This window comes from Rattus norvegicus, chromosome 4, assembly GCF_021556685.1.
Source record: "Rattus norvegicus strain SHRSP/BbbUtx chromosome 4, alternate assembly SHRSP_T2T, whole genome shotgun sequence".
NCBI lineage: Eukaryota > Metazoa > Chordata > Mammalia > Rodentia > Muridae > Rattus > Rattus norvegicus.
The window spans coordinates 79,634,322-79,706,410 of NC_141537.1; the positions used below are offsets into that span (position 1 = coordinate 79,634,322).

At 44.0% G+C, this 72,089-nt stretch overlaps 1 protein-coding gene across 2 annotated transcripts; it reads right to left on the minus strand.

The window, feature by feature from the left end:
* Positions 1 to 13,319: 13,319 nt before the first annotated feature.
* Positions 13,320 to 40,590, minus strand: RGD1564712. Of its 2 annotated transcripts, none has more exon segments than NM_001106931.2 (4): positions 13,320 to 13,679; positions 15,439 to 15,541; positions 38,834 to 38,979; positions 40,542 to 40,590. In NM_001106931.2, coding segments are annotated over 3 exon segments (273 nt in total). In that variant the 5' UTR covers positions 38,902 to 38,979; positions 40,542 to 40,590; the 3' UTR covers positions 13,320 to 13,577.
* Between the last annotated feature and the right edge of the window lie 31,499 nt (positions 40,591 to 72,089).

Here is a 72,089-nt window from a genome sequence, read left to right on the forward strand (position 1 = left end):
CTCTGCTGTGGTAAAAGAAGGTCTGGTTAAACCCCAATGAGACCAGTGAAATAAATGGCCAGTGCCAACTCCTGTCAGCAGATCAGGAAGCTGATCAAAGATGGATGGATCATCTGGATGCTTGCGACTGTCCATTCCAGGACTTGATGCTGGAAAAATACCTTGGCTCGATGGAATGGCATGCATATGGGCATGGGGAAGTGAAAGGGTACTGCTGGTGCTTGGGTGCCCAAGAAGGCGACCTAGGTGAGAGAGCAGAGAGTCCTGCACTGGCTTCCCAGAAGATACCATGAATCTAAGAAGACTGATTACCATTTGGGTCACAGCCTATGCCTGAAGGTCAAAGAGAATGTATAAAAAGACAAGCGGATTTCCAAGGAGCACATCCACAAACTGAAGGCAGTTAAGGCCAGCAGAGCTACTGTCTGACCAGACTGAGGCTCACAGACGTAAGACCAAGGAAGCTATCAAGACTCTGTCCAGAGAGAGCCCGTGGGCAGCACCCCACGAGCGAACCTGAGCCTCGGGACCACAGGTAAGACCAAATTTTCTGCTGCAAGAAAGCTGCCTGGTGAACTTGGGACACACGGAAGCAGAATTTCTCTAGGACCGGGCACGTTCTGTGTTTACCGGAAGTCCCACACCCGCGGATCCCAGCCCGCAGCAGCTCTCTGCTGCCAGACCCGGTGAGAGAGAGACCCAACCGCCTGGTCAGGTGGGCACTCCTGAGGCTGCAGAGCGGAAGAGACCACCAACTCTGCTCACCCCTGCCCACATCCCTGGCCCAAGAGGAAACTGTATAAGGCCTCTGGGCTCCCGTGGGGGAGGGCCCAGGAGCGGCAGGACCCCTGCCTGAGACACCGCCGGAACCTGAAAGAAACAGACCTGATAAACAGTACTCTGCACCCAAATCCCGTGGGAGGGAGAGCTAAACCTTCAGAGAGGCAGACAAGCCTGGGAAACCAGAAGAGACTGCTCCCTGCACACACATCTCGGACGCCAGAGGAAAAAGCCAAAGACCATCTGGAACCCTGGTGCACTGAAGCTCCGGGAAGGGGCGGCACAGGTCTTCCTGGTTGCTGCCGCTGCAGAGAGCCCCTGGGCAGCACCCCACGAGCGAACCTGAGCCTCGGGACTACAGGTAAGACCAAATTTTCTGCTGCAAGAAAGCTGCCTGGTGAACTCAAGACACAGGCCCACAGGAACAGCTGAAGACCTGTAGAGAGGAAAAACTACATGCCCGGAAGCAGAACACTCTGTCCCCATAACTGACTGAAAGAGAGGAAAACAGGTCTACAGCACTCCTGACACACAGGCTTATAGGACAGTCTAGCCACTGTCAGAAATAGCAGAACAAAGTAACACTAGAGATAATCTGATGGCGAGAGGCAAGCGCAGGAACCCAAGCAACAGAAACCAAGACTACATGGCACCATCGGAGCCCAATTCTCCCATCAAAACAAACATGGAATATCCAAACACACCAGAAAAGCAAGATCTATTTTCAAAATCATATTTGATCATGATGCTGGAGGACTTCAAGAAAGACATGAAGAACTCCCTTAGAGAACAAGTAGAAGCCTACAGAGAGGAATCGCAAAAATGCCTGAAAGAATCGCAAAAATCCCTGAAAGAATTCCAGGAAAACATAAATAAACAAGTAGAAGCCCATAGAGAGGAGACACAAAAATCCCTGAAAGAACTCCAGGAAAACATAAATAAACAAGTAGAAGCACATAGAGAGGAGACACAAAAATCCCTGAAAGAATTCCAGGAAAACACAATCAAACAGTTGAAGGAATTAAAAATGAAAATAGAAGCAATCAAGAAAGAACACATGGAAACAACCCTGGATATAGAAAACCAAAAGAAGAGACAAGGAGCTGTAGATACAAGCTTCACCAACAGAATACAAGAGATGGAAGAGAGAATCTCAGGAGCAGAAGATTCCATAGAAATCATTGACTCAACTGTCAAAGATAATGTAAAGCAGAAAAAGCTACTGGTCCAAAACATACAGGAAATCCAGGACTCAATGAGAAGATCAAACCTAAGGATAATAGGTATAGAAGAGAGTGAAGACTCCCAGCTCAAAGGACCAGTAAATATCTTCAACGAAATCATAGAAGAAAACTTCCCTAACCTAAAAAAAGAGATACCCATAGACATACAAGAAGCCTACAGAACTCCAAATAGATTGGACCAGAAAAGAAACACCTCCCGTCACATAATAGTCAAAACACCAAACGCACAAAATAAAGAAAGAATATTAAAAGCAGTAAGGGAAAAAGGTCAAGTAACATATAAAGGCAGACCTATCAGAATCACACCAGACTTTTCGCCAGAAACTATGAAGGCCAGAAGATCCTGGACAGATGTCATACAGACCCTAAGAGAACACAAATGCCAGCCCAGGTTACTGTATCCTGCAAAACTCTCAATTAACATTGATGGAGAAACCAAGATATTCCATGACAAAACCAAATTTACACAATATCTTTCTACACATCCAGCACTACAAAGGATAATAAATGGTAAAGCCCAACATAAGGAGGCAAGCTATACCCTAGAAGAAGCAAGAAACTAATCGTCTTGGCAACAAGACAAAGAGAATGAAAGCACACAAACATAACCTCACATCCAAATATGAATATAAAGGGAAGCAATAATCACTATTCCTTAATATCTCTCAATATCAATGGCCTCAACTCCCCAATAAAAAGACATAGATTAACAAACTGGATACGCAACGAGGACCCTGCATTCTGCTGCCTACAGGAAACACACCTCAGAGACAAAGACAGACACTACCTCAGAGTGAAAGGCTGGAAAACAACTTTCCAAGCAAATGGTCAGAAGAAGCAAGCTGGAGTAGCCATTCTAATATCAAATAAAATCAATTTCCAACTAAAAGTCATCAAAAAAGATAAGGAAGGACACTTCATATTCATCAAAGGAAAAATCCAGCAAGATGAACTCTCAATCCTAAATATCTATGCCCCAAATACAAGGGCACCTACATACGTAAAAGAAACCTTACTAAAGCTCAAAACACACATTGCATCTCACACAATAATAGTGGGAGATTTCAACACACCACTCTCATCAATGGACAGATCATGGAAACAGAAATTAAACAGTGATGTCGACAGACTAAGAGAAGTCATGAGCCAAATGGACTTAACGGATATTTATAGAACATTCTATCCTAAAGCAAAAGGATATACCTTCTTCTCAGCTCCTCATGGTACTTTCTCCAAAATTGACCATATAATTGGTCAAAAAATGGGCCTCAACAGGTACAGAAAGATAGAAACAATCCCATGCGTGCTATCGGACCACCACGGCCTAAAACTGGTCTTCAATAACAATAAGGGAAGAATGCCCACATATACGTGGAAATTGAACAATGCTCTACTCAATGATAACCTGGTCAAGGAAGAAATAAAGAAAGAAATTAAAAACTTTTTAGAATTTAATGAAAATGAAGATACAACATACCCAAACTTATGGGACACAATGAAAGCTGTGCTAAGAGGAAAACTCATAGCGCTGAGTGCCTGCAGAAAGAAACAGGAAAGAGCATATGTCAGCAGCTTGACAGCACACCTAAAAGCTCTAGAACAAAAAGAAGCAAATACACCCAGGAGGAGTAGAAGGCAGGAAATAATCAAACTCAGAGCTGAAATCAACCAAGTAGAAACAAAAAGGACCATAGAAAGAATCAACAGAACCAAAAGTTGGTTCTTTGAGAAAATCAACAAGATAGATAAACCCTTAGCCAGACTAACGAGAGGACACAGAGAGTGCGTCCAAATTAACAAAATCAGAAATGAAAAGGGAGACATAACTACAGATTCAGAGGAAATTCAAAAAATCATCAGATCTTACTATAAAAACCTATATTCAACAAAATTTGAAAATCTTCAGGAAATGGACAATTTCCTAGACAGATACCAGGTATCGCAGTTAAATCAGGAACAGATAAACCAGTTAAACAACCCCATAACTCCTAAGGAAATAGAAGCAGTCATTAAAGGTCTCCCAACCAAAAAGAGCCCAGGTCCAGACGGGTTTAGTGCAGAATCCTATCAAACCTTCATAGAAGACCTCATACCAATATTATCCAAACTATTCCACAAAATTGAAACAGATGGAGCACTACCGAATTACTTCTACGAAGCCACAATTACTCTTATACCTAAACCACACAAAGACACAACAAAGAAAGAGAACTTCAGACCAATTTCCCTTATGAATATCGACGCAAAAATACTCAATAAAATTCTGGCAAACCGAATTCAAGAGCACATCAAAACAATCATCCACCATGATCAAGTAGGCTTCATCCCAGGCATGCAGGGATGGTTTAATATACGGAAAACCATCAACGTGATCCATTATATAAACAAACTGAAAGAACAGAACCACATGATCATTTCATTAGATGCTGAGAAAGCATTTGACAAAATTCAACCCCCCTTCATGATAAAAGTCCTGGAAAGAATAGGAATTCAAGGCCCATACCTAAACATAGTAAAAGCCATATACAGCAAACCAGTTGCTAACATTAAACTAAATGGAGAGAAACTTGAAGCAATCCCACTAAAATCAGGGACTAGACAAGGCTGCCCACTCTCTCCCTACTTATTCAATATAGTTCTTGAAGTTCTAGCCAGAGCAATCAGACAACAAAAGGAGATCAAGGGGATACAGATCGGAAAAGAAGAGGTCAAAATATCACTATTTGCAGATGACATGATAGTATATTTAAGTGATCCCAAAAGTTCCACCAGAGAACTACTAAAGCTGATAAACAACTTCAGCAAAGTGGCTGGGTATAAAATTAACTCAAATAAATCAGTTGCCTTCCTCTATACAAAAGAGAAACAAGCCGAGAAAGAAATTAGGGAAACGACACCCTTCATAATAGACCCAAATAATATAAAGTACCTCGGTGTGACTTTAACCAAGCAAGTAAAAGATCTGTACAATAAGAACTTCAAGACACTGAGGAAAGAAATTGAAGAAGACCTCAGAAGATGGAAAGATCTCCCATGCTCATGGATTGGCAGGATTAATATAGTAAAAATGGCCATTTTACCAAAAGCAATCTACAGATTCAATGCAATCCCCATCAAAATACCAATCCAATTCTTCAAAGAGTTAGACAGAACAATTTGCAAATTCATCTGGAATAACAAAAAACCCAGGATAGCTAAAGCTATCCTCAACAATAAAAGGACTTCAGGGGGAATCACTATCCCTGAACTCAAGCAGTATTACAGAGCAATAGTGATAAAAACTGCATGGTATTGGTACAGAGACAGACAGATAGACCAATGGAATAGAATTGAAGACCCAGAAATGAACCCACACACCTATGGTCACTTGATTTTTGACAAAGGAGCCTAAACCATCCAATGGAAAAAAGATAGCATTTTCAGCAAATGGTGCTGGTTCAACTGGAGGGCAACATGTAGAAGAATGCAGATCGATCCATGCTTATCACCCTGTACAAAGCTTAAGTCCAAGTGGATCAAGGACCTCCACATCAAACCAGACACACTCAAACTAATAGAAGAAAAACTAGGGAAGCATCTGGAACACATAGGCACTGGAAAAAATTTCCTGAACAAAACACCAATGGCTTATGCTCTAAGATCAAGAATCGACAAATGGGATCTCATAAAACTGCAAAGCTTCTGTAAGGCAAAGGACACTGTGGTTAGGACAAAACGGCAACCAACAGATTGGGAAAAGATCTTTACCAATCCTACAACAGATAGAGGCCTTATATGCAAAATATACAAAGAACTCAAGAAGTTAGACCGCCGGGAAACAAATAACCCTATTAAAAAATGGGGTTCAGAGCTAAACAAAGAATTCACAGCTGAGGAATGCCGAATGGCTAAGAAACACCTAAAGAAATGTTCAACATCTTTAGTCATAAGGGAAATGCAAGTCAAAGCAACCCTGAGATTTCACCTCACACCAGTGAGAATGGCTAAGATCAAAAACTCAGGTGACAGCAGATGCTGGCGAGGATGTGGAGAAAGAGGAACACTCCTCCATTGTTGGTGGGATTGCAGACTGGTAAAACCATTCTGGAAATCAGTCTGGAGGTTCCTCAGAAAATTGGACATTGAACTGCCTGAGGATCCAGCTATACCTCTCTTGGGCATATACCCAAAAGATGCCTCAACATATAAAAGAGACACGTGCTCCACTATGTTCATCGCAGCCTTATTTATAATAGCCAGAAGCTGGAAAGAACCCAGATGCCCTTCAACAGAGGAATGGATACAGAAAATGTGGTACATCTACACAATGGAATATTACTCAGCTATCAAAAACGAGTTTATGAAATTCGTAGGCAAATGGTTGGAACTGGAAAATATCATCCTGAGTGAGCTAACCCAATCACAGAAAGACACACATGGTATGCACTCATTGATAAGTGGCTATTAGCCCAAATGCTTGAATTACCCTAGATCCCTAGAACAAACGAAACTCAAGACGGATTATCAAAATGTGAATGCTTCACTCCTTCTTTAAATGAGGAAAAAGAATACCCTTGGCAGGGAAGGGAGAGGCAAAGATTAAAACAGAGACTTAAGGAACACCCATTCAGAGCCTGCCCCACATGTGGCCCATACATATACAGCCACCCAATTAGACAAGATGGATGAAGCAAAGAAGTGCAGACCGACAGGAGCCGGATGTAGATCGCTCCTGAGAGACACAGCCAGAATACAGCAAATACAGAGGCGAATGCCAGCAACAAACCACTGAACTGAGAACGGGACCCCCGTTGAAGGAATCAGAGAAAGGACTGAAAGAGCTTGAAGGGGCTTGAGTCCCATATGAACAACAATGCCAAGCAACCAGAGCTTCCAGGGACTAAGCCACTACCTAAAGACTATACATGGACTGACCCTGGACTCTGACCCCATAGGTAGCAATGAATATCCTAGTAAGAGCACCAGTGGAAGGGGAAGCCCTGGGTCCTGCTAAGACTGAACCCCCAGTGAACTAGTCTATGGGGGAGGGCGGCAATGGAGGGAGGGTTGGGAGGGGAACACCCATAAGGAAGGGGAGGGGGGAGGGGGATGTTTGCCCGGAAACCGGGAAAGGGAATAACACTCGAAATGTATATAAGAAATACTCAAGTTAATAAAAAAAAAAAAAGACTCTGTCCAAGGAGGAAGAGACCAAGAAATAATCTCTCATGTCTGTACACAGTGGCCTGGTTATGGCCTCACGTGGCTCAGTCATTAAAATAAAACAAGTCTTAAAAATTATAAACCTGTCAAAAGATTTTCAAAGAACTTAGGCATGCTCCCCCCATGTTAGTTGTTTTTTTTTAATTTATTGCTATAATAAAATATCTGAGACATTCAATTTGAAAGGAAAGATTACCAGGCATGGTGATCCATGCCTTAATCCTGGTGCTGGGGCGGGGGTGGGGGGAGCAGGTGCATCCTGTGAGATTAAGGACAACCTGATTTACACAGCCAGTTCCAAAATGGAGAGATCCTATCTCAGGCACCTATGACAGCAGCAGCAGCAGCAGCAGCAGCAGCAGCAGCAGCAGCAGCAGCAGCAGCAGCAGCAGCAGCAGCAGAGAAAGGATCTATTTTTGCTCATGGATTGAGAGGTTTAAGTCCATGGCCCATTGACTCTGTTGTACTTGTCTGTGGGGAAGTGGTTTATCATGGCGGGGTGTTTATACAGGAGCAAAGCTGCTTACGTATAGCAGTTCCAAACCAGGAAGAGGATGTAGCTTGAAGTTTCAATATCACATTCTAGGGCAACTCTTAATGACACAACTTCCTCCTTCCTGCTGGGCCCTACCCTTTAAAGGCTCTGCCAGCAACTATAGTACCATATGCTAGTGACAAGCTCTTGGCACAATTGTCTTGAGACATTCAGGCCTGAACCATTAGACTTGCCCTCCTCCAAATGGAATGTTCCTGGGAGAGTGGATTTCTGAGAAGGGGGATAAGGGAACTCTGTTCCTATGGCAATGAACCCAGTGAGCTACCTTTCTCATTGGTCCTATATACTCTGCAAAGGAATTTAGGGAACAAGGGGTCTCTTTTGGATCACAGTTCTAGGGTACAGTCCATCGTGACAGGAAAGGCACAGGGGTAAAAGTAGTTCTAGCTGTGGGAACTGGATGGGTGGCTGGTCACATTTCATCCTTAGTCAGGAAGCAGGACCCCATGACCAGCTAGCTCCCTCCTTTTCTATTCAGTCTGGGACCTCAGATCATAGGATGGTGCGGTTCATATAGAGGGTAAACCCCTCTTCAGTACCCAGAGGTGTGTCTGTTGTGTGATTCCAAACCATTCAAGCTGGCAATGAAGAACCCCTGCCTCTTAGATACAGAGGGCCCAGCTTTTCAGTCTGCAGCGTGCAGCACAGACAATTCAGGGTGTGTCCATGTGGCACTGGTGATTCAGGATGTGTGCAAACAGGCACAGTACTGAGTGACTTGAAACACTTTCTCAAACCTTTTTTAAATTTTTTGAGTGTGTGATGTGTGTTTGTATGAATTCATGTGTGTGTCACAGTGCACATTTGATCACTCTGTCCTCACCTTCCACTTGGTTTGAGACAGTCTCATGCTGTTTCATTGGGTTTTATGTGTACTCCGGGGACTTGAACTTGGGTCCTCAACTTTCATGCAAGTACTTACCCCACTGAGACTTCCCTAAGCCAAAATGCTTTTTAATTTAAGTTACAAGAACCCTTCAAATAGGACCTCTTTGATTTATTCAAAGGTTTGTTTTCTTATTAGTTAATGGTTAGTAGTATTACAAAATTTACAATCTGAAGACTCAAATTTAGGAATGAAAAAAGGACCTAGGCCAAAACTAAGAATAGTAGTATTTTTAATTATATTTGTGTGTGTGTGTGTGTGTGTGTGTGTGCACATGCACGTGTCTGACATGGCATGTGTGGAGGTCAGAAGGTAACTTGAAGGAGCTGATTATCTTTCCATCAGGTAGGTCTTGGGGATCGAACTCATGTTGTCAGGCTTGTTGGCGAGTGCCTTTACACAATGAGCTATCTCACTGGCCCAAGAGTAATAGTATTTTAAAGTTATATTTAGAATCTAAAGGTAAAGGAAAGAACAGTTATTGAAAAAGGTTAGTCCATCTTATATTTAATGCAACTTACACGGGGAACTAATTGATAGAAGCTATTTGACCCTAGTCGTTTAATTCGAGAAGACAGGCCAATATGAGAGGCCTGAGGGAGTCCATGGAAGGCATGCTGATGGGTCAGGAAGCATTCTTACTAGACACTGAACCCACCAAAGCCTTTGTTTCGCAATTCTTAGTCTCCAGAACTATGATGAAATAATTAACGTATTTACAAGTTTTACCTCCTCTGCTCCCTCCCTTAGTTTTCTGACACATGTGCCCATGGTGCAGCCCAGGCACATCTTGTACTTGGGCTCCTCCTGCCTCAATCTTCCGGGCACTAAGATCACTGCGCCTGGCCTAGGTCTTGTGGGATCCACTTAAACCAACATAAATTCAACATAAGTCAAACACCAAGTCAAAGAAGATGACAACGATTTATTGTAATCAGGCTACTACTGATCCATCAGGGCTCCAGAACAGACTCAGGAGCTGAACTACAACCCTGACAGGACATTGAACAGCATATTTAAGGATAAGACCATAAAGGGGGAGGGCAGCTGGGTGGGCTGTAGCATTGTCCAATCATATTTTGACATAAGGGGTTGAGTAAGAGTTTCCATCAATCAGGGTAGAAAGTCCCCGGGCTTGGGAACATAAACTTAGATTGACCTTGCCAGCACGATGGAGCTGTTCTTGAAATGTCTAGATGCAGACTCCTTACAAGTCGTCCCTGATATGTCTGGTCTTGGACAACTGTTTCCTTACAACAGAAGCTGTTCAACTATTGGGAAGATCCCCAGGTCCCCTAGGGCCTGGGATCTTGAATCTAATTTCTCTCTCTGATTAAATGGAGTCTGGTCATGAAGTGGTAGTACTTAGAATAAGTACTTTTGCTTGTTCCCAATAGTCTTTCCTGACAGCACTCTGAAGAGACAAAGGCTGGCAGAATTCTGGTCCAGCGGGATCCTGCTCAGCTCTTGGTCTTGCTTCCTGTAGCACCAATGCAAGTTATTATGAGAGTTCCTATGGAAATCTTACAATGCAATTTTACATAGTACAAAAAGATTGCACATGGCAATGACCGTCAACTAGTGTTAGAATTTCTACCTTGCCCACCTCATCCCCCTCTGATACTGAGGCAGAGTTTGGTCCTTCAGGATCTGGTAGACTCCCAGGATCACATTCCAAGGCTGGTGGCTGGTGAGACTCCTTACACATGCTAAGTCTCTTACACAAATGGAGTCATTGCACATAAACTACACAAATACATTTTATGTACTTTAAACCATCTCTAGATGACATGGGCCCACTAGACAACGTGTAATTAATGATTGTGATTGCTCAGAGAGCACTGGCAAGAGAACTCCTCTGTGTGTGTGTTTGTTAGAGACACAGGTCTTCCGCAGTGCTTTCAACGCAGGGTTGGTAAAACCCGCTCATGCAGAACTCTGCACAGCAGGTCCATTGTTCTATTGGAGGGCAGTTTTTCCATATGAACGCAACATTCATTCACACTGATACAGAGTCCATTCTGTTGTTTGATAGGGATGTCATAACAATCACAGACTTGGTGGCTTGTCACAGTTCAGGAGGCTACAAGTTCAAGGACCCGTGGGGCCTGAGCTTTGGTTTCTCCTGCAGCTTTATCCTTGGCTTGCTGGAGGCTGCTTTCCGAGTGTTCCTCCTCCTGCCTGCTGTCTGTATTCCATTTATCCTTTAGATCCCTTTTGTAATCCATATCACCTCCTCTGGTAAGGACACCCATCAGATTGGTTTAGACGCACCTGGATGGCCTCCTGGAAATCATGTCTTTAAAGGCCTTGTCTCAAAACAGTCATGTTCTGTGGTACTGGATTTCGGTGCACCACAGATGCCTTTTTTCCGTTGGCTCACAGTGTGAGGTGTTTGGAACAGAAAAGAAACTACCCATTCTACCTCAGAACGGGGCGGACAAAGCTCCCTGCAGAGGACCTCATTCTTCAGAGGGGTCCATGGGAGTGACAGGGATCAGATGAAGTCTCCCCATCTTGACAGAGCCTTTTCATCCCCATCTTTTAAAGGCAAAGCCACAGTCTAAATCAAATGGCCAGTTCTTGTGTGTCTGGAAGCTGTTTAATTTAACACCCTGCTTTGTAGTCCGCAATGGTCCCAGGAGGAGCTGCAGAGCGGGCAGAGCCCAGCATTGCCCGGGGCACCATCTAACATTGAGCATCCGCCTTTGGCAACTTGCACTTTATTGGCAGCGGAGCTGTCTGTCAGCCGTCCCCAAAGCCCAGAGACGCACATATATCTTAATTACATGAGAGAACACAGGAGGGGCCCAGGGACCAGGGGAGTAAATCCGAAATGATACATCTTTGGGGAAAACCTCTGTGTAATCTGTTTTGCTGACCTTGGATACCTCCTCTTTGAAGAAAAAAACAAAAACTAAAACGGAATAATAGTGCATATTTCTTTAATAAAAAAATTATTCTCTGGGCCTCATCAGCCCCTGCCTTTCATAGTATTTTTGTTTGACAACCAAAAGCCAGGGGGTTGTATTAAAATTCTTGTGCTTTCTTTTTAATTGCTGGCTGGGGCGTGATTTCAGTAAGAGGGGCATGGTGCTTGTCCTGGGTGTTCATGCAGTGTCATTAACATTACTTCCAGGGTCTAAGTCTATCTAGCAGCAGGGGAAAGTGATACTTAATTGGATTTTTGCAATCTTTGAGCCGACAATTGCTCTTTTCTTTAGAAGCTGTATATTGAGTTCAGAGTTGAACCCGCACTGCATCTCCCTATTAACTTCACAGACAGTTAAACAGAGGCACATAAAACTACATGACTAACAGTGCTCACAGCAGCTGAGAACCAGATAAGGAAATCAAAATCCTGGATTTCAGCACACTGCATGTATGCTAAATAACCTTTCAATGATCAATAGGTATGCAAAATCTCCTTTTGTCCGCAATCCTCTCAATACTGTGTCCCAATGCTCAGGTTCATTGAGGTGAGTTTGGAAGGCTTTCATGGAACTGTCAGAAGGGACTTGAGAGGGGAACCCCAGGAGAGGCAAAGGAGACAGAATAAACAGCATCCCTGACCATTAATGATACATGTGGGCCACGGAGGAGGCCTCTACCCTAGTAACACGAGATGCCTGGTACCAGCCCAGACGAAATTGGAATCTCGCTTGAATTGGACACTTGTATTTGTTAAAACTCTATTGGTAGCTCTCCTATGAGAGCCTGGGTTTGTGAGTTTTTGCTATGGTGAGAAGACGATGGCTTGGCCAGTGATTTGGGGCACCTGCTAACAGCCTGGGTCTTTTGAAACCACAAGTACTAGGGAGTTCTCTAAGGTGAGTTCTAAAGAACCCTTGCAACTCAGTTAAGTGGCTTTTTATGGTATCATCAGTTTAGAGCCCATCACTTTGAGGCATGGCTCACATATGAGTCGAGAGACACCTGTTTGAATTTTTGTCACTGAATCAGTATTAATGAAGCAGAATTAAAGCTTTTACAATCTGTGTGAACAGTGAATTCGTGTCACTGAAAGGGATTTGTGAACATGGGGTTCTGTGGGTTAATAAACTCCTTGAAAGAGATTATATGTGACCTCTCCCATGAGTTCCCTCCCTAGATGACCCATGATTTACTTGGTGTTTGTCATTATAAGGGATTTTGAAAGGCTCTAACTACAACTTGGACATAGAAAGACGCTGTTCTGTTGCCCCTGGGATCCTGTATTCATGGTGCACAACTTGCAAGTGGCAGATACAGATCATCCCTGGGAGGTTGGGCAATGCAGCTCTTCATACATGATTCTGTTATCCAGTAAAGCAGAGGATGGGAACACAGGATGACTTGATAAAGACATATAAAGGGAAATGAGAAAGTGCTTTGTATATGCATGTTTTATGGAATGGTACTGGATGATACTGGGCATGGGGAGATCTATTTGGGTTCTGACTTCTTCCTATCTCTCTCTCTCTTTTTTTAAAGATTTTATTATGTATAAATATACTGTAGCTGTCTTCAGACACACCAGAAGAGGGCATCAGATCTCATTACAGATGGTTGTGAGCCACCATATGGTTGCTGGGATTTGAACTCTGGACCTCTGGAAGAGCAGTCAGTGCTCTTAACCACTGAGTCATCTCTCCAGCCCCCACCTTCCAAGTTCTTAAGTGGCTACCTGCCATGAGTTTATATTTAAACAATATCACTTAAACAAAGTACAGTAGGATATTCTCAAAACACTATGAATGATCAGGAAAACAACAAACAAACAAACCAACAACCAACCAACAATGTTGATAAGTTGTGTCCCACTGTGGTCTTTCTGCTTTAGAAACAGGATGGGGGCTGGAACAGTTCAATTCAAAGCATTTAGACTCCAACACTCACTTAGAGCAGGTCACATAAAAGCAGATCGGACTCAAGATAACTCAGTGCTGTAGAGAAGTAAGGGCTTTTGTAAGTTTTTTTTCTTCCAATTTTCTTCTGCTCCCCCACTTCCTGTCTGTACCTCCTTAGGTACCTAAGGGGTTAAAAAATAGGAAACTAAAATCAAATTAAATTTAACTTAAAAAGCATGGCTTCCCTGTGTGTACCTAGTGCCTATAGCTGAGAGCTACATACACTCCTTCCTTAGATGAGCTCCTGAGACAGACACAGGAGAGGTGTAGCCTCAAGGAGTTTCTATGAGCAACTGACTCCTTGCTTGTCAACCAGATTTCTTTATTTATTTTAAATGAGTTAGTTCTTGGACGTGGAGTCAGAGGGCTAGCAATTTTCTCTTTGGAGACTGGGAGCAAAGGAAGGCAGGAGGGCATTAATCATAAATGAGTCAATTAATTACGGCTCTCCTTCCTCTCTAGGGCCAGAGCTGGCAACGGTGGGTCCAAGTTATTTAGGGAACTAGACACTCAAAATGCCCTTTATGGAGTCAGTTCTGTGGAAATAAATTACTCTCACCGATCACAATACGCAGTTGTCCCAGGACATGTGGGGAGGGTTGTCTTTTTGTCAGGTTAGTCTACATGATGCTTGCCATGATAATTAAAACCCTGAAGCCATTTGTGGAAAAGCTAAGGCCCCTGTCACTCTGCATCTTTGACTGTATTAATACTGATTGCTCAGAATCCATGCGGTTTGTTCTGCTGAGTGATGCTGTGTCCATATTTGATTATGGTTCAAAGAGGTGTGCCAGAACTCCCAACAGCTCCTAGAGAGGCCTAGACAGCAGGCAAATTATGCCTGGAGAGAGGGCAACCTGGGAGAATATCAGAGTGGGAAACCCAACAAGTGGCTTCAGAGCCCATAGTGTTCTGTTGAAAATGTTTGTGGCAGGAGGTGGCCTCTGCCATACAAGGTAACAGGCAGTAATGTGACGTAGTGGCAATTCCTGCTTAAGAAGGGCCAAGGAGGTGGCAGTAAGAACAGAGGACTCCTTGCTTCCCTCAAAGCACAGGGCCTCTTTTCTGGTTCTCAGTGCCCAGCATCCTTTACCCCACCTAACACATTTCCCACTGTGGATGTTCACTGCAGGTCAGTCACACTGGGAAGGACCAGAATTCTCCAACATCATCCCCTGGAGGTAGGTAAATGGACCCACGGAGACTTCTCAGCAAGGGTATTGCAGTTAGAAAAGCCACACAGAACTCTGGCCCCTCAGATGGAGAATCTTCTAACGAGTCATGGACTTGTATAACACATTAGTGTAAAACAGCCACAGGCAAAATGCTATGTTTCCATGTGTCCACAAATATATTCACATGTGTTACCAGAAACTGTCCTTTTAAACTTCAAAAAACGGTTGGTCGTTGACGATGTTCTACAGTTGAACCTTGGGACTTCTGGCATTTGTGCTAGATAATTCTTTGTTAGGGCATGGGTGTGTGGTGTCCTGTGCCCTTCGGATGTGTAGCAGCATCTCTGGACTCTGTACACTAGGTGCTAGTATCATCTAGAGTTGACACACCCTATTTGTCTCACGTCATCTCCAAGTGTACCCTACAGGACAAACTCCTATCTTACAGTGTAAAAAGCACTTACTTATCTCGATGTACAAGAAGACACTGTAAAGTGAAGGTGAAATGTATTCGCTATTCATTCCTTCTGAGAGGGGGGACTGGAAATGGATGTTGTGGTTTTACTTGAACTATTTTAAATTATTTCTTTTACAATGAGGTCACCTGCTTTGGCTACCTGTGTAATAAAAGGAAAATAAACACAGGATTGTGTTTAACTGGGAGGGGCCCTCCCATCTCATAGAAAATGGTAGCCAGCTCCCTTACCTTGCTTGTAACCTTGAGTGTTGGATTGGAGTTCCGGTAGGGCTGTGGATGGGCCTTTACATAAAAGTCCTTCTTCTCCTGGAGTATAAAAATGGTGGTTGACCTAATGGATTAAAGTGAGGAGAAAATGGAGGCATGAAGGGAAGTAGTATCAAGGCACAGGCAAACTCGTGTGTGTGTGTGTGTGTGTGTGTAACTGGTGTATGAATGATCATGGCTGAGTGGGGCCATGGTTCCCTGAGCTGGCTGTCACTAGAATCACCAGAGGAAATGAGGAAAAATGCATCACTGAGTGAAGGGCTGAAACACCCCTGATTGACACTGAGACTCTGCTTTGGAAGACTATTCCGAGATCAGGGTGTGGTCAGAACAAGTCCACTAGGAAAGGCAGGAAGTAATGCGAGCATGATGGTCTTTCCAGTGGCTCCATGTCTGTTCTCTCCACTGCCGAGCTGACCATGTAAACCAGCATGGCGACCATAATACTCTGAGGGGAACACTGGGCTGATGGTGAATGATGATGCTCTTCATAAATTTAATTTCCAAATGTTTTTAAAATGGGCTAAATTGTATTACCAAGTCATAATGCACCATTGTTCTTGTTCCAAATTGGTGTTTCGAGATATTTAAAGAAAGAGACACAGCACTAACTCATCTCGCAGTAAATTATTAAGTGTTTCTGACCACTAACAAAGCTATGAGACAATCAAAGATGAAGAAGAATGTCTTTTAAAAGGGCATAGAAGGAGAGGGCTAAAAGGCATAGAAACAACTCCTGGTACATGGGGCCAGATCTCATCAGAGCTGGGAAGAAGGCTGAGATGCCATGCTGTGGACTCAGTTGAACTCACAGTGATCAGCCTTGTGTAGTTTCCCAAAGTGTGGGGCACGGGGCCACCAGACAGTCACTGTTCAGCACTCGGCTGGGCTCTGCTTCAATGTACTGCACAGGTGATCTGAACATTCAGACAACAAACTGGACCCTCAAGCACTTTCTGAGCATTTTATTATGAAAAACACCCAATATACAGGAATGTAAAAAGCCTTCATTGTGAATGTCCACATCCCGTGAGAGAGGAGGAGCCAACAGCTGCTGACTAACAACAGGTCGCCATATTGGCTTTGTCTTCAGGTGCTTGCTTGGTGTAACTGTTGAGTGTCATTTGCAACCTTTGGAACACCTTCCCCTAAATGCACCCATATGCTTCTCCCAAGCATGAGGCTTTTAGTTTTACAGTTGTCTTTAGGAAGTAAACTGAAATGTTGTTATATCATTAAACTATAGTTTAGACTCAAACTTTCCTGTGTTGTTTCCAAATAAATCTATAAAAAAGCTAGAGCTACTGCCCTCCCTATTTTCTCTCTCTCCAGCTCCCCCATTTTTCTTCCTCACTGCCTCTGTAATTTTTTTTAAAATTAGGTTTCAGGCTAACTTTACACACTATATTTGGTTATTATTTCTTATTAATTTTTCAGAAGCTCCTTTCCACTCTTTGAAGAGTCCAGCTTGATTACCCTATAGATTTCAGATCTGACTATTTCCTCCTGGAACATTTTACTGCCTCCCTCAGCCCCTTTTATTTCCTGAAAAATGGGAAGTTAAGCCTGGAGGCTTGGCTGATAGATTCGGATTAAGGCTTTTGATAAGAATATTAAATAGAACTGTATTAATTGTATCACTTTAGTGTTCTAAGGTCTTTTTAAAATGTTCTTAAGGGGAATAGGAATATATTCAGTGCCCAAAGCCAAAGAGATTTTTTTTTATGGTATTAGTTTAATTTTTTCGTGCAGACAGTGGCAAGCCGGAAGCCAGTCTCTGTACTTGTGTTATCAAGGCAGTGGTGATGGAATGTCTCTCGGCACCACCTCAGTGTTTAGATGTCTGTTTATCTCTACCACAGTTTCAGAAAGCACAGCTGGATTTAAACTGGGTCATGGAGGACAGGAGAGATGTTTAAACAGATGAAGAGTACACGAAGCAGCCTTCTTCCTGTGACTTCTTAAGACAGAAAGAAGAACCACAAAAAATTGAAAAAGTGTATGTCAAAAAGTTTATAGAAGCTTGAGAGGCATTGATAATTTTAGGAGCCATCCTTCACTTTGGGTTTAATCAGCCTGAGAGACATAGTTGTCTAAGTTAGATGAAAAGGGTGTCACCAGTAGCCTTTTTGAAAGACTTTTGTTTGTGTGTATGTGTGTATTTGTATTTGTGTGTTTGTGTGTAGATGTACCTGCTAGAAGAGGGCATTGATCCCTTGGAGTTGAATGTAGGGCATTTCTGAGAGCATGGCTTGTTAAGTGGGCACTAGGCTCTGAACTCTGGTCTCTGTCATTGCTCAACAAGTCCCCTTCTCAGTTATCTGGCTTCACTGCCATTGCTGGTTTGGAGAAGGCAACTCTGCTTCATCTTTCCCCTGAATTGAGTTGACAAGTTCTATGCTGCCTAATTTTATGTATCAGCTTGATAGGGCTAAGAGTTGGCTACATATTGGTCAAATAAGATATACTAGTAAATATCAAAAAGTATTTTCTGCTATTTGTCCTGTGTGGATGAATGAAGAACATTTATCCAACTTTGTACTACAAAATTCATAAGCTCAAAATAAATAACATACAGAATGGTTTTTGATGTGTATGAATTTGATCCCACAGACAAAGTAAAGCTTGTCTTTTTGAGAGACTATGAGTCTGCTAAGAAAGTTCAGATGAGTAGCAGTGACTTTATTCGGGATTCCCTAACATATCTGGACTTTTAGGTTGGAAATTATGGTGGTTAGCTTTAATTGTTAAGTTGATATAACCTAGGCTTACTTGGGAAAAGAGTCTCAAGGAAGGATTATGTACATTGGATTGGCCTGTAGATATGTCTATAGAGAAATTATCTTAAATGATTTGTGAAGATCCAGCCAACTGTGGGTGGTATCATTCCCTAGGAATAGAGGGACAGAATTTTCTAAGCATGGAGGAATTGAGCTGAACTTAAGCAAGCAAGCAAGCAAGCAAGCAAGCAAGCAAGCAAGCAAGCAAGCAAGCAAGCAAGCATTCATTTATCTCTGTTCTTGACTGTGGGTCTGTTATGACCAGCTAGTTCCTGCCTTGATTCCCCTGCTACAGTGGATTATAATTTGGAATTATATAATGGAATAAACTCCTTTCTTTTTGAGGTCTCTTTTATTAAGATATTTTATCACAGCAAAAGAAATGAAACTAAGTCAGAAGCATTATTTCCTCATTATGCTCCCTTCCCTACATTTTGGAACAGTAATGTACATCCTGTGCCATAATATGTTGAAAGTATGTGATCTGCTTTTTGATTTTGATTTTTAAAGATATTGCAGTTAAGAGATTGGTAACTTTGAACTTTGGACATTTAAACATTGTTGAGACTGTGATAGACTCACCAAACTTTTGAAGTTGAACTAAATGCAGTTTGCATTATGTTATGGCTACAAACCTATGGAGGCCAGGGGGTGGAATGTGGTGGTTTGAATAGGTCTTGTAAGACTCGAAGTGAGTCTTAACTACTGGGAGACACCCCCAAGCCCCAAGTGAGACACGGGAATGGAGTTCGATGCAAACACCAAGAGGTTTATTTTTCAGGTACGTCGGGGTGGACCCTCATGGCCAGTGACTAGAAGGTGACCCCAATAACTATAACAAGCAGTTTTTAGGGATACAGGTTACATCAGCAAGGTTACAGTTTAAACTTATTGGCTAAGCATATTGACCTTTGAATCTATTGGCTAGCAAGCCTATGACGCGCATTTGAACTCTATCTGGGACTAGAGGGTCAGGTGACTACCAGTCAGTACATTCTGTGGTTTTTCAACAATGTTCCTGCTCCTCCTAAGAACTGTGGATGGAGAATGGAACTAGACCTAGCCTTGACCTGAGGCAGGAAGCTGGTAGGTACATGACCTAATCTTGAACTGAGGCATGGGTGTAAGGCTGGCAAAGGTACCTAGGGTCCTTCAGTATGGCCCCCCATAGATTCATGTGTTTGAATGCTTAGGGATAGGGAGTGGTACTACTAGGAGGTGTGGCCTCTTTGGAGCAAGTGTGTCATTTGATGTGGGCTTTGAGGTTTCAAAGGCTTAAGTCAGGCCCTGTGTCATATTCTTTGCTTGTTGTCTGAGGATCTAGAATAGAACTCTTGGTTCCTTCTCCAGCACCATGTCTGCCTACATGCAACCATGCTTCCCACCATATTGATAATGGACTAAACTCTGAGCCATCTCCAATTAAATGCTTTCCTTTATAAGAGTTGACTTTGTCATGGTGTCTCTTCACGACAATGGAAACCCTCACTACGACAGTAGACAAAAATCCCTGCCAAGAGCACTTAGTTTATGGATGGAGTATTTTTAAATGCAGATGAAAACAACCGGAGCAACCGTATTTTCTGATTCTGGCTTTAAGCAGTTCTTGGGGTACTGCTAAAAGGTTTTAAATGGCCATTTAATGACGGCTGTTCACTATGCTTCTTAGCTTTTACTTACACTAGCTTTCTTGCTTGAATTACAGTTTTTAAGCAAAATCATTGTAATCTGACTCATTCTGACTGGATTTCCTTCAAATACTTATTAAGCACCTATGAACACACACACGGATAACAATTATTTGAGTCATGAAATAGCTGGTTCTGTTTTTAGGAATTTGTGCATTCAGCATCATAACCTTGTCCTTTGCGATTACTCTAAGATTTAGAACCAAGAATTGACATATACGTGGGTCTCCCTGCCCTCATGGGTTGTCGGCTAATTGGATCCACAAGGGAACTGTGAAGTCGAGTGGGGGTTCAAAAGCCCTGTGAGTACCTACAGTGAATGACCACACTGAGACCGCCAGTCAGTAGGCAGATCAACTTTACTTAGAGTGATTGAAGGCTTAAAAAGTTTTGGGATACTGAGGGTAGGAACATTCAGGATGGGCAAAGGTCCTTGGCTGGGGGCTTTAGGGTACCTGGAATGCCTTATTAGCATGGGGAAGCCTTTTTAGGAATCTCAGGTGCTGGCTGAATAGGTTTTGTCAGGAGAAAGGAAATTGATCCTGTAAACTAATTGAGGTTACATAACCTTCCCCAGATAGAGGCAGGTGTGGGGTCTCAGACTACCCTAGACAAGGTCAGAGAAGGAGGAGCTCTGCTAATGAAGAGAGTCCTCAATTATGAGTGGAGCCCCAGAAAGCCATCCAGACCTTAATTAGCAGTTTTCCCACATATATTCCCTTGTCCACCGGGAATTCCTATTGTTTTCTTTGTGGTAGGGCTGGGTTAAGAAACTCTGACCATGATGTCTGTGACACCTCTGATAGTTTACTGATGCAATACGATTAAAGGTAACTCTTTACCCTGCCCAGGACTTTCCCATAAAAGTTCTAGAAACCAAAAAGCCAGGCACAAATTTCCCTCTGAATAAAAGCTATTTCTGCAGTAGCTACAATGTGTCTTTATTCCACAGCCTGTTAGTTTAAGACACCAATCTACTGTTGAAAAGGCACCTGATTGGGAACTGTATCTCTTAGCTTCAAGGGACAGTCTAGCAGCAGAGGCAGGCATTTAAGCTAATAAGCCAAGTAGAAGAATATACAGGAGTTCAGTACATGGTCATGCATGGCCAGAGGTTCAGACTGCATATTCAGTACATGCAAAAACAGAGTTTTACAAAAAACAAAACAGACAAACAGAAACTAGCAGGGTGTGCTGTCAGAATTCTGAGTATCAGCAGCCTTTTGTTTAAGGCAGGACTGTCCGAATTTAATGTGACTAAGGAGACCAGAAGCACCCTTGAGAGCTCTGAGGAGTTGTGAAAGATCCCCGAAGGGAGACCCTTACTCAAGTCTCGGGAAGTCACGGACCCCAGACACATGAAAGACCATCTTGATGCAATACGCAGAGGCGAGGTTTATTACGGAAGGCTCCGGACAGACATATATCCCAAGCAGGAGACAGAGGTGTCGACCCTGAGTGGCTGGGAGAAGGGCTTTTTAAAGGAAGAAGTCACAAGACCCAGGAGATGAGGGGATGTCAAAAGGAAATACCAAAAATGTTTCAAGGGGAAACTCTCAAAGTCACAGGATTGTTCTTAAGACTCTAGGGTTTAAATCAGGGGAAAGGTCAAGCCCTCATTCTTCTGAGAAAAGATCTTGATTCCTGTCCTTTAGGGTAAATGTTTGTCAGAGTTGACGAGGCATCTGCATCTGAAACACATCTGGTTAGGCTTTGGCCGGGTTTCCTGGAATACTATCTGCAGGACACAATGGCTGGAACATTATCTGTAGGGCACAATGGGGGCTTGAACAAACATCACAGGGGCAGAACAGAACCTGTTACTCATTTACTCAAGTCCGGTGACATGCAGAGGGTCAGTGAGTCTGTATCAGTCCTCCTGCATGTTTAACCATCTGTCTTCCTGAGTCAGATCCTGTTGCTGAGTTTTGAGCTAGTTTAAAACTCTTTCTCTCAGTTGCAGATGCTTAAAGCCATAGTTCTTCCTTTTGCCACTTCCCTTCAAAGAACACCAGTCCAGTGCTGGCTTGTTTCTTTGGGACTTTGTTTTCTTCTCATGATTTAGAAATGATAAACAAGAATCATATTGGGTTTGGTAAAGGGTCCAGTCCTACTGGAGTTGGACTTGGAGATGGGATGACTTGCGTGCTTTGGCTTGGTATTTGATGGCTAACTCTACCAGTTTGAGAAGCGACCATAAACAGGTTATAGTGAGTGCATCCTCTCATTTGTGGCCAGGATGGATCCTGGGTGAGGATAAGTAAGTAAATAACTGAAACAAAAAACCTTGCAGAATTAAAAGAGATAAGTGAGTGATGTTTTAAAGACAAGGGGAGAAAAGGAAATACAAATTAGATTTATTGTGAAAATTTGAAGAAAAATTTAGGGCACATCTATTTGATGGTTGTTATTAATATGGAGAAGTCTTAGGAAGAGGTTTATTGGAATGTTGCATCACTTTCCAGTGAAAGCTTATGTTACAGGTAGGAGAGAGCAAGTTCACCAGCAGAAGACATCAGGTAAACAACACAGCAGTAGAAGGCTTCCTGTTAAAAAGCTGGTAGCACTCCTTCCCCACTTCACCCCATACACTGTACCCTCCCCACTGCACCTCTTTACACTGTAGCCTCCCCACTGCACCCCTCTTCTTTGGCAGTGCTCCCCACTGCACCCCTCTCCACTGTACCCATCCCTACTGTACTCCTTTACGTTGTACCCTCTGCAATGCACCTCTCCTTACTGTACCCCTTTACACTGTACCCTCCCTACTGCACCCCTCCCCACTGTACCTTCCTCACTGAACCCCCCACTGCAGCCCTCTCCACTACACTCTTTCCACTGTACCCCTCTTCTGCACCACTCCCCACTGCACCCCTCCCTACTGCACTCCTCCCCACTGTACCCCTCTCCACTTTCATCCTTGGCCCAAATAATGGATCCAACAGGGGTTCTCTAGAACTTTTCACTATTGTTTCCTTATAGTTCTGTAAACCACCGAGTAGAAGGTAAAACTGAGGAGGCCCTTCCAGAATATGAATAATTAAAAATGGAGGAAGATGAGAAATATAGATGAGCCTCCACAATGACCTAATTTCTGAATGATGCATTTTGACAGACATAGAAGGTGAGAATATGGATGGATCTCACAAAGACCCAACCTATGAATGATGAATTGGCCAGAGAGTATATATGATTAATAGAATGAACTTGAGATGTAAGATATAATAGAAGAAAACTTGTGATTTACAGAAACCAATTGGAATATAAAAATTGATTTTGAGTGTTATAATCCATGCTTGTAATCATAGCACTTGGGAGGCCGTAGATTTGAGATTAGCCTATCTATGGTGTGGGATCCTGCCTCAAAGACAAAAACAAAACAAAACAAAGCAAAACAAAACAAAAAAAGCAGTATACTCCAGGCAAGAGTAAGAAAGCAATGATTGGATATATCTGGTTGAAATTTTTAAAGGACAAGAATTATAATCTTTTCTTCTTTGCTGGATACCAAACATCATCACTCTCTACAACATAAATATAAAACAAAATTGTGGTGGTTTGAATAAGAACAGTTCTCACATGCTCAGATGTTTGAATGCCGAGTTGGTGGATCTGTTTGGGAAGGAGTAGGAGGCATGGCCTCGTTGGAGGAAGTGTGTCACTGGGGATATGCTTTGAGGTTTCAAAAGTGCACACCATTTCCTGTAGACGCTCAGCTGCAAGCTTGTGGAGAAGATGTAAGCTCTGAGCTACCTGCCTTCCTTGTACTATACTTCACACCATGATAGTCATGGACTCTAACCCTCGGAAACTGTACGCCCCAAATAAATCCTTTCTAATATGAGTTGCCTTGGTCATGGTGTCTCTTCACAGAAGTGGAACAGTAACTAAGACAAGAAGTAAACCTTTTTGTTCTTCATCTACTTCTCATAAATGCAACACTGAGTGATAGTGTTTAGATTTAAACCCAGGCAAGCCAGATGAGAGGAGACACTGTCTGAAAAGGAAACCTCCCCAGGCTGTTCTTACACTCTCTGTCACTCAGGGCAATCAGAGGCATGCCCGTAACAATGCTTCCTAACATGGTTCTCACCCCAGACTCACTTGTGGAGTGTCGTGAGTGTCATCCTTGACTAATCTAATCACAACAGAAGTAGAATACCATGGCCTCTGTGGAGATCTGTTCTCCTAAGAACAATGGAAATGATTACACAAACTTTAAGTCCATGCAGATTTGTGTGCAAAGGCCATAGCTGGGCACTCCTCCTCGGGATTTTAAAGAACCAAAATTGGATATATCTGGTTGAAATTTGTGAAGTGCCACCTACATATTCTTTCTGAAAAATGCATTTGTGTACATCCATCCATTCACTGAATACAGAGCCTGATTTAAATTACAAGTGCTAATAGAAAGAAAATTGTCATGTTAGAGAATGATTCCAAATAGGCAGGCACAGGTATGAGAGCTGGCGGTTTAAGTTCCAAACAACTTAAAAATTATAAAAGAGAAGATTAAAGAATGACGATGGGCTTAATTCTATAAACTGAACTGATGAAGACCTTGAATTGATGAAGACCTTAAAGGACCCAAAGCAAAAAGACTCAGTTTTTGCCTTTTAGAGCAGGAATGTGAAAAGTATGTGTGTGGATATACATACATACATACATACATACATACATACATACATACATACATACATACCACTACTATATATAGCTTAAGCTAGACTGTACTTAAATCAGTATAGAAAATCCAAGCTAAAGTGCATCAAGGAAGTGAGGACAAGAACAGAGCACCTTTGTAAATGTCTGCTGTGAAAATTACAGGGCCCCAGGGTCATAGTTGGAGAATATGGTAAGGTCAGAGGAGAGTTTTCTCATGTACAGAATGGATGCCAGAAGGGAAATGTTTTAGTCTATTTTTTTCTCCTATAAAAATAACCAAGGCTGGTACATTACAAAGGACAGTAGTTCATTTAGCTCATGGTTTCAGAGCCAGGGGCTGGGTGGCTTCATCAGTTGGACGTCTGGTGAGAACCACACAGCATATGGAGTCATGATGGAAGAGATCACATCATTAGACTGAAGTTAGGGATTCTGGGGCCAGGCTTCAGGCTGGTTCCTTAAATTATTTTTTAAAACAATTCACTTTTGTACATCCTAATTGGGATGACCCCCCTCCAGTGACATAGCAATGTCCTACCATGCTCTGCTTTCTCAGAGGTCCCATGAGCTCAACATTGTCACACAGAAGTTCCAGCACCTGGGGACATAGTCTGACCACAGGCACATATACCACAGTAGGACACGTGCATGCTGGCAACATCAAAGCAACAGAGAAGAAGCAGCTGACAATCCAAAAGACAAAAGAAGATGATGGCTGGAAGAGATGGGACCAAGGCACTGAGGGAAGGTACCCTCAATGGTGATATAGACAGTTTATCCACAGTGACAGGAGGAAAGAGAGAATATGTGTCTATTATAGTTATAGCTTTGTACCTTTAAACAAATATGTGATAAGAAACACTGACATGAAATCCACCCTCAGCAGGTTATAAAGGTATGGATTCATATTGTCAATTACAGGCATAGTGCTGTCAACCTTTTGCATTATTGAGATTGTACATCCCCTGCCCTCCTCTCCTGTGACCCCCATTGTGCTCTCCCCATCTGTGAGCTTGACTATTACAGATACCTCATGGGAGCAGCCACACAGCACCTGCCCTGATGCTGGCTCATTTGCTTAGTATAACGTCCTCTGGATTCATTTGATTGTCACACTTATGGGGGAGGGGTAAAGTGAAGACAGCTGGGGGCAAGGCAGCTAGGATGTTTACAAAGACATCGTCAAAGTACTGACCCAAGCTTTTAACACTATACGATACGATCAAATTGGAAGGAATCATCCAGGGCCCATCTAATAAGGAAGAAACACAAAACATGTGTACCAATAGGCACTGGGTATATTACAGCATCACCACTAGCAGATGAAAACAGACATGGAATTTTAGATAACTGTTCAGGAATGCAGCTCCCAGTCCAGACTATTCAATATTTAACTAGGTCAAGATTTAGGCTTATGGAAGATATTTTTTAAGGTTTTCTTTTCATGACAAAGGTCTGCTAGCTTTTCCTCTCTCCTCTTTTTGCTGTCCCTTCAGATGAGGAGACCAACATGAGAGTGCCTGGTTACTCTCTTCTGTTCTTCAGAGATAGGCAGCTCTCAGGGCAACCTCAAGTTTGTGGGAGAACAGACACAGAGGTGAAACCTTGCTATGGTGCTGTCCCTCAGATGTCAGCACCAGGACATCCCCGTGTCAGCATGAGGCACTGGGAGACAGAGCAGCAGTTTTAGAAATGGTTCTTCTGGGTGTTTTCCAACTGAGTTGAATGCTGGGTGATTTGTTCTTGTTCCTCCAAAAGGTACAAGTCACACTGACTTTGTTTGCAGCTTTTGTGCATTCTCTGACTAGGGTGTGTCTCTAAGTAGTGAACATCCTTAAAAGGTTTCCAAATGAAGCAAGGAGGGTGGGAGAAATTCTACCCAAATAAAGACAACATGGATGACTCACAAAGTCACTCGGGTCAAGAAGACACAAAGTGGAACTCACATCTCACTATCAGCAAATATATGTCACAAGATACCAGGAGAAGAGCTGTAAAGTAACAGAACCTGTGAAAGGAGACTCATGGGCTGGACATGGGATGGGCATCAGCTTCAGAAACACTCCTCAACTGTATTTCTGGACTCGCTTGTCAGCTAGTAGAACATCTTTCTTTCCAGTCTCAAAAAGTATACCTGTACACATGGCCTCTGATGCGTACACACAGACAAAATACAGGGGGTCGAAGTTACCTGTCAGGCTCATAACAACTATCATTGACTCTGTGTGTAGTCACCTGTGCGCTGTGGAATCAAGCAACCTGAGTCCAACCTGACTCAGGCGCAAATATTTCACTAAGGTCTCTTGCTCTTCCTTGTTCTCTTCCTTAGAGGCCATCCTTTCCTATCAACAAGATCACTCCTATCCATAAAACAGGAGCAGGCAAAGGAGAGTCTCCAAGATGCTGCCATCTTTTTTCTTTTTCTTTATTAACTTGGGTATTTCTTATTTACATTTTGATTGTTATTCCCTTTCCCGGTTTCTGGGCCAACATCCCCCTAACTCCTCCTCCTCCCCTTCTATATGGGTGTTCCCCTCCCCATCCTCCCCCCATTGCCGCCCTCCCCCCAACAGTCTAGTTCACTGGGGGTTCAGTCTTAGCAGGACCCAGGGCTTCCCCTTCCACTGGTGCTCTTACTAGGATATTCATTGCTACCTATGAGGTCAGAGTCCAGGGTCAGTCCATGTATAGTCTTTAGGTAGTGGCTTAGTCCCTGGAAGCTCTGGTTGCTTGGCATTGTTGTTCATATGGGACTCAAGCCCCTTCAAGCTCTTTCAGTCCTTTCTCTGATTCCTTCAACGGGGGTCCCGTTCTCAGTTCAGTGGTTTGTTGCTGGCATTCGCCTCTGTATTTGCTGTATTCTGGCTGTGTCTCTCAGGAGAGATGTACATCCGGCTCCTGTCGGTCTGCACTTCTTTGCTTCATCCATCTTGTCTAATTGGGTGGCTGTATATGTATGGGCCACATGTGGGGCAGGCTCTGAATGGGTGTTCCTTCTGCCTCTGTTCTAAACTTTGCCTCCCTATTCCCTAACAAGGGTATTCTTGTTCCCCTTTTAAAGAAGGAATGAAGCATTCACATTTTGGTCATCCTTCTTGAGTTTCATGTGTTCTGTAGATGCTGCCATCTTGAATTGGCCTTAGTTCAAGGGTCACCTTCCCAGGATAGGGAAAGTTTAGGGTAGGGAACAGGATATGCCTGCTGTACCTTGTAACAGGCAGGGACTGAGGGATGGACCCTGGGGAACCTCATGACCAGATCACTTTAATAGGTTAAAGAGGCACCTCAGTGCTTTGTCCTGGGTTCGAGACCTAAACATTGGTTCATCAAGTGGGACTTGGTGCAGTTTTACTTTGGTCTGTCATGGGCTCCCTTTGTGGAGTGAGTAGAGGTGTGTGTGTGTGTGTGTGTGTGTGTGTGTGTGTGTGTGTGTGTGTGTGGTGTCTTTCCAGGAAAAGCCTCTCATATAACAGAAGATAGTGAGGTTGTAGTTTATCCAAGTGCTAAATCAAATACAATAAAGATACTCAAAACAGAGGAACCATTGAAGGAAGGAAGGGTATTTGTTAAAGATGCACCAGATAGCTAGAAAGGCATATAATTTAGCAAGTAACTGCAGTCATCAAGGTTTGATGCGGTGTGAGAAACAATGTGCACAGGATATGGACATGCACATGGCATACACACATACATGACATGCACAGACACATGCATATATACACGTGCACATATACATGACACACATACATATGATGTGCACAAGTACATGACATACACATACACAGTCACATACATATGACATGTATACATACATGACATACACACACATGACATACACATATATATCACGTGCATACACACTTGACATGCATAGACACAGACATGCATATACACATAACAAAACATGACATGCACACACATGACAAAATATGACATACACACATGACAAAATATGATATGTATATAAACATAACATGCACACACATGACATATACACATGACATGTGTATACACATGACGTATACATGCATATGACATGTACATACACATACTCTTGACACACAAAGGTTAAGGCTAACAGTTAAAAGTATGACTCTGGAAGAACTTCCAACACCATCATGAACAACTGGCACCAGATTTGAGACACTCTGTGTCATAATTATAATCTGGTGGCTGGAGCAACAATACCCGGGAGAGTCTTAAGTGTTGGAGAACCCTGCTAATAAGGTCAAAGTCCATCATGTCTGGGTAGCTTGGCACACAATGAAGGACTCCCTTTCTCAGCTGGGCTTCCCTTTCTCAGCTGCCTGGCTCTGTTTGTAGAGTGTCTCTAAGCACAGGTGCCCGGCCCTTTTTAGAGGATAACCCTGCACAGAACTTTCTGCAAGCACTGACACAAGTCCTGTTCTTTCCTCCCACCCATATGGTAATTAGGTGCTATGTTATGACCAATCAGACCTTTCTGCCTGTAACTCTGACAGCCCTCATCCATTCTACCCCAGAACAATAAAATGAGCTCTCTCTGAAGCTGACTCCTGAGAGTTCTCTCCATCATACCTATGTCTTTCTGAACCCTGCTCTCTGCTTCTGCTTCCTTTGCCATGAGGAAAAGGGAGGCTCACACTTAGGATCCATGGCTTCAGGTCGCTTCACCTGATGATTTAAAAAGACTAAAATGCGTTGGAGAGGATTGCTTGAACAAGGTTGTGTAGGATGCTGCAGTCTTCTCTGTAACCGAGGACAGAGGACAAATGGTGAGGGTCATCAAGGGCAGCTCTACTAGTCCAGATAATAACCATGTGCCAGACGTTCATGGCTCATGGTGTGTGAATCATAGAGAGAAATGCCCAGCCAGGTCTCCTAAGGAAAATGATCTCAGAGGAGTAAAGAAAAAATATCTACAGTCTCTAGAAGGCTTCGTGTGAGTTGTTTATTTAGATAAGTAAACACTCTCTTTAAAAGCCTACTGGTGTGGTGATATCAATAACAGGCAATCTTCACGGGGACTCAGGCTGTTTAGTTCCAGTTTCTGTTTAAGAAAACACAGCCCACCAGGTCTTGAACATAACATGCTTCTCTTTGCACTCCTCAGTGAATAGCAAAGGGCTGCCTGATCTTGGAGAGGTCTGTCTAGTTCCTTACAAAGCCAACATCCAGATTTGTGCCTCCCTAATCCCTTCCTTCCTATTTACATTAGGGGGGATTAGAAAGGATTTATTTATTTTTATTTTATGCATATGAGTGTTTTGTCAGCATATATACAAGTGTACCCTATACATGTCAGGTGCCTGGGGAAGCCAGAAGAGGGAAACACATCCTTCAGAAATGGAGTTACGGGGCTGGAGAGATGGCTCAGCCGCTAAAGGCTAGGCTCACAACCAAATATATAAGAAATGGAGTTACGGATGGTTGTGAGCTGCCATGTAAGTGCTGGGAACTGAGCCAGGTCCTGTCCAAGAACAGTAAGTGATGTTAGCCACTGAGCCGTTTCTCCAGCCCCCTCCTTGCTCTTATTATGGACAATGAAACAGTTAACCACAGAGCAGCATCTTTGGGGAAAGGGTTCTACTGAGTGAGAAGAGAGAGGGAGGTGGGATACTGACCTTACATACTGATCCTGCTAACCTGGGAATGAGTCTCACTGCCATTCCCCGGGGTACAGTTGCTAGGCATTCCTTCTAATGCTGCTCTTTGGTTGACTCTGGACTACCTTCAGATTTAACTGTCATGCCCCTCTGTTTCTCAGCCTGCTCTTTTGTCTGGTTTTCTTTTCTTTTTTTTTTTTTTTTTTTTGGTTCTTTTTTTTTCGGAGCTGGTTTTCTTGATGGTTTGCTAGTCTGTCTGCTGAACACTTCCTGGCACTCCCTGTTTTTCGCTGACCCCCTTTCCTTGGATCTTGGATGAATTCTTATGCCTCCCAAATGCAGGTGGTACATTTTCGTCCCTCCCCTGCACACCTTCAAAAACACTCACGGCTCTGCTCTGTGATTGCTACTTAGTGATCTGTATTTAGAGATCCCTCCCTCTCTACTATTCCCCACCATTCTGGACCTTCTGTTTAACATCCTGGGCACGTGTGGATGGGATTGGCCCAGTGGTCGGTGGTCCATCGGTTGGACTCTCTCAGGCACACACTTCCAAGCTTCTGTTTTCCCTCCATGAGAATAGAGAGGCCGAGGCCCAGTACCACCAACTCCAGACGGTCATACTTTGCTATGACAGGTTTGATTTCCTTTTTGAATCAACACTTGCATACACAGTGTTTAAAAGCAGTTTTGTAGAAGTCAGGGCTCTGTAGAAATTTGGCTTTGTTTTGATTCCTGAAGAATAATTTATAGATTTCTTTTACTGTGACAGGAAAAGGTGACCCAAGTGTTCTGTATGCTGGCATTTAAGGAGGTAACCCTTAGTACTCAGAATTTGAGGTATATGCTTTTTAAGAAAATTTAATATACTCTTGAATTGTTAGTTCTTTATAGGTTTCCAGTTTAGCATTTATCTATTGAAAGATTCTAATTATTTTATTCCCCTATGTTTATTTTTATTGATCTGGTTTATTGAAGATGAGATGGATGTACACATTTTTCATTACAATTATATTTATCTATTTCTCCCTGAATCTTTGGGTTTCAATTGCCATGAATAGACACCATGACCACAGCAACTCTTATAAAGAGGAACATTTATTTGGGGCTGACTTACAGTTTCAGAAGTTTAGTCCGTTGTTGTCATGAGGAGAGCATGGCGGCACATAAAACAGACATGATGCTAGAGAAGGAGTTGAGAGTTCTACACCTTGATCCACAGGAGCAGGAAAAGAAATGGGACACTAGTCCTTGCTTGAGCTTCTGAAAAACTCAAAGCCCATCCCCTAGAGACACAGCTCCTGCAACAAAGCCATGCCCACTCCCATGAGGCCACACCCCATACTAATAGTACCCCTCCTTATGAACTTTTGAAAGTCATTTTTATTGAAACCACCACACTCTGCCTGATTACGTACTTGCTTGTATGCTTCATTTTTAAAAAGAGTTTCATTAATCTCAGTAGAAAGCATAGTTACTAACAACATTTAGTCACAACTATTTCATGTTTCATCTTTGTAAGAAAAATCTCCATTTAAACAAATTCCCTTTTGAGGTGCTCATTGACTCAGCTGGACTCCATCTGTAGTGATATGAATAAGAAATGTTCCCCACAGGTTCCCGTATTTGAACTCTTGGTCTCCAGTTGGTGGTGCTATTTGGGGAGGTGGTGGAGCCTCTAGGAGGTGCAGCCTTGCTGGAGGAAGGACATCACTGTAGGATCAAGCATTGGGGGTTTATTGTCTTGTTCTACTTCCCGCCATGGCTCTCCGCTTCCTGTGTGCAGGCAAAATGTGATCAGCCCGTTTACTGCATTCACTGCTCTGAATGGCAGCAATGCCTGTAATCTCAAAACTTCAGAGATGCAGGGAGGAGGATGTGGAATTTGAGGCCAGGCCGAGTCACCCATGACCATATAAAGAACAAACCAGCAAACCAATGAACAAACAACAACAAGTACTGTTGGGGGCACAAAGGTCAGTAGGGAAACCAGGAATGTTAAACACACAGGGGTCTCCTTTCAATGGAGGGGAGAAAATATTTGTTTTCCCACCCAGAAGATTTGGAGTAGATTTTGTTAATGACCTGGTGGTCTTTTTTGCTGTCTGTGGAGGCTGACTTCACCCACCTTTTGCTATAGATACAGACCTTATGCAAATTTCCCAGAATGATTATCCCAGACTCTCCATCCTTAGACTCTCACCTTTAGCTCCCAGAGTTGATAGAACCTAGTGGGGATGCCAGATGTACTTTATGGCCTGCTGACTGCTATGCTGTCTCAATTAGAGACTGATTCTAGGCCCTTTAGCTATAGAACCCACCCTCATGGTCACATGTACTTGTAGAGGAGTTTCTATGTAGTCACACCCTGAGCCATGTTGCATACCTGGAATTGGACTGGTTGTAGCCTGGAAACATTTTCCCAAATTGTTCTGTGTTTTAAATATGCTGAGGACAAGCTGCTGGGCATTAGACGCCCCAGAGCCTGATCTAGGTTGATGATCTGTACTGGGTTTTTGTTCTGGTTTTTCCATTGACCGCTGCCTGCATTGACACCTTCAGGGTCCCCCTCAAAGACTGAAAGAGCACGTTGAGATGATGGACCCCCACCTTGAGGGCTGACAACTCCAGGCTTCCCTTTATCATTGCCCAGGTTTAGGTTAGGAGAGTCTGAATTCACATCTCTTCAGGGCATTTGACTTTGAATTTAACCCATGTCCTCAGGGTATCAAGCAACTCTGGGGAAGAGCAGAACTTTTTCGTGGTAGAAAGAACTTATTCCCTCCCACTCTACCCACCTCTTACCTCTCCCAGCCTCTTCAGGTGCACAGTCTTAAGGCAGAAGCTCACCCACTGGAGTATGCTATTCAGTCAGGGGAGAGCAGAAGACTCGTGGGCTCTTCCTTCCAGACAGGTCTGCAGGCCTGACAGTTGTCCTGCACAGAAGACAAAGGATGCCATAGCAGGTGCCTGCTTTAGACTATTCTAGATGCCTTCACATGCTCTGTTAGTTTGCCTTCTCAGAAGAAGATGCAGAGATCAGGAGTCATAGAGTTCCTTGCTTGACTGACCTTTCTAGCTTGATGCAGACATTTCAGTTTTCCTGTTTTTGCGTACTGATGTGGATTAAGAATCAACAATCATGGCTTTGTTGTTTACACATTATAAAGGTAAGGTGACCCACAGGTAACCAAGAAAAGGCCCCTTTATTGTTTTTGAGACATCCTCTGACACTGAAGCTTCAGAGTCCTGTGCTCTCCTGTTTGATGGAGGTCTTCCCTCGCTTTGTGCTGTTCACTCAGGCAGACTGACGTCCCGGTCCCCACCTCCTGTGTGCCCACATCTCTGGGAGAGATTCTTTAACTTTGTGGCAGAGACCTTTAGCTTCCCCCAATCATCTTTGCTCTTTGTGTTTCTTATGAACCAAAACCCTGTACTTGGTTGCTGGTTTGTTTTCAGATGCCTTTGAGTGAAATGAATGAAATTGTCAGTCTCCCTTGCTGTCAGAGATGACTAATGGGGTCCGAGCAGAAGTCACTGGCTGGAGCTTGTGAAGGGCACTGACCTAGAGGGGAGGTGTGTCACATGATAGGCAGGGATGATAATTGTCTACCATCCCCTGGCTGGGAATAGAGGGCCACACCATCTTTGAGGACAGAGCCAAACACTCAGAATGAAGGAGGGTTGTTAAGCCTTGAACCGCCATTGACCCTGAAGCACCAGGCTCTGGATTTCCTTCCTTAAATGAAAATTATCTTCTTTAGGCTCTCTTTTCTATTCTTAAATATGCATATACACATATCTCATATGTGCAAGCTACCTGACAGTCTAGCAAAGGATATTTTGATTACACTTGCCTTTTCCCTATATTATAATCATACAGATATAATATATTCACATTCTGTTAACATTATCAAGTATATGGTTGTATCCATGGTTTCAGATAATAACTTTGTACCAAGGAAAAACACAAAAATGCACATTAGGTAACATTATAAGCAGTTCCGCAGGTAATTGTATGCCGTTACATTAAGTTTTAAATTTTCTCCTGTAAAATTTTAATGTAATTAAGAAGATTCATGATGTTGGAATGCTACCCGGGCCACCGTCTGCCTCTCTGTCACTGTCTCCAGTATTAAAAGCATAGAGTGGAGCCAGACGGGCTGTTTCTAAAATGCCTTTGCCTTTAGACAGCACCTCAGTGAATGCTGAGGTCTTCCTGGGATTGTGCGTGTATTTCTGTGACTAGTGGCATGAGGCCCAATTGTTACCTATAACTGTCTTTCCATAATGCACATAAATAAGAAATTGTCATTGCCACATATATCTGGTGTTTATGACTTGTAAGTTGAGGTGTGTGATGGGCAGTTTAAAGGTCAACTTAACACGAGCTAAACTCATCCAGAAGAACCTCAATAAGAAAATGCCTCTGTGAGACCAGGATGTGGGCATGCTCCCAAGGAACTTTTCCTTTCTTTTGTTTTCTTTTAGTGGATATTTTTATTTGCATTTCAAATATTATCCCCTTTCCCGGTTTCCCCTCCAGAGACTCGATATCTCCCCCTGCTTCTATGAGGGTGCTCCTCCCCAGTCCCTCCCACCTCTCCACTCTGACATTCCCCGACACTGGGGCATCGAGCCTTGACAGGGCCAAGGGCCTCTCCTCCCATTGATGCCCGATAAGGCCATCCTCTGCTACATATGCGGCTGGAGCCATAGGTCCATCCCTGTGTACTCTTACAATGGTGGTTTAGTCCCTGGGAGCTCTGGGGGATCTGGTTGGTTGATACTGTTTTTCTTCTTATTGGGTTGCAATAAGGCATTTTTCTTAGCTAGCATTTGATGGGTGAGGACCCAGGCCATTGTGTTAGGGCTACTTTCCGGCTGGAGGTCCTGGGTTCTATAAAAGAGCAGGCTGAGAAAGCCGTGGAAAGTCAGTAAGCAGCACTCCTCCATGGCTTCTGCATCAGCTCCTGCCTCCAGATTCTTGTCCTGTTTGAGTTCTTGTCCTGGCTTCATTAAAGATGGACTACATTGTCGAACTGTAAGGCAAATAAACCCTTTCCTTCCCAACTTGCTTCTGGTCATGGTGTTTCATCACAACAATGGAAACCCTGACTAAGGAAACAATTGGAAGGCCAGACCCAGAAAGGTGGATTCATGAAAGAAAAAACTCTGTGATTCTATCTTCAAACCTTTACTTTAAGAAAAATCAAAAAACTGAAAGTAATTTATGCTTCCCCTCCCACTCTATTCTCTGATGATTCCCCTTAGACAGCCACAACTAAAATGCAGTGCATTTCGACTAAGTGATCTGCATACAACTGAGAATTTACTTCAGCACATTAAGAGAGAAAAGAAAATCCAAGTATAGTTATCAAGCAAAACATTACAACAATAAAAATCAAATAACAAAGAATACCATAAAAAGGTTATGTGTGTGCTTTCGGGGGTGGGGAAGTCTCAGTTTCACTCAATTGGAATCTTTCTAAAATAAAGTTACCTTATAATATTTATAATTCAATAAAACTCAAACTGCTGATGTGTTCCCAAACACAGTGAAAACATGAAGACAAAAATGGTGTTGAGTCACATTCAAGATATCCCTCTTGGAGCCGAGGTGGCAGCTATTGGGAAGGTGTGACTGTGTGTGGCTCCCTGATGAGACTGTCAGCTCAGAAAGCACACAGCTGATGTCAGAGTCCTTCTGTCTGACACAGAGATCCTCACAGATGCTAAGTGGGAATTAGGTAGGAAGGAGCAAAGGGGAGGTCATAAATTCCGCCTCAAACAACGGGCTGTCACCAGTGTTTCTCCTCTTCCCTTATGTGGAGTAAGCTTCTCCCCAAGTAGGTACCCGTTGGAGCATGCAGTGCCTCTCAAATTGTCATCAAATGCTCCTTTTGCAAGGTCTGGATGCTCATGTGTCTCAGAGGTGCTGCCAACGCCTCTGCCACAATCCATCTGTTCATTCGGGGTGCCTACCGCCACACACCCCCAGCATTCTGGATGCTAGTTATGTTATGGTGTGTTGCCAGATCATGGGTTTTAAGGATTCTCTGTGGTTCCTCCAGCTGAGCAGATCGCATTAGGGGCTTCAGCCCCAGGGTTGATCTGTCTGTCTCTGCAGTGCCTCGGTAATGGTCGCTCCCTCTGGAACAAGTCCCAGCTGAGATGAGAATGTTTCTTTCTGTTTTAGTCAAGGGCATTCCCCAGTAGCTTTTGTTCCTGCTGGCCTAGGACACCAAAGCAGGTGCTAGATCATCCTGTTTGTGTGTTTGCTCACTCATTGAGGGGGTTGGACTTGGGGTCCCATACATATTGAACATAGGCTTTGCCACTGGGCTATTTAAGCCTAACTTTGAATGTAAGGAACAGCTATCCCTCCCAAGCCTGACTTTTAGGAACCATGGTGGGGACATAAAAGGTCTTGGCACCCCGTGAAGTAAGTGCTGTTTCCTTTGAATTTTAAAGATGACTCATCTGATGTGACGGTTGGGTTAAGTTTCAGAATGACATGTGATGCTTAAAATGCCCTTGCCTGTAGGGTGAGCAGCCTAGACCCCAAATAGTTTTTCTTTTGTGCTCAGGGACTGAAGTAATTATTCCCTTCTCAGACTATGTGTAAATCTTCCCCCCTATCTGAGGGGAGACTAAAGCAGCCTTTAGGAATGGAATGTACTAGAAATTGCTATCAAAATTGTTAGAGATATAAAATAGTCACATGTGTAGTGATCTGAAAGGGAGGGAAAAAATGCCTCCACGTAGGGAGAAAAGTCAACTTCCCTGCATGGACTGACTGCAGTGGCCAAGCAAAGAATAGAGGGGAGGAACTTGAAAGGTAAAAGATGGGTTTGGAATTAGTATGGTGTGGATATATCCCCTCCTGTTGAAGGCTTGATTGTCAAACTGTGACATTGTTGGGAGGGAGCAGAGGGGGGTAGAATGTTGTTAGCTACTGGGGTTTTTTTCTTGAAAGATAGACTGAGGAGTTCACTGCACATAGGAGTCGCAAAGCTGGCTGGTACGGAAAGAGATCCAAGACAGGAATGACACCCTGCATCAGAGCACAGGAAGAGCATGATGGCTCTGCAGAGGTCCCAGTGGAGACCCTGTCCCTCCAGCTGTCAAATCTGCTCATCTTACGTGCCTTCATAAGTGACATTACAAATTCCCCCAGCTTCATAAACCAGCCACCAAATTAGTGTCACATTAGGCTCAGTCCTCTCATTACTAGAGACGTGTGCAATGGTCCCTTTGCAGTATTGCATATATTCTTGGGAGTCTAGATAGAGAACAGAAGGGTATCAAATTGAGACTGAGGAGGCCAAATGCCTATGGCCACTGAACTAACAGATGGGGGCTAACAAGACCTAATTCCAGTGGTCTGAGAAGCCTGCATAGTTGGGAACATATTAGTTCCTGCTGCCAAGAACTTCCAGTTTCCACCATTACCAATCAACACAGCGTGACTCCACTCCCCTTGTTGTGTGGTGAAGGAGGCTGGGTGGGCCAATGATAGGCAAGATGTGCAGCATTTGCAGGTAAAAGTGACTACGAAACAATCCCAATCTTCTGCAGCTCTGATCCCCTCGCCTGAGACTAAAATGCTCAGATTTGGCTTTGCCATCAGCCTTAGTAGCTTCTGGAGTGGACAGAGGGGGCTACAGACTCTAACCACGATGTGAGAGCAGAGAGAGGCTTTGGCTGCTGCTTGCCTTTGGGATTTTCAGTTGTCTGCTCTGGCAGGATGCAGGCCAGCTTGGTTGATACACGAGTGGTGAGCAGTTCAGACAAAAATCGAAGGCCAAGCAAGGTGAGCCAGGGGATAAAATCAAAGAGGACACCAAAAGAGGCTGAGGAGCTCCCCAGGTGACTGATTATGAAGAAGAAATGGGACTTGGAGACTACTAGCTTTTAGCGCCCATATATGGTGGGTGGGTAGGGGGAACTAACATTTAGTGCTCATGTATGGGGATGGGAGGACTAGCATTTAGAGCCCACATATGGGGGTGGGGAGGACTAGCATTTAGTGCCCATGTATGGGGGCAGGGAGGACTAGCATTTAGCACCCATGTATGGGGGTGGGAGGGGGACTAGCATTTAGTGCCCATGTAAGGGAAATGGAGGGATTTGATTTGAAGATAATAAATGTAGCATAGGGACTTATTAATTTTTAAAATTAACACACATAAAGTAATGAGTTTCATTGTTGCATTTCCATAAATATCCAATTCTGCTTTCAGTTTACAGATACTCTCATCCTCCTTCTCCTCCGCGCCCTCATTAAGAATACTTTTTCTGGGGTTGGGGATTTAGCTCAGTGGTAGAGCGCTTGCCTAGCAAACGCAAGGCCCTGGGTTCGGTCCCCAGCTCTGAAAAAAAGAAAAAGAAAAAAAAAGAATATTTTTTCTTTTTCATGGTCTTTTTCCTGGTTTCACAGCATACATGCATACCCATGCACACATATATACATGCTTGAGACCTAAAGTCTAAGGGTTTCATATGCGGGGGAAATGTGCAGTATTCGTCTTTCTGAGTCTGGGTAACTTTGCTTACTAGTTGTCATCCATTCTCTTTCTGCAAACATCATAATCTCTGTTTTGCTGGATAAAACTTCAGCGTGCATCTGTCCCACCTTTGCATTAACCATTCATCTGTTGATGGACGGCCAGACAGTTCCACTTCTTGGCTTTCGTGAATCATGGGGCAGTGAGCAAAGATATGCAAATCCCTCTGTGGTAAAACTTGCAGTCCTTTGACTGATGCTTGAGAGTCGTTTCTCTAAAAAAACAAAGATAGCGCTGAACAAATATTGAAAGCAAACATATTGATTGTAAATACACCACACAAAGATCATAAAGAGGAATCTAAGTTATTATGATTTCAGCATATCAGTGATGGTTTCTGTAGTTTCATTCTCACAAAGCAGAGGTGCATGAGCTGCTGGGGACGAGTGAGCTATGCTTGGGGCTCTGTAAGTTGCTGAATACTCATCAGGCTGGGGATTGGGAGCTGGAGACAGATGCTGATGAGAACCACGGAGCAGTGAGGGAGCTTCTCGAGTGTAAAGGGAAGATGGTGACATGGAACGAGACAGATTTGGGAGTCACACGGCAGAAAGAGCCAGTGTGACCCAGGGGTGAATGATATGCCGGGGAGGAAAGGAGGCTCAGCAGAGGTGGGGATGGAGGTGAGTGAGCAGCACCAAGAGAGAAGAGGCGTAAGGAGGACCTGTGGGAGAGAGGAGAACACGCCGAGAAGCACATGTGTGGTCACACAGCACGAGATAGCACGTCACACAGGAGATCGTTTAAAATTTTAACTAAAAATTTAAGTTAACATACAAAGTTAGCATACAAGTTATGACATTTTCATACATACATGCCAATATACTTCGCATTCCTGCTCCTGACCCACTAACCTCCCCCATCTTCCTTGACCCCACTTGTTGGACCTCATCCTCCATCTTCTGCTTTCAGATTGCAGAGGTGCACATACCCCACTCCCATGCACATATACACATATGTCGTCTCCATCTCCGTCCCGCAGAAAGGAGCCACACCACGACGTTCTTCTCAAAGCAGTTTATTCAGGAACCTTTCTTTCTGCATGCAAGCTGCAATCTCTTACCCCCAAGCACACTCCCTACTAAAAAACCCGTAACCTCGCCCCATTAGTCCAGTCTACGTAGTCTCAGTTCATAGGTCCACGCCAAATGGCCTGATCGTGTGTCATGGTGCACCTGTGCAGCTCTCACAATGGGCGTGGCCTACTTTTGGGTGTATGAGGAAGTCAGGTGCTAGTCATAAGACTTGGCAGCAGTCCCGGGGGCCATCTTGGGATTGCCGCCACACCTGCTCCCCACACACATACATATACCACACGCACATGTACACACACACACACAACACACACACACACGTATCTTCACACACACACAAATACACACATGTACCTTCACACACACACACACATATATACCACATACACGTACCTTCACAGATACACACATACATACACATACATATACCACACACATATGTACCTTCACACACACACACATACATATACCACACACACATGTACCTTCACACACACACATACATGAACCACACACACATGTACCTTCACACACAGACATACCACACACACATACCACACACACATATACATACACATACATATACCACACATACATGTACCTTCACACACACATGTACTTTCACACATACATACACACACACATACATACACATACAAATACCACACACAGATGTAGAGAGCAGCGCGGCGAAACAAAGATGGCGCCGACATCCAGCCTTGTCTGGATATAAACGACTTACTGCGCATGTGCAGGCTTGTCCCCTTGCTAGGGCTCCCTCTAGTGGTGAACAGCGGTACTGCACATGTGCAGTTTATGCACGAGGTGTCAGTTGACCGTTAATATGCTAATGAGGTGATTCATTCTCCGCCAATCCCTGGAGGACAAGTAGTGGGGTGATCCAAGCCCCACCAATCCCTGAGAGATAATTAGCATACTGTTGTCTATATAAGCCGAGCGATTTTGCTGCTCGGGGTCCCTGTTCAGAAGAGCTGTAACACTGAGAAGAGCTGTAACACAATAAAGGTTTGTTCGCAGAAGAATCCTGTTGCCGCGCGCCGTTCTTACTGGCGGGACATTAGGCGCGCGACACACACATGTACCTTCACATACATACACATACACACACACACACATACACACACATGCATGCACGCACGCACAAACACATGGCGGAGGACAGATATAGGTAGGTAAATAGGTAGGTAGGTAGGTAAATAGGTAAGTAGGTAGGTAGGTAGATAGATGGATGGATGGATGTATGGATAGATAGATAAAATTAAAAAACTCAAAATCAAAATAGTACAAGGTAACTTAGGAAGGTGTTGGATATATACATCACCTTGATGGTTATCACAAGTGTTTGCATATGTGCAAACCAAACTGTGCCTGCCAAATGTGTGATTCTTGTTACTTATGCCTTGATAAAGGATGCTATTTTTGTATTAGAAGACACCCACTGGTTTGTTGAATTATGCTTTGCATCCTCAGGAAGAGGCATGCTTGAGAGGAGAAAAGTCAAACCATGCAGTGGTTTGAAGGGATGTTCTCTGTAGTCTTGGGCATTTGAATAGCATTTGGTAGCATGTTTGGGAAGGTTTAAGAAGTGGAGCATTACCCATGGCTCCAGCTGCATATGCAGCAGAGGATGGCCTTGTTGGACACCAATGGGAGAAGAAGCCGTTGGTCTTGCCAAGGCTCAATGCCCCAGTGTAGGGGAATGTCAAGATGGGAAGGAGAGAGGGAGTGGGTGGGGAAACAACCTCATAGAAGCAGGGGGAGGGAGGATAGGATAGGAGGTTTATGAATGGGAAACCGGGAAAGGGGATAACATCTGAAATGTAAATAAAAAAATCCAATTAAAAAGAAAGAAGTGGGGCCTTGCTGGAAGAGTTACTTCACTGCTTGCAAGCTTTGAGGTTCCCAAACCATGGACTACTCCCAGGTCACTCTCTCTGGCTGGTTTGTGCATGTGGTTCAATGTGAGCCCTCAGCTTTCTGCTCCGGCCACCATGTTTTGATTCATGGACACTAAGCCTCTGCAATGGTAGGCCTGCATAATCCCTACTTTCTATAAGTTGCCTTGGTCATGGTGTTCTATCCCAGGAAGGAAACTAGTACAAACAGTGAGAGAAGCTAGGGCTGAGGGAATGAGAATGCATGCTGGGCTCTGGCTGAATGATGAATCGTTTCAATAGTCTTACTAATGCAGGAAATCAGTACGTCCCTGGGGCAATGGAGAGACTGTTAAGAGAAAGAAGAAAGTCTGAGTAGCTATTGTGGAGAGTGAGCCTGGGGGCCAGAGGAAGGAGCATGGCTGAATCAGATCTTCATGGAAAGCATTCTGTAGCCTGAATGAGAAAGCAGAGGAGGCTTTGCCTACACATGGGAATAGGCATTGTAGACCTAGTGAGAGTCAGGGAGACCCGTGAATCATAGAATAAACTATTATAAAGGGGATCTTTCTAATTTAGTTAGCTAGCTCAGATAGTTGGGACTCTGAGGGGGTAGATGGAGTCATTCAGAAGTTGGCGGCAGACCAGAGACTGATGACAGTATGTTAGAGTTTGGTGGTGAGCAATAGAAATGGGCTCTGACTCACTTAACTCAGAGAATATACTAGGTATGAAGTCTTGGAGGGAAGGGTAATCTGAAGAACCAAATTGAGAAAGTTGGACTTGCAGTTCCCAGGATCCAGATGGCAGGAAGCACTGCCCTTGGGGGCCCGCTGGGACCAAGTGAGCCCTCTACTCTGGTTGTTTTCCCTCAGTTCTTGGGAGAAAGGAGTAGACTGACTAAGCTTTAAAGGACAACTTGATAGGTAGCTTAGGCAATTTTTCTCAAAGCAATGCCATTCTCGGAAGCCGGATGGCTACAGAGGATTGAGGTCAAGAGGTAGAGCTCGTGGTGCCAGAGTAGTGTAGCATAGCCACCGGATCAGGACTCTGGAAACAGAAAACCCATTGTAACTATCTGCATCCAAGTACCTGAGAATTGTCCATTCTTCTCTTTCTCCATCTGTAAAGCATGTATACTAGAGATTTGAATTAATATATGTGAAGTGAGGCCAGAGGTAACTGAAAGGTCTTTTTTAGTGGCCCATTATCATGGATGCATCCTGGATGCATTCTGTCCCTACAACACCACGAGGTGGCCATATTGGACATATCATGGAGGTTGCATCTAACTGAGATTTCTCTTTCCAGCTGCGATAGCTTATGTTGGTTTTTTAAATCAGTCTCCCACTACCTCAGTGTGCAAGACAGATAGTGTAGGTTAAAGCCCAACCTCCAGTTAATGATAACGATTATTATTTAAGCCCATATTAGAGGCAGTTCCCCAGACAACCGCTATTGAGGGGATAACTTGTACTGAGAAAACACAGATCTTAGAGTCTGAAGTTCTAGGTTCTAATCCTAGCCCTGGCTCTTGTTCATTCAGTGACTTGGGTAAATTAGCTAATAATTCTGAGCATCCGTCCACTCATCTGTAAAGTGGATGGCGACGCTGCCTAAGGGAAGGGACGTGTGAGAGCAGCATGTGAGCTGTAGAACGACATACAAATAGTAGGATGTGCATCCTGTTGTGGATACTCCAGGGTTTTCAAACCCTCCACAGGAGTAGTCCTCTGCCTGTGCTGGCACATACTGGCCAGAGCCATCCCAGGGTCCTTTTGGTGTTGTTTATTTTTCAGACTTGCTCTGTAGCTCAGACTGGCCTTACACTTGCCCACCACACCGGGTCAGGGCTGATGCCGTGGATGGTCTCTACGGAGACCAGGTTTTTAACTCCACTCCATGAGCAGGAGCCTGGAACCACCTACTAGCCTAAAAAGGCAGCCAATGCCAGTGCCCGGGACTCCAACTGCTTCTGGTCCTATAGTCACACTCACGGGAGAATGTCTGTGCAAAGTGCGGAAGTGAAGCCCAAGAGTCACTTGGTTTGTGCTGAAATTCTGCATTTGGGTGGAATGTAGCTCTAACACAGTTTCTTCTCTGCTAAAGGAGAGGATTGATGTTCACAGTGTGTCCTCGGGAGAGCTTTTTCTTTATCTATAGGATATTAGGGGAGAGCTGGCCGATGTTCAGGTTGCTTCTGATTTCTGAGCCATCCCAAGTCCCTTTGAGGCACTGGTCATAACTTCAGACTGTTTGCTTCTTTTAAGGTTTTCTTTTAATTGAATTCACTTGAATGGATGCACCATGGCGATAGTAACCGCAACTGTTTTGTCTTCCGTTTTTCCTGGCTGATGCTCCATGTATAATAGTACTTAATAGCAATTTCCTAAGTAGTACAGAGGACCCAGTCAGTCAGTAGAAAGGGACTATAATTCTTCTCAAGGTTGATTATTTTTACACACATGGTCTTTCTGGTACATTTGGTACTGTCTAGTGCTAATATTAATTTTATAGTTTGAGAATAACTTTACAGAGTTAGCGAAGATACTCCATATTGCTGCGATGCATTTGCTTAAGGACGATTTTAATAACACAGACATTGAAAATGCACGCTTCCATGTATGATTACTCTACTCCCATTTTGCCAAGCACGTGAATGTCAGAGGACTTGACTTCTGCCCAGTTATATGCTGTTTTTATATCTGGCATTTGATATATGTGCGAGCACTTGGGCGAGCACTGCTGTTTGGTCTGTTAAGGGTAAAAATGAACCATAAATACGTTGTCTTTGACCTTGAGATCATCAATTAAGGCCAAACAGGTTAGAAAAGAAGCTTTTAGTTTCTTAAAGATATTAAGATTGCTCAGAGCACCGAAAGAGCAGAGGCCCAGACCAATTACAGCCCATTTTATGAGCCCTGGCAAGGGTATATATTTGATTCTTGTTGTTTGTCCTTACAGAGTCCTTATTTTTTTCATAAATTAAGACCAATCAGTCATAGGAACATGAAATTCCATTTATATTCCCAGATGACTAATGGCCTGGCTTTTGATTCTCCAGTTCAAACTCTGATGAAACAAAGCAGTAGCTGAGTGGTATTAGCAATTGGACCCTGTCAGGTCTGGCCATGAGCACGACCAAAAGGGCTGACCCTGAGCCCAGCCTCCATTTGTAGTTTTTTAAATGAAGTGAATAATCAGTTGATCATGACTGGGGAGAGACTGACAGCCTACTCTGGCCTTCCTAAGCTCCTCTTCTAACCAGCAGTTATACGAGTCTCAGGTTCAGAAAGGCCACTAGAAGACTTGGCTAGCCTACAGTGTGCATGCTACACTTTCCCCAAGGACTCAGAGGGACCCATCTGGTCCCCTGAAATATATATCCTTTGTTTCTCCAAGTGTCAACATGTGAACAATTCTTAATTTAATTGTATAGGATGATCCCAAACCTGGAGATTCCAGACATACTTTTTGGAGACTAGAGTAGGGAAACAGGAATGCATGGTAAGAAAGAGACAAGTGGGTGTGAGACCAACGAAGCTTAGCATTGAAGAATAAGCTTTGAACAACCCCCTCCTGTTCAGCTGCCGCTGTTTGAAGCAATAGCAGGTAACCACACATGGTGAAAAGAGCTTCCTACCCTTCACAGCCTGGGAACTCCAAGCCCAGTTCCATTTATCTACAATTCCTCAACTGGAAATTTCCCAGAGGATGGGACAGAATGACTTTGGTTCACAGATCTAAAGACTGACTAAGCGTCACTGGCCAGTGGCAGGGTGGCCAGTAGTCGGAGAAGAGCTTTAAAAATCCTATCTGGAGCTCTGAAACCCATCACCTCCAGGTTCTCAGGTTCACTGTAGCATTGCAACCCTGGATCAATTCTTTCACTTGTTTATGGGGGATATGTCAGGTGAAGCAATTCACTGTCTAGACTAACATAGTTTGTGGGAGAAGGCGATGTCATAAGGAGTCAGTAATGGACAAGATCAATATTGTTGAGCTAATCCAAAATGGACCACCAGGGAGGATTTTCTAGCAGGGGAGTACTGAATTAGACCTGCATTTCAGAAAGGTCATCCTGGAATGGAGATGAGCAAAGAAGTAGGAAAGATAATATCAGAGGCAAGAACATGATTTGGACGAATGCAGTTGCTGAAGGGATGGCTGGGCAGAGTGGTTGGATGAGACACTGGAGACAGATTGCAGGTTTAGTGACTCACTGGATGTGACAGCTGAAAGGAGGGGGAGCTGACTGAGTTGTCTAGTCATGATGCCACAAGTCATGATGATCTGGACGGAGGGTAGAGTGAGGTTAGGAGAGAGGATTCTGCTTCGGTGTGACTGGGAGAACGTGTGGCAAAGCCCAGTAAGCAGTAGGAATAATGACCTTGAACATGACAGATGTGGATACAACAAAGATTTAGGAGTCATCCGAGTAAAGGGAGATCAACCAACAGCCAAGGTGAAAATTGTCATCACCAGATTGTGATGGTGTTTGGGCTCTTCCAAGAGACCCTGTAAATGGGTGTGCAGCCAAGTCAATGAAGCCAGACACTTGCCTGTGTGCAGACTCAACTGATCCCAAGATGAAATTAGCACAACCCTTCAGCAGTTGAGAAAATCTTTAGCTCCCATTGAATGAGGACATTGTATAATACACAAACATGCTGTAATCTGGCCACATCTAGGGAATGACTGACTTGTGAAAATACTGCTGACTGGCCACCATCTTTCCTTCTTCAAGGTGGTTTCACCACTGGGCTCACAACTGCTGTGACTTCCTCTAGGGTTGTGTGTGCCTCCTATGCCTGCAGGCAGATGTGGTGATTCAATGTTCTGGGGTCTTGGGACATTTGGGGATAGGATGTGAAAGCATTTCTTAGTGCATTATCTTTCTGGAAATAGGAATGGCATCAAATTTTAAGCAGCTCACCGTGCTCAGCCACAATCGAAAGTGAAATGTACTAATTTCTACTTTTGTCCATCTTAGAATTGAAGGGTGCTCTAATTTGCTTTCTGTATGTTGTATGGTGCAAGGTTCTATCAAAGTATACGTGACACATGCATTGTATGAACATGATACCACTTAGGAACTAGACAAAGCACATAAAGGTTCTTTATCATGGCTTTCCATTGACTTTAGTAATGGATGGGACTGTGGGTCACACACTCACTCACTAAGACAACAGCTAAGATTGCTCTTCTTTGGGTCATTAATGCAATGTAGGACCTTTCATAAAGTGTATTGAGTGTCTTGAACCCAAAGGGACATTTACAAAGGCCTTTCAGTGACATTATTGAACAAGACAGCAAGCCTGTAAGTTTAGGAACTCACAGGGCACTTCTGACGTGAAGACTGCATACTGTATAGATACAAAGCCAGGGACCCTGGGACATGTGCTGCAGATCAGACACTGTGAGGCACTCTCCATGCCTTACTGATCAGTTCCATAAGGTTCTGGAGGAAGCTGACACATTTATAGTGATGTGAATTAAAACCAAAACCAACCAACTAACCAACCAACCAAACAAACAAACAAATACAGAGTTGTTTCTTCCAGCGGCCCAGTTAGGGGCATGTCAGGATGGCCTTTAAGGAATAGACACAGCAGAAAACATGAGTTCCTGAAAGCTATGGATCTCTTCAAAGGTTAAGGAATAAACAGAAGACCTGAATCAATCTTCATAGAGTAGAGAGTGTCTCATTCCAGGGGGACATTAGGACATCAACTTGTCCTAATCTTTTCATTAACTAGGAGATGAAGCGACTAGTGCAGCACAGTCTAGACAGTGTCCGCGCTCTGGCTGCAAAGGCAGGTAGCTGAAGCCCCAGGCTCCCTGATTCTCCTAACTTAATTGTGGTAGGAGGAAGAAAGGGCAGGGCATATCTTGTGCTGGGCTCTGCTGTGTAACTCGACCCCTCTGGCACGGTATAGCTAATGTTATCTTGAAATAACAGTGGTCTTGCCTACCCCAAGAACAGCCTCACAAGAATGGCCCATTGGGAGTCACAATGCATCATGCGAGAGCATCCCTCCCCTAGGATACATAATCTGTCACCATTTCTGGAAGGACACATTTTCTTCCATTGTGTAGCTTTGAAAAGGTGATCCCTTCCTGTAATTAAGTCCAATAAACTCATTGGTTTACCAAGCCAAGTGGTAGAATAATTTCTTTAGTCTGTCCTTGGAGCTTTCTGTAGGGTGAACAAATGCTTGCTTACATCTCCCCAGGTAATGTTAACATAACAAGTAACTCGGTCATAGCTGGCTAGCTAGAATTTTGGTGTGGAGAAGAGGTTGGATTTTCTGAATGGGGACCTCATGCATTCACCAAGTGGAGATCAGCAGCTTATTGGAGGGGTGCCAGTCACCAACCTTCCCTCGGCTCATGGCTTACACTTGTCACTGTGAGAATGTTAAAAAGAGCACTGAATTATGTTGGCCCTGTTATCAAGGGCAGTACAACGTCATCAGAATAGCTTCCTAGAGGGTGGTTGGTATTGGGGCAGAGACAGAGTAACAGGGATACCTGAGAATGATGGGGTGTACTGAGTCCTCTGGTGGGTGTGTACTGCTCTCCCTGCTGAACAAAACAACCCAATGATTGTTCTCACTTGGTTACCTCACAGCTTCCTAGTCATTAACCCTAGGAAATACTTAGATTCAGGGGAGACAAATAGAATCCTCTGCTTTCACACTGAACTTTAGAAGTTCATAGTTAGTAAAAGTGTTAAACATACTGAAACTTGGTACAGTTCGGGTTTCTTTGAGAACCCTGGAATACCTTGAAAGCCATAGCATTGCGGCTCCTACTGAGCATTTTCTCTTCACGCTACCTCGTGTTAAGTTGATCTTTGTTGACCTTACCGTCTACTCATCACTACCCTTGCATGAGAACACCTATGCCATGGTCAGATGTGCTGCTTACTAACCAACTTGGGAAAAATCCATCACTTACTTTCATGGAAGCAGAATCCCTAAAAGCCTGAGGATTTTGTGCTCTATTTGTCACAAGACATCTGCCCAAATTGATGCTGTTTACAACGAGGGTGCTGATGCTTGTGAGTCATTTGTACTAGTCCATAGCATGAGGGAACCTGACTCCCAGGGATTCATGCATCCCGGGCTGAACTGTACTTGGACTTCTACAAGTTCATGTTGTTTGAATTCACAAGCAGTTCTGTCTTCCACAAGCCATTTTTTCATTTTGCCTTATAATAGTAATGATTAATAATGATGATGATGATACCCAAGCACTTTTTTCTTTGCTTTAGATTTTGAAATATTTTATGATAAACTTTAAGTTTACTTAGAACTTAGAGCAGTGAAGGAACATAGCTAACAATCATAAATGTGTGTCATCTGTCTGTCCCCAGCTGCTACATACAGAACACACTTCCCTGTTTTCTTTTCTTTGCCCTTGGCAGATGTTACTAATCAGTCATGACAAGCTTTCAATGAACCTGAGTAGGACCTCACCCTCCTCAGGCTGGCAGGTCAGGAAAGTACTGTCCACTGACCCGATCCAGACACAAGATTTAAGAATAAGATAGAAAAATAGCCTTTGCTATTCTATCAGGCCCTTATTATTTACTTTTATTTTATTCTTGCTATGAAGATTCAAACAGAACACATTTTTTTACAGTTATACACTCTGAAACTAAGATTAAATAAGTTGTCAGCCACATTCAGTTAGTGTGAATCCAGATGCTTGGATAGAAGTTTGCTGTTTGAGCCTCTTTATACAGATTGGGGACCTGGGGACATGGTTTGTGTGACTCCTGGATCAAAGTGTATTACAGACACAGCAGCTTGTATATCCCTAACTCATCTAGTCATTCCACAGATGGTTACTGAGGGCTCAGCACTGTTGCAGGCATTAGACAGCAGTGGATAAACACATACAACCCACATCCTTGAGAATAAGAGACAAAAACAGGAGGAAGAGGAAGAGGGGAAGGGAAGAGGGAGAGTGGAAGGGAAGAGGGAGAGGGGAAGGGAACAGGGAGAGGGGAAGGGGACAGGGAGAGGGGAAGGGGTATTTGTCTTGGATGGCAACCCAGGATTGCCTCTGGATAGAGGAGACAGATGTGGCCCACAGGAAATGATAGCTCATAAAGGGAAAGGAGAGACTTCGTGTTAGGATGAGTTGGTTTGCTTTAATTGGGCATGTTAATTAGGTGAGCTAAAGGGGGCTTTTGATTGCTGGACTTCAATACTTTGATAACTGGACCTTGGTGGTCAGCCTCAGGAGGGAGAAGTGGCCCGATAAGGGAAAGGACCTTGGAGACTAGCTTTACAATGTAATCTAATGGTTTTAGCAAGGCAGAGGGGATGGGGGAAGGGCGAGGCCTGCCAGAGTCCTGTTTGCCATGCTCAGGTTGGCCAGAGTCCCTTCAAGGACTACTTTTATACATGCTGTCACAGGAATGGGGGAAGGTTGCTACCTTTAGAGAATACAAACCACCTTTAAGATGCGATACACCGAATCTTCTCTAACTGCTGGATTCTGAGTCTGAATCTGAGGAACCAATCAACCATGGTTGGTAAAAACATATTTTTATAATTGCATCTGCAACTAGTTGCACAGCCCCCCTTCTGCTCTTTTTAGTTAAATGCGCTCTGACAATTTCATAGATGTACATAATACATTCTAATTCCTCTCAGCATCACCCTCTTTTGTCCCCCACGCACCCCCGTCTAGCCTTCTTCTTCCTTACTGGTCCTTTTCCTATCAGTACCTGCTTCATTTTCTGGCCTATTGAATTGAACCAGGGCCATCTGTGCAACTACGGGTTCCGAACTGTCCATTGGAGTTTTATAGACAACCCAAGGGGGTACCCAACTGATGACAATAATTCCTCCTCTTCCAGACTCTTTCAGTAGATCGGCAGGGAGGGTGGGCCTCATGATCTCTCCCCTGTCTCTTGGATTGTTGACAGGACCAGTGCATGTAACCATAGCTGCTGACTGCAGTGGCTGTGTCAGGCCCAGACAAGGTAGCTCCAGAGTAGAGTTATGTTGTGAGCCAGCCTGTGTGCCCCACCTTTCCTGGAACATACTAAGGAATAGGAATTTGGATTTTGTTTACCATGTTCTTGAAATAAAGGTCTCAAGACTTCTGGAATTTCATGAGTGATAGGTGAAGCATCCTTGGGGATTTTCTGAGAGCCAGGAGCATCTTTTGTTTTAATGGTTGTCTCTTGGTGGGCTTCTGAATGGGCCTGGTCATCAGTGATTTTAAAACAAATGGAATGTTCAGTTCTAACCTCATTCCCTAACTCATCGTGTCTATGTGAGGAGGACCTCATAGGGGTCCTGAGAGCTTTTAGGTTGGTAGACAAATTCACATACTGGTAAGATGGCACCATTGTGTGAGAGACTCTTTCTGAGAAGACAGACACACATGCAGATAGGAGCCCATGATGATGATCAAAATGACACATTTATATGGGCCCAAGTTGGTGATGACTCAGGAACCCTGGCACTCTCTGCACAGCCTGTGGGCTCGTCCAGGCAGCCCAGCTGGTCATCTTCTCTCCCAACAGCGCTGGGGAAGGCCAAGTTTCAACGTACCCAGCCATGTGACGTTTTGTTTACCCCCTGAGTTTCAAGAGTCTCTCACTCCTTCCTGGAGGGTTTTGTTAGTTCTATATAATGTGGGCCCGGCCAAGCCTCCAACGTGTACCTTTCATCTGGATGCCTCATTCTGTTATCTTTACAATATTTTACAATAAAGTGTTGAGTTTGGTGACATCCCAGGAAGCTGTCAAACCTGAAAGATGTTATGGGAACCCCTAATCTGTAGCCAAGTTGGACAGAAGTGTGTGTCCTGGGTACCCAACGCTTACAACTGACATTTTGAGTTGGGGGCTCGCATAGGCTATGCTCTAACTCTGGACAGTCAGCATCAGAAATGATTTACATTTTATGATACCTAATTTGTGTCTTTGAGATATTGGAGATTTGCTTGCTATGGAAACATACACTTGGTGTGTAGAGAGAAAATCTTGTGTATGGTATGAATGCATTTCCTGCCAATTAGAAAGCATAGGTCCTGTGGCTTAGGCAGGAAATGGGAGGTGGGACATCTGGAAGGAGAAAGAATTCTGGGATAGTGTCAGGCATGGGGACATCCACCCCGGAAAGACATGAGGAGACAGACACATGGTACCTGTTCACAGGTAACCAGATTAAAATGTGGATTAAAATAAATGGGTCATCTGAAGTCATGATTCTAGTTAGAGAAGAGCCTAGCTATTTGGCCAGAATATTTGTAAATATATTTTGAGTCTGAGTCTTATTTCTGGGAGCATGGGGCTGGGAGGAAGAACCAGACCTGAACTTTACACTGGTGCAGAAGTGTGTGAGTAGAGAGACTCCTCCCTCTACTGCCCTTTTGCATGTGACAGAGCATTCCCCTAGAGCTCACACCGGTCCAGTGCAGGTTGTGCACAGCCTCGCCTTCTGTGCACACTATTGTGTGCGGGACAAGGATTCAGGCAGCATCTGCAGCATCTGCGGCATCTGCAGCATCTGCAGCATCTGGGGCATCTGCAGCATCTGCAGCATCTGCAGCATCTGCAGCATCTGCAGCATCTGGGGCATCTGCAGCATCATCTGCATCATCTGCAGCATCTGCGGCATCTGCGGCATCTGCAGCATCTGCAGCATCTGGGGCATCTGCAGCATCTGCAGCATCTGCATCATCTGCAGCATCTGCATCATCTGCAGCATCTGCAGCATCTGCAGCATCTGCAGCATCTGCAGCATCTGCAGCATCTGCAGCATCTGCGGCATCTGCAGCATCTGCAGCATCTGCAGCATCTGCGGCATCATCTTTGCTCTCGTCCCGTCTTCCATCTCTTTCTTCTCCAGCCTGAAGATTATGAGAGATAAAACAGTGCCCTGACCAAAGTGAGAGAACCAGTCAATCGATAACATTTTACTGTGATAATAATAGACCTACTCTTCAATAAAGTCAAATGATGGACAGTAGGCATTTGTCACAGAGTGGATGGCAGCATGATTCAGAATAAAGTTCAGAAGACAGAAGAAAAGCACAGGTGCAGTTAGGATGTGTACCTTAAGGGATGAGATAGTTAATGAAAATATCAAAGGGGCTAAGTAAAATTTAGAGAATTTACTGAGGTAACTAGGTTAAGTCATGAAGGCTAGTGGACAACCATAGGCAAAGGAGCATTGCCACGTGCAATAGAATCCACAATATAAGCAAAATCAGTGTCAGAAAATGGACTCATCATACAGAGTTATTCTCTTCCAACTGCTGTTTACACCCATGATCTATGTCATCTTGGATGCCACCAGTTGACAAAGGGAGGCCAGCTAGTGCTGAGACCTAGTAGTCAAAATAAAGGAGCAGTGGGCGCTCTAGATTCCCAGAGGAAGGTGTGTCCCACCTGTGTGTATTGGCAGACACAACTCAGTGATTGCCATATCGGTAGCCATGGGAGGAATGTGTTTCTCGTTGGGATTTTTCTTTTTTTTTTTATTATTATTAACTTGAGTATTTCTTATATACATTTCGAGTGTTATTCCCTTTCCCAGTTTCCGGGCAAACATCCCCCTCTCCCTCCCCTTCCTTATGGGTGTTCCCCTCCCAACCCTCCCCCCATTGCCACCCTCCCCCCACCAGTCTAGTTCACTGGGGGTTCAGTCTTAGCAGGACCCAGGGCTTCCCCTTCCACTGGTGCTCTTACTAGGATATTCATTGCTACCTATGAGGTCAGAGTCCAGGGTCAGTCCATGTTTAGTCTTTAGGTAGTGGCTTAGTCCCTGGAAGCTCTGGTTGCTTGGCATTGTTGTACATATGGGGTCTCGAGCCCCTTCAAGATCTTCCAGTTCTTTCTCTGATTCCTTCAATAGGGGACCTATTCTCAGTTCAGTGGTTTGCTGCTGACATACACCTCTGTATTTGCTGTATTCTGGCTGTGTCTCTCAGGAGAGATCTACATCCGGCTCCTGTCGGCCTGCACTTCTTTGCTTCATCCATCTTGTCTAATTGGGTGGCTGTATATGTATGGGCCACATGTGGGGCAGGCTTGAATGGGTGTTCCTTCAGTCTCTGTTTTAATCTTTGCCTCTCTCTTCCCTGCCAAGGGTATTCTTGTTCCCCTTTTAAAGAAGGAGTGAACCATTCACATTTTGATCATCTGTCTTGAGTTTCATTTGTTCTAGGCATTTAGGGTAATTCAAGCATTTGGGCTAATAGCCACTTATCAGTGAGTGCATACCATGTATGTCTTTCTGTGTTTGGGTTAGCTCACTCAGGATGATATTTTCCAGTTCCAGCCATTTGCCTACGAATTTCATAAAGTCGTTGTTTTTGATAGCTGAGTAATATTCCATTGTGTAGATGTACCACATTTTCTGTATCCATTCCTCTGTTGAAGGGCATCTGGGTTCTTTCCAGCTTCTGGCTATTATAAATAAGGCTGCAATGAACATAGTGGAGCACGTGTCTTTTTTATATGTTGGGGCATCTTTTGGGTATATGCCCAAGAGAGGTATAGCTGGATCCTCAGGCAGTTCAATGTCCAATTTTCTGAGGATCCTCCAGACTGATTTCCAGAATGGTTGTACCAGTTTGCAATCCCACCAACAATGGAGGAGTGTTCCTCTTTCTCCACATCCTCGCCAGCATCTGTTGTCCCCTGAGTTTTTGATCTTAGCCATTCTCACTGGTGTGAGGTGAAATCTCAGGGTTGTTTTGATTTGCATTTCCCTTATGACTAAAGATGTTGAACATTCCTTTAGGTGTTTCTCCACCATTCGGCATTCCTCAGCTGTGAATTCTTTGTTTAGCTCTGAGCCCCATTTTTTAATAGGGTTATTTGTTTCCCTGTGGTCTAACTTCTTGAGTTCTTTGTATATTTTGGATATAAGGCCTCTATCTGTTGTAGGATTGGTAAAGATCTTTTCCCAATCTGTTGGTTGCCGTTTTGTCCTAACCACAGTGTCCTTTGCCTTACAGAAGCTTTGCAGTTTTATGAGATCCCATTTGTCAATTCTTGATCTTAGAGCGTAAGCCATTGGTGTTTTGTTCAGGAAATTTTTTCCAGTGCCCATGTGTTCCAGATGCTTCCCTAGTTTTTCTTCTATTAGTTTGAGTGTGTCTGGTTTGATGTGGAGGTCCTTGATCCACTTGGACTTAAGCTTTGTACAGGGTGATAAGCATGGATCGATCTGCATTCTTCTACATGTTGACCTCCAGTTGAACCATTTGGCTAGTCCTTGTGTAGCTGCAATGTGTTTCTCTGTAATGCAGAGAAACCCACACAGCTTTACCCAAATTTTGCCAATGATTTTCTTCAGTTACCCCATTTTACTTGTTATCACATTGGTTTAAAGGAGCAGGAACCAACACATAACAATGAGGTTCACTTACTTCGATAGGGTCTGGATCTGACCACCTGCACTAAACTGATCACTAAGCATCCTGTTAATCTATTGATTCTTTATTGTGAAAGTGAGGACAACAGCAGCTTGGTGAAGATGAGTACATGATCTCAGTGTGACAGTCTGCCATGGGCCACCACGTTGAATGTCTGCCATAAACAGAGGACAACAGGAAAGGTCCGAACTCTGGCACTGGACAGACTGTCTAAAATGCTTAACATCCGTTATCTCTCATGGGATGGAAACAGAGGGCAGTGTCACTTGCCTTTCTAACAGAAGTAAACTAACTGTTCTGTGACCCAGGCAGGATATGCAAACAGCACTCTTAAGAACTATTGCCCTCACCTCGGACAGCAGTAACTCACTGTAATCAGACCAGAGCCTCAGCTCCCTAGTTCTGCTGTATAAATGTGGCTAAATGGTCACGTGACTGTTATGTAACTACGGGTGGCTACAGGCTCTGCAGACTTTGTAGGCAGCCAAGATGGACAGAAATTTAAAGCTTATAAGTGGCTGTCTTTAGGCAATGTTCTTCAGAATGTCAGAAGGAAGGGAACATTGAAAATAAATTTTCCACCCAGAAAATCACAAATGTGCTGGGTAGCATGGTTCTGGAACAGGTGGGGACTGTTAGTGCTGAAGTCCTTTGATTCATCATCAGCCAACTTCTGAGTTTTTGAGGCTTGAAGTGCCCCTCTTGAATATCGTGTGCATTCATTGTGTACTGATTTTTATTGTTTTGGATTGGTGGTCGGTTGAATCTAACCAAGTCAAAACATTTAAAGAATTGCTTATTTTATTTCTCCAAAGCAGCATTCCTCAACCCTGTAAATTTGTGTTCCCTTAATAACCATAAAACTCATTTCTCCCTTCATCCTTGAATGACATATGGACCACTGCTAACCACGGTCACACAGAACTTTTCCTACCGTAAGAGTAGAAACCATTTTGTTAGCCTTCAATTATGTTGAAATACTGAATGCACTTCCTGACCCAGTTAGGATTATGCTTTGGGTCCTTAACTGTAGGTTCCATGGTAGCTGAATGAACAGGGACACACACAGTCTACTCCAATGAAAACTTAATAAGATGTTTCTACTTGCCTCGTCTGGCCGAGCTACAGATAGTGTTTCAACAGATGTAAGCTCAGGGCTGTCTCTAGGAGCGGCTTTCTGATCAATGGGCAGCGTCCTGACAATAAAGCTTAATATAAAATCTCACTCTGGGCATGAGTCCAGTATTAAGAAGAACATGAAAAGCACAGTCTATCACTGCTTTTATTTGTCTTGATATTTGCTGTCTCTTTGGCAGCAGGAAAGTAAAACAACCTGAAATGCGGACCCTACTTCAAGGTGGTCCACACAAATGGACACCAAGGCGAGAGCAGGAAGGGGCCAGACAAACCATTTTAGTCTCCCTCTCTGAATGAGGTGGACATCATGGTTAAAGATACTTTTAAATGGTACACTTTCCTCATGGTTAGTCGTCAGTGTTTCCAGGGTTTGCCATGTACACCAGTGATGTTTTGTTGTGCTTATTAATGGACAATCGAGATTTAAATACATATATTCAGTTTTGAAAGTATGGCCATAAATGTGTCCCATTAAAACTCTGTGAGCTAGAAACTGCTTTAAGTCTGACGTGTCTGCCACAGGCTTTGAATTTCAATGTTTGGTCCTAGATGGGGAGGCTATTTTGGGAGTTTGTCTTTACTTCAGGAACCAAGTCCCAGCTGGAGAAAGTAGGACACCATGGGCAGGGCTTTGGGGATAAACTATCCTGTGGTGGCTTGAATAGGTAGGGCCCCCACAGACTTATGTGTCCAAATACTTGGCCCCTAGGAAGTGGGACTGTTAGGAGGTGTGGCCTTGTTGGAGTAGGTGTGGCCTTGTTGGAGTAGGTGTGGCCTTGTTGGAGTAGGCGTGGCCGTGTTGGAGTGGGTGTGTCACTGTGGGGGTGGGCTTTGAGGTCTCCTGTGCTCAAGCTACGCCCAGTGTGTCGCACAGTCTCCTGTTGCTTGCAGATTAAGCCATAGAAATTTTGACTCCGCCTTCTCCAGCACTAATTCTGCCTGCACTCTGCCTTGCTTCCCGCTATGATGATAATGGACTAAACGTCTGAAACTGTAATCCAGCCCCAAATTCAATATTCTCCTTTATAAGAGTTGCTCTGGTCATGGTGTTTCTTCACAGCAATGAACCCTAACTAAGGCATTGTCCTAGTCACTTCTGGTTTTGTAGTCTCTTCCTGCTCAGCCAGAAAGTAAACAGATTTCCTCTGCCACATGATCCTGCCATCCTGATGTCATACCCACATGCATGAGATTATGTATTGAATTTTCTAAAAGGGGAGGGTGAAATAAATTCTCCTTCTCTCACGTTGTTCCTGGAAGATATATGACCAGAGAGACACAAAGCAACTGATACGCTCCTTCTGTCTTCATTTTAAAGGACAGACAATAAGGCTTAAGAGAATCCTGTGACTAGTATTAAATTAGTTCTCAAGAAAGTGGCAAAGCCGAGATTAAATTCAGGTATCTGATTCTGAAATGTATGACATCTCTACTTGTGATGGCTCATCTGGTCAACTTGACTCCTGGAATCAACTAAAGCCAAAGCAGCTGGCACACTTGTGGGAGGTTTCTTGATCAGATCATTGGAGACGGGAAGACCCACCCTAAATCTGGGCCACACCTTCTGCCGTCAGCCTACATGGTGTAGAAGAAGGAAGCTTTGTCTTTATTGGGATTCTGAAGTAGACGAAAGACCAGCCGAGACTCCCAGCTTTGTGGACTGAGCAACTACCACACTCTTGGCATTTCTGTTAGGGAATAGCCATTGTTAGACAAGACAGACCACAGACTGTAAGACATTTTAATAATAATGATAATAATGTGTATGTATGTGTAATATATGTATATGTATATATATATGTACATATATATGCATTCATTTATTCTTTTTGTTCTGTTCATCTAGAGAACACTGATTAATACACTATTGTACTTTGTAAGTAAGTTTGGGAAATGTCAATTAGACTGTTTCAGGCATCTTTGAACAGGGTGCATGTTGTTATTCGAAGACAAAATACATGAGTGAAAGAAACAAACAACTCTTCAGAGTGGCTTTGTGTACAGCCCCATCTCACACCGTCACAATGACACAGCTGGAACTCCAACAGTGCAATTTAAGAACTCTGTAATCTGGGCCAAGTTCTTCGATCTTTTTGAATCTTTAGTTTCCTCACCTAAAGACAGAGGACATTCAAATCTATGCAGGTATTTATGAAGTTAAAGCCTAGCAAGGTGCCTACTGCCTAACACAGCTCCAGTAGGATTTACTCCAGGAGGAAAGAGGGTAGGAAGGGGGTTGGGGGACTCTGACAGGCAGGCCTCTGCAGGTTATGGGCTGTCATCGTACTTAGGGTAAGCCTGTTCCAGAGACCCTGAGTTCCTATTAGCTCTAAAGGTGAGAGACCCAAGGGCAAGTACCATAAAACCACAGATAGCATTTGTAAACATTACATTAGCAAAAGAGAATTTGATCTCACCAATAGAAAGCAGGAATGTAGTAAAGAGAAATTATGAATAAGTACACTAGACAAAAAACAGAAAATGAGAATCATGCCTAGAGTTAGCACAAATATCTTCATGTGATGGTAGTTAGAAGAAATAAATATGTGTTACATTTAGTGTATTTGGCTAAAATGCCTCTTTCCCCAAGGTAGGTACATTCTAGTCCCTTGCAGGTGTAGTCGTGCTGGCTAGTTTTATGTCACTTGGACACAGGATCATCTGACAGGAGGAAACTTTATTTGAGAAAATGCAGCCATAAGGTGGGGATATAGGTGAGCTTATAAGGTATTTTCCTTAATTAGTGATTGATGGGGGAGGGCCCAGCCCATTGTGGGTGGTGTCACCTCTGGACTGGTGGTACTGGGTTCTATAGAAAGCAGGCTGTAAGCCAGTATGCATCCTCTGCTTCGGTTCCAGTCTCCAGCTTTCTATCCCAACTTCCCTTCAGGAAGGACTGTGATCAAGACATATAAGGGGAAACAAAGCCTTTCCTCTTAAAGTTGTTTTGGTCATGGTCTTTTATCACCACAATGGAAACCTAGCTATGACAATAACGTAATAATCATTTTAATATGGGAAGATGCCCCTGGGCTTATGATTTAATAAGGGAGATAAAACACATGCAGAAGAGACGGTGGTGTGACCATGGGGACAGGTAACCACATTTCAGAATGCCAACAGCTATCAGAGGGTCCTGCCTCTGTAGGGAACAAGTCACCTTGCTGACAGTTTGGTTTTGGAACCTGGTCACTATGACTCATCCACATCGATCTATAACATTAACCATCACAGGACTTGTAAAGCTCCCACAGATATTAGTTCTATTTGACTGGGGAATCCTAATACAAGATCCCCAGTAAAGAAATGTTCAGTAAACCTCTAGAACCATGAAATAGCATGTCTTATCCTGCATTCTGCAGAATGCATTCTTACAGGTTGGGTTGGGTAATTCAGAAAGAGAAAGAACTGATGTCTTAGCGTTCTGGAAACTGAGGAGTCCAAGATCACAGGACGGAATCTGTGGCCCTTCTTCCTTCTTGCTGCATTATAACTTGGTGTCACAGGCCAGAGAGCGTGTGCTCAAGAGAGAGGGTGGGAGCAAGAGAACATGGAGGGTGTCAGCTTGTTCTTGCAACAAGACACTCCTACTGTGGTAGCCCCTCCTGTATCACCCAATCTCTTCCTGAAGTCCCACCCTTGGAAAATGCTATGATTGAATAATTGCCAATAGTGCTTTGGAGGGGATATTCAAACTGTAGAATATGATATTAAATTATTTTAAGCTCCTAATTCTGGGATAGTTTTGCTATAAAGCAGCAGAGAGCAGGCGCGCACGCCACTGTTGCTTTATTGGAATGCATACCTAGCAGAGCGTTTGCTTTGGAAAAACTATTAAATTATTGAAATTTTTAGTTGACCAATTAGTTGTGAAACTGACCCAATCTCCTAGCCCTGGGCTCTGACACATATCAGCAGAATGTTGCACTTCACATAGCAAGGGTTCCAGGCACATTTCAGTCTTTAAACTCAATGTTTTCCCTGAGGAAACAAGGGTGCAGTTTGATGTGAGGAGGTTATAGGGTCACCAACCACCTCATTCCCACCATACCTCTTCCCAGCTTCCTCATCCTTCTGCTGCTGGGTGACAACGGGTTTCCAGTGGATTAAGTGTGGAGTGGATCCCATTCGTTGGCCTGACTGCAGGACCCGGTACGGTGGCACTTACAGCAAGTGGCGGCATGTCACTTGTGCATGTTGTGTGTGTTGAAGTGAACAGACTGTCAAGAGAGCGGGTGACGGCAGGCTTGTTTCACAGTTTTGATAGGCGAGTCTTTTATGAGAAATCCTCTTTGGTAGAATGAAATCACTTGTATTGACCAGAGCAGATGGAAAACTTATTGTTTGTATCATTTGGTGACAAGCAATTTTCTTTCCTCCTTCTCTGAGACAGACTGAGTTACATCTATAAATGGCAGACTCTGCTGGGGACTCGGGGGACTCATGCACAGTGAATGACTAGGCTGTGTGGGACTCTGGGGTGTTGTCTCATGGACAATGTTTTCAGCTCACTGGGATTCTGACATCACAGTTTGAAAGAAGACCCATGGCCCACTTCTGGGTCTAGATTGTTCTAGATTGGATGCTGGATAAGGCTTTGAGAAAAAAAAAATACCATGGTGTAAATCTCCAAGGCTCTGGCATGGAATTTCCCCCTCCCTGGGAAGGGAGTGGTGCCTGCTCAGTATTGTCTGTGTGAGCTGGTGTATGGCCACGCACGGCAGACACACGTGAGCAAGTGTCTCCTCTCTTTCTTCTTTGCTTTGAGCAGATCATGGAAGGCCCCATCATGTGAATGCTGTGTTGGGGATGCTCACGCTTGTTCACTTCAGCAGCAGTGTGTGCAGGGAAAGGCCTCCGTGGGAGGAGTCAGAGCGGCCTGCGGTACACTCACCTGCATCACTGATCCTCCAGACTTCCCTGCTGCCCTTGTAACTTAATGTTCCGGCTAGGCTGGGTTCTAATTTGTCAGCAAGGACAATAAATTGCTAATGATCGTTGGCCTCCCCCTATTCTTAGGCTATTGCCTAACACAAAGAGACAGGTTCATTCGATTTGGAAATGTTAATAGGATGCCAAAAACATGTTCTGAGCAAATTAAGGAAGGGCTTTTTCAAACGACCGTATCACTCTTCCCACAGTCAAATCCCAACTGTCCCCGTTTGTGTGGCTGAATTAAAAGATGAGCAAGACCTTAACTGTATTTATTAACCTAATTAAATAGTATCTGAAGAAAAAGGAAAGGCACGCCTCTCCGTCAGGAGCTTCCATGACAAAAGCTAAGTTTTAGAAAATGAGTTCTAAGGCTTGGACGCCATTACTCGGAGAGTCCGGGTTTTGTGAGATTCCACACTTCCGTGAGTATGTGCTCAGCTCATCTTCCACTGGTGTGGATTTTAGTGTTTACAATATTAACATTTTGCTTCCCCTCCCCCGTTTGTGCGGCATGTCACTCCTGGCTGGGAATCCCATGGAAAGTGAGGGAAAGTTGAATTGACATCAGCTGCTTCTGAAAACCGTGACCAATTAGCCTTGTGCCAAAAGGAATATTTAGCATAATTGTCTGTAGGTTGGGGTGGCCAAGTGGCAGCATTTATATTGTTAAACAACATTCCCTCTTGGCTCTGATGCTGAAGATCCCTTGTTGTTTATACTCCCTTGTATGGGGACCTACCTATGAGGTTAAGATCTTCTAGAGTCCTTTAGAAGGAAATTGCTCTCTTTTCATGAGGAACTTCCTTTATTTCCGTAAAGACCTTATGTGTATAGTCATTTAATGTTTTTATAACAGGAAATATTAATAGTAACTCATTGTATTCTTTGGTTTTGTTGGAAGTGTTGCTTGTAATGCTTTAATAACTTTTAAATTTTAATTAACTTTATGTGTATGAGTGTTTTGCCTGCATGGTATATTTCTGCAGCAGGTGCTGTCTGATGCCTGAGGAGGCCAGAAGAAGGTGTTGGGGCCCTTGGAATTGAGCTGCAGACAGCGATGAACTTCCCTGTGGATGCTGGCAATCAAAGCTAGGTCTTCTGCAAGAGCAGTCAGTGCTCTCAACTACTGAGCCAAGACCTCAACCTATTTGTAACATTAACAGAGAGATTTGGCAACAGCACAGACACTAAGTAGATTAATTATTTCTTCTATACAGTGGGTCTCTATTCCCACTTACATGCATCTGTCTGTCTGTCTGTCTGTCTGTCTGTCTCTATCTGTCTGTCCGTCTGTCCATCTGTCTGTCTCTGTCTCTCTGTCTCTCTCTCTTTCTCTGAATAATACACATTGTGTTGAGATCTCTGTCCTCTAGATGAGTTTTGGTTTCTTTTCTAGTGTCTCAGGCTGGTACCAGTTTGTTCTGCCTGCTGTTTGCTCTCCCTGAGTTCTCTTCTCTGTAACATGCATGACTGCTTCTAAACTGTAGTTGAATTATTTGTGACTATGTTTCCCCATAGATTATTTGATATGGGCATTAGTCATAGGGACTTAAACATTCTATTTGATTTGGTATTATAAGTTACAGAAAATAATATCAAGGGCATATTAGTGGTCATGGAAGGCATCAGACAAGGTTTTGGCAGGTTGAGTCAAGCAACCTGGGCTGGAATACAGCTTCTGAATACAGTGTTCTGACTAGCATGTAAATAATACCCAGGGTAAACAATGCAGTACAATTCTATTACAGGCAACACTTTAAGACGTACTGTTTTTGTACAGTCTTTTGATGCTGTGCCTTGTCCTATCCGTTGACTAGTTCGGCTCTGATTGTTCAGGTGTTGGATGACTCAGGCAGCAACTTCTCCCTGTCACACTCCAGGAAGTGAAGCCCAGTGCACAGAGGCAGCTGCAGAACTCTCTGGTGACTCACACGCTCATTGTAACTTTGTCATTTCGGTGTGGTCGTTGGCAAACTGAACTGACAAACCAGCCAGTCAGCTGCCTCAAGGGTTGAATGAGTCTAGCAGAGCTCTCTCTCCATCTCTGCACCAACAGAGCAGAGCTCTCGCCAGATGCCTCCTCCCCACTCGTCTGCTGAAGTTTGCTTCCCTCCTTGGGTGAGGAGACGTGGGAGTTTGGTCTGTCTCATCTCCCCAATCCCCAGAGGTGAAGCTTCAAGGTCTTCACAGTTCTTCCCCTAAGGTTCTTACATGGTACTTCTGTCCACACAAGCGCCTGTCCTTCCACATTCTCCGAGGTTCACCCATGTCTGCCCTGGGTTTTAGGTTGCCCGTGTCAGTTTCTTGCACTTAATCTGTGTTGAATGATAAGTATTTTACCAGAGGTTGGAGAAGGTGGGCTTAGGGTGCACGGAAATCGTCCCCTGCATGGCATGAACAAAGCCTTAAGTAACCATGGTGCTGTTTCCCCTTGACACTTTCCCCTGGGGAGCAGATGTCCCATAGCTGCCATTGTGTCTTCTTCATGCCTTTTTTCTTACCTGTTTGTGCCTTTCCGGGCACTTCCTTGGGGTCCTCCTCTCTAAACCCTATTCTGCTTTTTCCAGAAGAAGAAGTGAGCCCTCCATGGGCTTCTCCACAATGCAGACACATAAACATGCTCAGCCTAAAAACACGAAAAAGTGAGCAATCCTAACACGACCATCCCTCAGAATCTGAGGAGGTACGAATGAGTGTACACATTCTGTAATTTAAGCATTTCCTTCTAAACGTTTATTCTATACATTTTTGAGTATTCCGAAAGATCTTTAGTTTCCCATTCCATTGTAAGATCAAGTATTCATATCTTTCTCTATTCAGGGGAATTTTCACTATTCACAAACCACAGGGGAAAAGTTGAACCCATTCACTATTCTCCAAGTCCTCCCTCCACCTTCTCCCCACCTGCCTTCCAATGTATGTCCGTTTCATGCAGTTCTCTCCCTTCCTCTCCTCTCTCTCCTCCAACTTTGTCATTTTCCCCTTTCAATGGTAGGAATTGCAAACTTCCCTTTCTTGACAGTTATGATTAAGGGACTCTGCACCTGCTCAGGTGAATGAATGGGAGAAACGCTGAATCGAATACTTCTGCTAACTGATACCTTAGTCTCCTTCCCTATCTGCAAAAACTGGTTCGCAGCTCACAGGAACCGCCCCCTTAAGTGAGTGCATCAAACATTTCCTATTCAAGTTCCTCAGGAAGTCAAAGAGCTCTTTGCATCTTGACTCTAGATGCATGTTAGGGCACAGCAGCGGTTTCTGTAGAGATGAATGGGTGCTCAGCTCATGTGGAAAGCAAGAAGAGAAATGAGAAATGCAGGAGAAAGGCAGGCATAGCAGGCTTTGATGGGAAATGGCTTAGCCCTCCCCCCATGGCATAGACTTGAGGGGTGCTAAGACTAAAAGCGGGCACACTTTAAAGCAGAGTGCCAGTGCTCTCCATGTTGCCATCTCATTTCCAAAGCCATCTCGAACTCCACTTAGAACTCACAGCTCTTTTTCCTTCTCTGATGGGAAAAGGCAGTCTTGCTAGACATGTACCCAATTAGTATGTAAATTTGACTGAAGAAACAGCCTTTTCTCTCTCCTTTGTTCTACTGCTCCTGTCCCCTCTCCACTTCCCTTCTTGCTGTTGCCTTCAGAGATGGTCCCTAGGGGCCATCATTGCAGGGCTGATACGTCACTTAACTCTTCTGAATAGCCCTTCATCCCTGATTTCTTTCTTTCACTTACTACTATTGCTGATAGAAGAATTGATTGAGGTGTGGAGCTCTCAGTTTGGACTTGGCAGGTTGGAGTTTAGTCTTCCTGAGTTCCTTGTATCTCCTCTATACTATAATTATAACTTTGCTCAGATTTGGAGGATACACAACTGCACATCATACACAGGTGGTGGTATCATGTGTTTCTAAGGGAGACATTATGGGGATTGGTTGTCTACTTCAAGGTTAGAAATTAATGACTATAGTCTTCAGTATGATTCTTTACTAACTACAAATGATATTTTAATTTGTACTCCTCTCATTAACCAGAGGGCTTTTATAAAGGTATTGTCCTTGGTAAAAGTCATTGAGATAACATCATCTCTTATAAGTCAGGGAGGATGACTGTTTTTTTATCTTTATTTATACATTTTAAATTAATAAACCTCCAAATTTTAAATTAGCTACCTCAAAAGGTGGTAGTCTTAGGTAGCCTTCTGCTAAGACAAGAAATTCTGCCTGGAAACCAGAATTGAGGGGGTTGAAAATACCAGTAATGGGGTGGAGGGGGGGCCTGGGAGGGAAGGCAGCCCACACAGGGCTAAGTTTTCACAGGATGTCAGTGCTTTAAAGACTCCAGGGCCTGGTGAGGATGCTGCTGTGCTACTTGGGCACACCTTGCTTCTTCCACCTTGGTGTTCGGCTCTGGGAGCCATAGAGTTCTGGCAAAGTCAGGAATATACTAGTAGTTGGTAGTCAGACCACTGCTCCCAATAGATGTGGTTGAGGTACCAACAGAAGCAGGACTGTCCATCTTTCCTCCACCTAGCATCCCACATTAAGTCTATCTTTTTCTATTATGGATACTTCAAAGTGGTAGTTACTGAGAGTCTAAAAGGAGAGAGCTGTAAGGTGAGTACAGTGAGACATTGACACCCCTTCTGCAGCAGCGGCCCTGAGACTGTAGCGACACTCACCTCCCCACTATCCTCAATCTACGTTCCCTATCCTTGGTGTCCAGGCGATCTGGCCTCATAACCAGGGGTGAGATTCTGGCTTCCATTTGAGGGATCAGTATACTCAGTCACACAGCCTTTGCTGACCTTGGATTATGTAGTTGTTTGTTTATTGTATTGTATCACCAGCCAGCCTCAAGGGGCTTCCTGGCACCAAGGAAAGCCCACAGTACTGCCATGATGCAGCCGCAACCTTAACTCTCTCTCCACGATGCTGCATGTTTAACAGAACCCTTCCAACTTCTCATAGTAGAAATATCTCACTTTTTAAAATCATAAGGGAAGGTCTGACCCCTAAGTCCATTGCATGCTAAATATAGGGTCAAACTTGATTGCACCTTGAAATGGGGGAGGGGAGGGAATTTAGTTGAAACCCCTCCAAAAACAATAATCGAACCCCAACTCATCCCCCTTTCTTTCCTAAACTTAATTATGACTTGAGGAACTCAAATGGCAGTCTGGGCAGAGTTTAGCCTGTTGGTACCAGGAGCACACACAGGTCTCCAGTCTGATATCCCTGAGTCTGGAATGAAAAACTTTGGTTTCTCAGATGAAACTTGAGGATAAATGCCCACTGCTTCCTGTTCTGTCTTCTTTTCTGGGGTCGGGTAGGGGGCTCTTCTGTAGCCCTACAGACTATGGGTAATGCCAGGATGATCTCAGCCTCTTCAGAGAACCTCTCTCCTGTGTGAGCAACGGAACCAGCTGGGTCCTTAGGTACCAGCTAAGCTTGTCCTGCTTAGAAATCACAATGAAGCCCACAGTTTTCTAACCATTAGGTCTTGTTTCCTCCTTGGTGGCTGTGTTCCTAGGCAATTGTCAGGTCCTCCAGCATCTTCCCTAGGTAACACCCAGGAGGGGTCTCAAATGTCCTTGGCGCTAACTCAGGCCAGCCGTTGGTCCGTATCTTCCTTCCTACATCTACTCCTATGTATGTCGTAGGCATGTCTTCTCTATGTACAAGCCCAGGCTGCCTCCTGATGTTGAAGTTCATTTCTTAATGCCTGGATAAGGGTCCCAACCCCCTCAGTGTGATACTTAAATATCTGTCCTGTAAGTGTCCTGTCATCCCAGAGCTCTCTTCCACTGCCACTTAAACAGGCTGAACCTCCAGAGTCTCCTGAGCTTCCATGTGATCTTACTACAGTGAGTCCTTGCTGTCCCTACTGACCTGCTGTGCAGATCACCTGCTGTGCAGATCACCTGCTGTGCAGATCACCTGCTGTGCAGATCACCTGCTGTGCAGATCACCTGCTACATTGGCTCCCATAGCTCCCTCTGATCTGGTAATAACCATGGTCTCATTCATGCCCACCCGTTGTAGGTCTTGCAACAGGGTCCACCAATAGCTCTTTCCTTTCAAATCTGCTAGCTTGGCCTTAGAGGCTCCCAGCTTTTCTCCCAGCACAGTCTTTTCTCCCCGGAGTTTAATTGGTACGTCTTTTATTTATTTTTCCCCCTTTCCCTTTTCTTTTCTGTAGCCAGTGCTCTAACAGAAAAGACTGACTCTTGTTTCTTAAGCTGACTCTTACTTGAGTCACCAAGTAAACCTCATTTTCAGAGACCGCATGTCTCTGCTAGTCTTTTTAATTCTCTTCTAAGATTCTGGGTTTAAAACAAACCCAGGGGTATGGACTCCCCAATACTCCTCCCTCAATTTTGTTCTAAGTCTTATTACTACTGTGATAACCACCTCATCCCTCTCATGGCAGCCATTCAATTTCTCTGGTTTTACTCACTGATAGAATCTACTGCCGAGGTGAAGTCCACTGATCAGGACCCTCAAGGCTGCCCCAGTAGAGGTGGCTTTGTGCAGCTGATTCTAGTTTCTCAGAACTAACTTTCCACAGTTCATGTCTAGTTTCTAAAGGTCAAAAATAGAGGAACAATTTAAGATGCTCCCCTAATGCCTTACATCCTACCCGAAATGGAAGGTTTATGTTGTGTGCTCTTGGAGTATAGCCCAGTTCCTCATCTTGTCTAGTCCCCTGTGGTAGTCATAGAAAAGACATATTTCAAACATAGCAAATAGGTCCTTGATGCAAAAATTTATTCTGTATACCTATATCTAAAAGACTAAAACTTTGTTTGGGGGTGAGCTTCTCTTCCCCGGGATCTAATACCTGTTTGGCAGAGCTCATTGTATCCACAGCCGTGCCTGGCTACCGTCTTATCCCTGGCCAGCTGCTCTAGATACTGTATGTGCTTAGTACCTCAAATGGTCCTTGACTTGCAGGAGTGTTACAAGACCAGCATAAGTTGAAAATTTCCCAAGAAATGCATGAATACGCATGGCTTATGAAATACAATAGGTCAGTATAGCTTATCTTAAATGTGATCAGGACACTTATATTGACCAACAGTAGGGACAGTTGTATACTATAAAGGTTATTCAAATTATGTCTCTTGTAATTTATTGAAGTGTGTGAATATCTGCTGAAAGATTAAAGCGGAGTGGCTGTGTGGACACACAACTGCATCGTCAGAAAATTGGAAAAAAAAATGTGAGTTGAAACGTTGTAAATGGGGATCCATCAGTGTTTGTTACAAGGCCTACTTCATAAGGTGAGCTCTAGGCTGCCAATCACAGCACTTCCAGCTTTTCACTTAGACTGAGATCATGCACAGGAAACGAACTAGCCGGAGATCATCATGGGCATGCCACCCTGTGTCTGATATGGTGAAAAGAGAGCAGAGCTCTCTTACTGGGCAGCTGCCGAGTGCGAACCCAGAGAAGTTTCCCAGGGTTGAGTGCTGACCTGGTTCCACAAGAGAGATTGAAATTTCTCTCACTGAACGTGAACTGTGCCACTGAGCACCAGTATCCCGTGCCGCTGTGGTCATGATGGATGGAGATGGAAATGAACTCATTCTCATAAATGAAAATGTGGTCCAAATCATGCTCCTCCTTGGCCACTATGAATGCCTGATTTCTTCACCAAGGGTGCTTAGCTTGGTCTTGACTGCCTCACATTAGAGGAAACTTACCAAGGTACCAAATACAAAACTATCGGAATCCTACTTCGCGCCATCAAAGTGAGTGGGGTATCCCACTCCTAGCACTGTCTCTGTGTCACCTGACAGCTCTAATTCCATGGTAAGCCCTCTCTATCCCTTCTCACGGGGATCTACTGGAGTTCCCCATCATGCCTTTCTTTTTCTTCTTGAAAATACTCAGGACTGGAGAGATGGCTCAGTGGTTAAGAGCACTGACTGCTCTTCCAGAGGTCCTGAGTTCAATTGCCAGCAGCTACATGGTGGCTCACAACCATCTGTAATGGGATCTGATACCCTCTTCTGGTTTGTCTGAAGACAGCTACAATGTACTCATATACATAAAATAAATAAATCTTAAAAAAAAAAGAAAGGAAAGAAAACACTCAATGAACATAACTTGTCAATCACGGGTATGCATCCTCAGCAACCTTTTGCTGGAGGCCATCTTAGTGTGCTTCCTGTTACTGTGACAAACACCATGCAAACACCAAAGCAAATCGGAAAGGAACAGGTTATTTCATCTTATACATTATGGTCCATTCCGGACAGGAGTTAAGGCAAGAACTGAAGGAACCTGGAGGAACATGGCCTCCTGGCCTGCTCAGAGATTCAGCTCCCTTGGTTATGTAGTCCAAACCAACCTGCTCAGGCACGCCACTGCACTCAGTGGGCAGAACCTTCTTACATCAGTTATCGATCAATAATATGCTCTCAAAGAAATGCTCACAGGCCAACCTGATGGTGGAAGTCCTCAGTTAAGGCGCCCTCTTTCTAGCTTTTTGACACTAGCTTTTTGTCAAATTGATGGCCGACGCTAAACACAACCTGAGGGGTTGACACTAGCAATAGGTGATGGATTCACTCACCAGTGTGGACAGACAGAGGAAAGGCTGGAACAGAAAGAAAAGTTTGTGCAGGAGGGTCAGGTGCATGCTCTAGTCCTCCTCCAGTTATCCTGTCTTCCGTAAGATCCACACAGGGGTCTGGGCTTGAGGCAAACCCAGTGTAAGTACTGGGTGCGGGCAATGGTGGCAAATGATGGCATCCTGCTCCTCATGGAGTCCTCAAAGACCAGCAGCTAACTCCACCTGTGCCGTCGTAGGCAGAAGGTGGGGCGCTGAGGTGAAAGCAGAATCTTGCCAAGGATGTCAAGGACAGCCCACAGCAAAGGCCTTCTGTGTGGTGTCAACCAAGGTAGAGGAGGTGGACACACCCATTTCCGGGTGAAATTGGACTGCAGCTGCAGAGTTCTGCAGGGTAACTGAGTCAGCCCAGGAGGTAGGAGAGGGTAGCAGGAGAGGAAATCTAGTCCATGATGGAATGTTTGGATGAGTTAACCCTGAAGCTCCCTGTAATGGACAAAGAGAAAGTACAGAAGGTGTAAATGAAGCCCAAACTATTGAATTTATAGGCAAGTCTAGAAACCTTATATTTCTTTATCTCCCCCTATCTATTGATCGTCTGTCTGTCCATCCGTCCACCCATCCATCCATCCGTCCATCCATCAATCCACACACCCACCCACTCATCTATCTATCTATCTATCTATCTATCTATCTATCATCTATCTATCTATTATCTATCTATCTATCTATCTATCTATCTATCTATCATCTCTGCATCATCACCTATATGTGCTACCGTGCACTAGAGTATCACCCAAAGGCCAAAGTGTCAGAAGCTTGGTTCCTAGCTTAGCATTATTGTAAGAGAGCAGGAACTTTTAGGAGTGGGGTTTAGTGGGAGGTTTCTGGTCTCTGGAGGCTTGTCCCCGGAGGGGATTGTGAGGCAGGCTCCTCCACTTTTTCTCTCTCTTTCTCCATGCTGTGTGGGTGGCAGTTTCCGCTGCAACATACAGTCATGATGGATTTGCCTGACCACCGCTCTCAAAGCAACAGCCAGCAGACAGGAGCCTCCAAACCGTGAGCTCCATCCCTACAAGTTTGGCCACAGTGCCGGAAAGCCGAGGAGTGCTAGGTTCCAGCTGTGGCTACATACGTGTTTTGCCCATCAAAGTTGCTGCCAAGTCTCACAGCAGTCCAGCACACTGGATGAACGCAGAGGTGAGGTCTTCCCTCTTGGTTGGGGTCGCATACACAGGATGAACACACAGCTGAGAGGGGAACACAGGTCTAGGAACTGAAGGAGAAGAAGGAGGGAGAGGAGAAAGAAGAGGGGAGGAAGAGAAGGAAGAGAAGGAAGAGAATGTTTCCTGTTGGGAATTTGCATTTGAGGGAAAAGAAAGGGAACAGACTTAATAAAAATAGCAGAGACCGTGTGGGCATGGAGGGATAGTCCTTTCTTTGAAAAATTTGATTTAATTTTTATTTTACTTTATTTTTTAAATTAAATAATCACTATTTTAAAAAAATTATGTGTATGGGTGTTTTGCCTACATGCACATCATCAGGGCACCCCCGTACGTGGAGATGAGTGGTGTCTGTATGGGAGCCAGAAGTTGAACCTGGTCCCTCTAGAAGAGTAGCAAGGGCTCTTCACTGCTCTTCACTGTTTAAAATACAAATCTCACAACGATTCAGACACAATTAAAAAATTTAAATCTGAACTTATCATCAACTCCACGAATGTTCCTCCCAGCAGCCATGAGCCTCCTGACTGATGGAGGCTGGGGGTGGGGATAGAAGTGGGGAGGCAGGGTGGAGGCAGGGGATGCCTTTGCAGACTTCTTCCTTTGTGTGGAACAGCACTTGCTTACTGCAGTATGCCGTTCCCACACAGACTCCGAAGGGAGCTTACACTATTCACATTGTTTGCTAAGGTAAACACCTAACCTTAGTCATTAAATTGTAAAACCTTGTCTAAACTTTCTATCTAAGTAGTACAAAACATTAAGACTGGAAGAAGTAATACTAGGCTTGTTCCTGGTGTTGACCCCGTCTCCAAACATTTAGCTGTTGCTCTTCGTAATTATCTTTTAAATGTTATGCTTACACTCATATAATTTCTTAATCTATCACTCTGAGACATATCTAATGTGTTTCTGTTATAAGAAGATGAACAGTTAGACTTTTCCATTTCCGAACCCCTCTACCACCTCTCTCTCCATTCTACAAATATAACTATGATTTTTTTGGTAAAATAAATTGAATGTTCACTTTTTGATGAAAAGTGCAAAATCATTTCGTGAGCTGTTTGTAGATGAACCACCACGGCATATGCTATGATTGCG

What these genes read in the sequence shown, in the direction of transcription:
- RGD1564712 (XM_087657092.1), bottom strand. Translation starts at nt 38,901, where the DNA reads ATGATTCACGAAAGCCAAGAAGTGGAACTGTCTGGCCGTCCATCAACA. An exon ending in GATGAATGGTTAATGCAAAG is followed by an intron (nt 15,542 to 38,833) that starts GTGGGACAGATG and finishes TTAATCCATTAG; the next exon opens with GTCAACCACCATTTTTATAC. An exon ending in CACTCAAGGTTACAAGCAAG is followed by an intron (nt 13,680 to 15,438) that starts GTAAGGGAGCTG and finishes TTAACCCCTTAG; the next exon opens with GTACCTAAGGAGGTACAGAC.